Genomic DNA, 72,089 nt, shown 5'->3' with positions numbered 1-72,089 from the left:
TCAATGCTTCACCCACAAAATGTTGACAAAGTGTAGGGGAGTTCCGCATGCCTTGAGGCAGGACAACCCACTGATATCACTGGGTGGGCTGCGAATTGTTATATACTGGCAATGTAAAAGCAAACCGTTCCCTGTCTGCTGGAGCCAGTGGGATGAAGATGGTTCAATGTGGCCGAAAGTCAATTGTTCAGAAATAAGCTGTTCAGAAATAGCTGGTGCCGCTGCTGCTGATTTTTCTTTTGGTAGAGGCCACTGTTCTACCCCCACTGGGGTATCAGTGATCCTGGTTTGCCACACTGGAAACAAGTTGTATCGGTGGCTACAGGCTGGTTTTCATTTAGCGCTGCTGCCAGCAGATGAGCCTTGTGGGTGGCTGTACCAACAGACTGACAAATGCGAAGCATGGCTGCTGTGTCTGTGGCAGGATTGTGTATCATCGGTTGTAACACAACCTTACAATCCTCATTGGCATTTTCAAAGGCCAATTGTTTGATAATTATTTGTTTGGCTTCAGGATTTTCAATTTGACGACTCACTGCTGTAAGCAGCCTGTCCATAAAGGAAGAATATGATTCTCTTGCCTCTTGCCTGATTGAACCCCACCTTGATTGAATACTGGTGGGTTCTGGGATTTTTCTCATTGCTTGTTTAGCAGCAAGAGCAGTGTCCCTCAATAAGATTTGCAGCAGTGTGGCTTGCACTGAAGCTTGAGTGAAAGGACCACGCCCCATCATGGCATCTATGACGTCTGCAAGGGTAATATTTGGATTATTTCCCCTGATTTGTTGAAACAAAGCTGGAGCATAAGCACGGCAGGCAGTTTCCCATTCGTGGGCAAACAAAACACCTGCTGATGGGGGTAACACTGTACGTGCCAAAAGCTTGATGTCATCTGGAACCAAAAGCTGGGCTAATGTGGCTTCCAAAAGAGCCTGTGTAAATGGGGCTTGAAGTCCATTTGTCCTTACTGACAATTGCAGCTCTTTCAAGATTTTAAAGTCAAAAGGTTGGTGTGTCACTGAAAGTAGCTGGAGTGAGTGCCAAGCCAGGAATCATGCTTCTTTTCAAACCATGTTCTGAAGTTTGTTTCATGATCAGAACAATCCTCTCAAGTGATTGTTTTCACCCTGCTTTAAAAGCAACACTTCAAAGAACGGCTCAAAAAAATAAATACACAAAAAAAAACCTTAGCAAAACAGGATTCCCAATGAAATGGTCTGCCTCACAGCCAGAGGCTCTACTCCAAGGAAGCACTGAGGAGGACTGTGACAGTTTGGAGCTTTGCTGTGTGTTCTCTGATCTGGTGACACATGCTGTCTGTTGAAGTTGAATGGGGAGGGGCCCTTAGATGTCTGAAAGAGTTCTGGGACTTGCTGGTTAATGGGATTTTCTGCCGTCCTCAGCGGATGCTCAGCCCTTCTGTCTATTCCAGCTGTAGTGTTTCAGAAAGTTGCTTTGAGCCAAACACACTCCCCTTTGAAAGTTTCAAGATCTCAAGTCTCAAATGTTTGGTAGCCAAGAGCATGGCTTAATTAGAATTGGAAACACTATTGAAAAGGTTTACTTTTCAAATACATTTAAGTAGGAATTACTCAGCCTTGGAGAAGCCCCTTCCTTGGGTCTCTGTCACTCACCTGTGACTGTCAGAGTCACTCACCTGTCAGTCACTCATCCATTCTGAATGGGTAGAAAGAAGCACAGAGCTATGACATACAGAGAGGCGTCAGGCAACCTCACTGGAGGAGGACTGGTGATTCTGGCCATGTATCTGAGTCAGTTATCACAACGCAGAGAATTGCCAGAGTTAGAATTAATCATCCTAGCAGAGACTGCTTAGAAGTATGGAATTCAACAACAATCAATCATGCAGAGATGCAACGGAGAACATTTTCTGAAATTAGAAAAAGCTGCCCAGTGCTGGGGAATGACCCCAGTCATGTCCAGTGTGGGAGAGACATGGCAGGATTAACCACCCTGTGCTCTTTCAGCAACTAACTTTGTGGTCAAGAGCTGTAGGTGCTCATCAAATGGAAGCCCTACTTCCATCTACTGCTCTGAAGTAGGGTCATCTCTGCCTCCAGGTTTTCAACTTTTATGTACATCTTCTGAAAATGCACAAACCTTTTCTCTTGTATGAATGATGCCAGGTTTTAGCTCACTGGTTCCTTTATTTTATCCAGTTTTCTGTTTGGAATCTTAATGGCTCCCCCTTTGTATTTTTTTTTAAATAATTTTTATTAACTGGCTAATCACATCAAATTAAATCACATCATATAAATTCCAAATTACAAAGCCAAATTTTTAAATTTTGTTGGGGGAACCCATACTTCAACATCCAAAGGGGGATTCAGATCATCTTCTTTACTGCGTTAATGTCCAAATCAGTCCCAATCAGTCCAAACAAAGTTCATAATTCTATCCAGTCTTATCTTGGTGTTTCCACATCATATCTTATTCATATAATTTCTCTTTTTCCTTTACGATCTCTTCTGTTGGTCTCCTTAAGCCGATAGCAAGTATAATAATACTGTGTGGATTTCCCGTTCCTCCACTAAGTCCAGATGGTTTCCATATATCTCCTTAGTAGATAACCTCGTTCTTTCCATCGTAAATTTTGGCATTTGTCGCTCTTAAGTCCCACCGAGGAGTTGATCCACGATATGTAAACAACTCTATTTCTCTCTTTCTCCTCCCAGACCCAAGAGCTCCAACAATGCCTCCCAAAATGGCGACGGCATTTTTAACTGCGTCATTCCAGAACTCTTAGCTTTCCAGCTTCATCTTGAAACATTGCTTTGGATCGAAAGTTTATCTCCACACAGCCTTAAATCCACAGCTTAAGTCCTTAGTTTCTGACTCATTAGGGGAGGGGATTCTTGTTAAATCACATAAAAAAAGGAAGGCAGGTTTTCTCCCCCCTCCCCCATTTGTCATACCATATCTTGACGTATCTTCTCATATTTTATTCTTGTCTTGTTATCAGAGATCTCTTCTGTCAGCAGTCTTTACTCCCCTTTTTCCTTGAAGCATGTGCAATTAATCTTGTCCAAATTGTTTCTTTTAAAGATCATTTGCAACTAGCGGCGTGAATCAGGAACGGCGTCCAGGAGAGCCGGAAATCCCACAGGAGGGCTTTGTGCCTAGTGCCCCCACCCCCATAAATTCGGGGGTGGTATAGGGCACAGCAGGCAAGGGCCGTCCCCCCCACAATCCTGGGGGGGGGTTATGGAGGCTAATTACCCCCATCATAGCCTCCAAATTACCTCGTGTGGGTCGGTGAGATGTTATTGTCAGCCATCTTCCGATGCGCCACCTAGTGGCCCCCAATGGCTCCCCCTTTGTAAAAGCCTTTTCTCAGGAAAGTGGATAAGGCAAAAGAGGAGACCCATATGTTGTAGGTGCCTTGGAGGGGTCATGTTTGCCTCCACACAACCATGTGCAGAAGAGTCATGGTTGCTCCTGACAGGGGCAGCCTTTGACACCACCACCACCTCCCCAGGAGAACACAAAGCTAGCGTATTTAGTAATGAGAATATTTTGTCTCCCCAAATACCGGTAGTCTTGCCACTTGTAATGTTTTTATTGGGAGGAGGAATAAGGAATTGCACCTCCTCCCAATTGCTTAGCCCAGCCATACTGAATTCTGTCTGTTGATCACACTCAAACACAACAAGGGACTAGGGATGGAGGAGAAATGTGATTCAATTTGCATTTAAAGGCAAACCTACTTAATTTGCACTTCCCAAAACAAAATGAGTACTGAAGTGCAGCCATTGTTTGAAATCCACACTTGCTGAATTTTGCAAGGTTGTCCTCCAGTCAAGCCATGTGTCCAGAAATGCATGTATTAGGGAAATAACATACAGAAATGTATTACATTAATTTAAATTGTTTTACAAAAATACATTAGGCAAGTTATACATACAAACTATGTGCATGTTATGAGAAATTTGCACTAAAAATGCTGGTGATTTTTTCTTTTAATTGCAAACTGATGTGGGAATGTGGCAAAATATTTTTAAGGTGACATGGAAATGAGGAGAGCTAAACTTAAGACATGGGTATAGCCAAGGAGGGGCAGATCCAAAAATATTATTGAAAAGCATTGAAAGTACTCAATTATCTGAGGTTCTGCTCCCCCTCAGCAGAAGCCTGGCCCCCACAATGTCTTTTTTATGGTGTATTTTTGCCTGTGACTTAAGAAACTGAAACTGAAAGATTCTACCGTCCTTACAAGGGAAGTAACCTAGGCACTATCTCTCATTCAGTTCTGTAGCTTGGGGGTTCCTTCTACTGGAACCTTCGCCAACCTGGGGCTGGAAGCTGCAGGAGGGGAGGAGAGGGCTCTTGAGCTTGGGTCCTGCTTATGGGTTTCCCTTTGGGGCATTCACTGTGGGAGCAGGATCCTGAATTAGATGGGTCATTGGCCTGACCCAGCAGGTTTTTCTTAGTTTCCTATGTTCACATGCTGGTTTAAGAATAATCAATGTAGGTGATGTATTTTGGAGAGGTTCTGGCCCTATCGGGTTCTTTATAAGGGTGCTTTGTATGCTGCCATTCTTTCTGAAGGCACCTTGGTATCTCTGGTCCCAACCCATGCCCTCATGCCATAGACCTGGCTGTTCCTTTCTCTCCTTGCAGGCTGAAGAGAAGCAGAAGGCCTCAGCTGCATTTGCTCAGCTCCACACTGCCATGGAGATCCTGGGAATTGTGGTGGAGGAGCAGAAGGCCATCTGGCGAGTTTTGGCCGCCATCTGCCACCTGGGTGCTGCAGGGGCTTGCAAAGGTAAGACTAACGGCTGGCAAAGGTGGCATTTTGGGCTGGGTGGTTCTACAAGGAGACTGCTGTGCTGGATCCATCTGCTGCAGCCTGAGAAAGGAGATGATGGAGATGTCCCTGCTTTGCAGGCTGCATGGTGCAGCATTTCAGAAAATCAAGCCATCTGCTTGGGCTCATTTGTCTGAATTCCCTGCCCCCTTTTAGCCTATCCTTCTAGGAGCATTACAGAAAGTCAATGGATCTCAGTTCAGCCTCTCTGCTTGAGAGGCTGCTGTTTTCATATAATGCTGGTCTTGCACAAGGCCTGCTCTTGGAGATCCCTGGAGTGGGAGGAGAGCCAGAGAAAGTGCAAGACCCTCCAATATGTGTTCTGTCTGAGCCAGCAAGCAGAGTGTGCCACCCACTGCAGAGTTGGCAAAATGTTAAGCCACTTGCTATCTTACATAGAACCATAGAATTGTAGAGGGCTGCCTCATGGAAACAAGCCTGTTTTTTGCTGCTCCAGAGAGTGGTACCCAAACCAACAGATTCAAATAACAAAAGAGGAGATTCTGATTAAACTGGGAAGAACGTTCTGAAGATAAGAGCCATTTAACGGTGGAACAGACTCCTTGGAGGCTTTTAAGCAGAGGTTGGATGGCCATCTGGCATGGATACTTCAGTTGAGATTCCTGCATTGCAGGGGGTTGGACTAGATGACCCTTGGGGAGGCCCTTCCAACTTTACAATGCTATGATTTCCTCAACACCCCTCAGCCTCCCAGGCTGCTCACACGTCCTGATCTGAATATGCCTCCTAGTAGGAGTTGCCTTATTGTGGCGTTCCCTGGGCTTTGAAGAGTGGTTGCCTAGGAAAGCTGCAGAATGCAAATCCCTGGGGTGATAATTTTAGAATGAGAGAAGGGACTCTCACAGCCACCCCTTGGCTCCCTTAAAATTAAAATGTGGGCTAAATGTTCAGCACAACAGTAGTCCAAGAGGATAGCAAAATCATACAAGGATCATGAAAGTGTATTATCAGAGATGGCTACAAGCAATGCTTCTGTTCCAGAGTCATAGAATCATAGAATCATAGAATCATAGAATCATAGAGTTGTTATAGACCACAAGGGCCATCGAGTCCAACCCCCTGCCAAGCAGGAAACACCATCAGAGCACTCCTGACATATGGTTGTCAAGCCTCTGCTTAAAGACCTCCAAAGTAGGAGACTCCACCACACTCCTTGGCAGCAAATTCCACTGTCAAACAGCTCTTACTGTCAGGAAGTTCTTCCTAATGTTTAGGTGGAATCTTCTTTCTTGTAGTTTGGATCCATTGCTCCGTGTCCGCTTCTCTGGAGCAGCAGAAAACAACCTTTCTCCCTCCTCTATGTGACATCCTTTTATATATTTGAACATGGCTATCATATCACCCCTTAACCTCCTCTTCTCCAGGCTAAACATGCCCAGCTCCCTTAACCGTTCCTCATAAGGCATCGTTTCCAGGCCTTTGACCATTTTGGTTGCCCTCCTCTGGACACGTTCCAGTTTGTCAGTGTCCTTCTTGAACTGACATGTGCTGCCTATGCACTGGTGGAGGAAGAGGGGACGGGCGGAGCGCACCACCCCCGGCAGAGCAATCCCAGTGGGGTTCCATCGTGGTTGCCCCCCCCGCCCACACTGGGCGCCCCACAGGCGGCATACCGCGCCCCCAGGACGCGTGCCAGCCCTGCCCCCGCCTGCTCTCTGCCCTCAGTGCCGGAGCATGAAGCTCTGCCACTGTGCCTATGCACTTGTTTATCCATCTGGCTCCATTTTGAATTTGCACCCTCAGCCTTCATTACCATTTTATTATGGTAATGAACAGAGTTGAGTCTGATACTGCTGGCTCCTCTATCAGCTCCTACCCATCAGTCTCCCAGGTGCCATCAACACTGCCTGGCTTTGCAACTGTATTTTATTTTCTTCTGATTATGATTTGGTGTTGCTGTGTCTGAATTATAGCAAGAAGAATCTTCATCTCTGTAGCATGTCACAGCACCATTAATCAACTATAATTATTTTAAAATTTGGAAAGTTCACTGCTTAGGATGATGTCCTTCACCTGCCAAATGCTTAATACCAGAGTTTCCTGTAGATAGTATGAAATATCCAGGAATTTTAGTGAGGCTCTGGGTTCAGTTCTGGAATCAAGCCTTTGATACCCTGTCTAAGGCAACATCCCTCCCTTTTGACAGCAGTGGCTTGTTGATTTCTAAACAGAGGATCACTTCATTGCCCTGTAATGCTTCATTCCAGATTTTTGAAGATTACTTGGGAATTGCAAAGAGTGTGATTGCATCCCCATGTTCCTGCTTTTTTATTGCTGCAATTGTCACATGATAGTTTGGTGATTATGGGTGACACACTGCATGGAGATTTCCCTTGCATTTTGAATAGTTGGAGCTTGGTTTCCAATAGTAAAATTACCACTAAAGTTCATGGGTTATTACTAAGGTGGTGGTTGCTACTGCGGCTTCTGCTTCTTCTCCAGCTCATTGCACACAGCTCTTTACAACAAAAGTCTTATCAGTGGCAACCTGCCCATTCTGTCCATGGCCAATGCTTAGGCCACATTCAAGTCATACCTTTAAAGCACTATGATACCTCTTTAAACAGTCATGTTTTCCCCAAAGGATTATGGGAGCTGTAGTCTGTTAAGGGTGCTGAGCATTGTTAGGAGCCCCCTATACCCCTCCCAGAACTACAGTTCTCAGAGTTTCCTGGGAAGAGGGATTGATTGTATAGCTACTCTGGGAACTGTAGCTCTGGGAGGGTAGGGGAGGAAGTTTCAGACATACGTAGGTGAGTTCATCTCTGTTATAATCTTTTCCAGCAAGGTCACATCAGGAAAAGTTTGGTTCTCACGAAAGTAGCTTGACTAGGCCAGATACTTCCTAGTTTATATCTTCACCATATTGCGGGCAACGGAAGGGTGTTGTCTCTGCAAACTAATGAAGTTCTGTGAGGGGGCTACGAATCTCCTGACAGCTCTCAGCATCCTCAACAAACTACAGCTCCCAGGAAGCCATGACTGTCTGGAGTGGTGTCATAGTGCTTTATAAGTGTATGCCGTGGGCACAGGAGCTGAGTAGACCTTTGCTCCCCAAAAGATTCCTTGTGATTGTGCCTTCTGGCAGCCAAGCAAGTACCTGTGTTGCAGCTCTGAGCTTCCCATCAGGGTCCACTGCCATCTCCTGAGGTCCGGAGAGGGAGCATCAGGGATCAAAAGAGGGCTCAGAATGTGGTCAGGGTGGTTTTCGGTGGTGGTAAGAACAGCCAAGGCGGTTCAGGTTGCCTTGTGGGGCTTCTGAAGGTTCTTCCAGGTCCTCATTTGTTCTCTGTGGGGTTTCTTGCCTCTTTCATATAGGAGGTCTCCATGAGATCTGGGCTAGGCAGAATCTTGGCCTGTTTGGAAGAACTGAATACCAGGCTGCTTCAAGACCAGCTATTTAGTGAGGCACATCCTGCTTCATTCAATCACTTTACAGGGCATCCACATGTCTGCACAAAATCTGACATTTTTCAGGGGTTTGGGAGTGGAAAAATAAATAGCTCTCCTTTCAGCAGCTCACCCTTTGCTCCAAAAATCGATTCTGTTGCCAAAGGGAATCAAAGGACTCACAGATTTAAAAATGGATCAAAGTAAAATAGAAGTGGACTAAGAGAGAAAAAGATGAATTAGTTCCTATAACTCCAGTCCTCTGCTCTTCCTGCATTCAGTGGTATTCTTGTCAGGGACTTTTTTTATTAATGTATTTGTTTGTTTGTTTGGTTTTTTTTGTTTATTAAACTTCTATCCCAAAGTTGCCCAAGGCAGCAAACGTGATAAAATGATAAAAACCTCTTAAAAACATACCATTCCAGTAGAGATGCAGACTGGGAAATATTTAATCTTAAAAGGCTTGTTGGAAGAGGAAGGTCTTCAACTGGTACCAAAAAGAGGTGGCACCTCTCCAGTCATAGAATCACAAAATTGTAGAGTCGTCTAGTCCAAGCTCCTGCTAAATGTAATATTCAAGGGAAGGGCATTCCAAAGGCCAGGTGCCACAAAACTAAAGGTGCGACTCCTGTATTTTGCAGAACACACCTCTTAATAAGAGGGTATCTGCAGGAGGCCTTTTCCTGCAGAGCACAGTGATTGACAGTTGGGGGGGGGTCTAAAACCCTAGGTGCCTAGGGTCAAAACGATCCCTTTGAGTAGTTGTCAAAGCCAGCCTTCGACAATCTTTGGGGTTGGCTAATTTGAGTAGCCAACCCCAAAGATCAAAGTCTGACAGTCCTTCATGTTGAATGTGAACAGCTGGCTTCGCAGATGGTGTAAACAGGAACGGTTTGGATTCTTAGATCACGGACTGCAGTTTCTTGAAGATGGACTTCTGGCAAGCGATGGGCTGCACCTCACAACGGTTGGGAGAAATGTTTTTGCCAAAAATCTCAGAAACCTCATCAGGAGGGCTTTAAACTGACTAATGTGGGGGAGGGAGACAGTGCTCCTGAAGGCAGGAGCCTATCAATTGATGAAGATGATCATCCAAATGTCATAGACCAAATGGAGCAAACAGCACGCGGACCTAGTGGTGGGAGGAAAAAATCCTTAAATAAGAGACACGGGGGAATGATTAATGGACTTCAATGTCTGTACACTAATGCGCAAAGCATGGGAAATAAACAAGATGAGCTTGAGCTCTTGGTACAGCAAACTAAATATGACATAATAGGCATTACTGAAACCTGGTGGGATAAGTCCCACAATTGGAATGTAATAATGGGGGGATACAATCTATTTCAGAGAAACAGACCAGACAAGAAAGGAGGAGGAGTGGCGTTATATGTCAGGGATGTGTATACCTGTGAAGAGATCCAAGATTTAGAACCTCAATGCCAAAGTGAGAGCATTTGGGTCAAAATTAAGGGAGAGAAGAATAACAGGGACCTCATTGTGGGAGTTTACTATAGATCCCCAAGCCAAACGGAGGACATAGATGATGCCTTCCTGGAACAGATGGCCAAGCATGCAAAAGGAAGGGAGATAGTAGTAATGGGGGACTTCAATTACCCGGATATTTGTGGGATGTCAAACTCAGCCAAGAGCATAAGGTCAAACAGATTCCTCACTGGCCTTGCAGACAACTTCATTGTCCAGAAAGTGGGAGAAGCAACAAGAGGAACAGCCATTTTAGATCTGGTCCTAACCAATGTTGATGATCTGGTTAGTGGGGTAGAAGTGGAAGGATCATTAGGCGCGAGTGATCATGCTCTTCTGAAGTTTACTATACAGCGGAAAGGAGCAGCCAAGCATACTAGGACTCAATTTCTTGACTTTAAGAAAGCCGACTTCATAAAACTTAGGGAAGTGCTGGGTGAGATCCCATGGACAGTAATACTAAAAGGAAAGGGAGTTCATGATGGCTGGGAGTTTGTTAAGAGGGAGATACTAAAAGCACAACGTCAGTCAATACCAATGAGACGGAAACATGGAAGGTGCCTAAAGAAGCCAGGGTGGCTATCTAAAGAACTTTTAACTGAGTTAAGATTAAAAAAGGATGTGTACAAAAAATGGAAAAGGGGGGGAACCACCAAAGAGGAATTCAAACAAATAGCCAGCACGTGTAGACACAAAGTCAGAAAAGCTAAAGCACAGAATGAACTCAGGCTTGCTAGAGAGGTTAAAAGCAACAAAAAAGGCTTTTATGGGTATGTTCGTAGCAAAAGGAAGAACAAAGAAACAGTGGGGTCACTCAGAGGAGAAGATGGTGAAATGCAAACAGGGGACACAGAAAGCGCTGAACTCCTCAATGCTTTCTTTGCCTCAGTCTTCTCCGATAAAGAAAACAATGCCCAACCTGAAGAATTTGAAGCAAATGATTCAGCAAAGGAAACACAGCCCAGAATAACTAAGGAGATAATACAAGAATACTTGGCTAGTTTAGATGTATTCAAGTCTCCAGGGCCAGATGAACTGCATCCAAGAGTATTAAAAGAACTGGCAGATGTGATCTCAGAACCACTGGCAGTCATCTTTGAGAATTCCTGGAGAACAGGCGAAGTCCCGGCAGACTGGAGGAGGGCAAATGTTGTCCCTATTTTCAAAAAGGGGAAAAGAGAGGACCCAAATAATTACCGCCCAGTCAGTCTGACATCAATACCAGGGAAGATTCTGGAGCAGATCATTAAGCAAACAGTCTGTGCGCACCTAGAAAGGAATGCTGTGATCACCAATAGTCAGCATGGGTTTCTGAAAAACAAGTCATGTCAGACTAACCTGATCTCATTTTTTGACAGAATTACAAGCCTGGTAGATGAAGGGAACGCAGTGGATGTAGCCTACCTTGATTTCAGCAAGGCATTTGACAAGGTGCCCCATGATATTCTTGTAAAGAAACTGGTAAAATGCGGTGTGGACTATGCTACCACTCAGTGGATTTGTAACTGGCTGACTGACCGAACCCAAAGAGTGCTCATCAATGGTTCCTCTTCATCCTGGAGAAGAGTGACTAGTGGGGTGCCACAGGGTTCTGTCTTGGGCCCGGTCTTATTCAACATCTTTATTAATGACTTGGATGATGGACTCAAGGGCATCCTGATCAAATTTGCGGATGACACCAAACTGGGAGGGGTGGCTAACACCCCAGAGGACAGGATCACACTTCAAAACGACCTTGACAGATTAGAGAACTGGGCCAAAACAAACAAGATGAATTTTAACAGGGAGAAATGTAAAGTATTGCACTTGGGCAAAAAAAATGAGAGGCACAAATACAAGATGGGGGACACCTGGCTTGAGAGCAGTACATGTGAAAAGGATCTAGGAGTCTTGGTTGACCACAAACTTGACATGAGCCAACAGTGTGACGCGGCAGCTAAAAAAGCCAATGCAATTCTGGGCTGCATCAATAGGAGTATAGCATCTAGATCAAGGGAAGTAATAATGCCACTGTATTCTGCTCTGGTCAGACCTCACCTGGAGTACTGTGTCCTGTTCTGGGCACCATAATTCAAGAAGGACACTGACAAACTGGAACGTGTCCAGAGGAGGGCAACCAAAATGGTCAAAGGCCTGGAAACGATGCCTTATGAGGAACGGTTAAGGGAGCTGGGCATGTTTAGCCTGGAGAAGAGGAGGTTAAGGGGTGATATGATAGCCATGTTCAAATATATAAAAGGATGTCACATAGAGGAGGGAGAAAGGTTGTTTTCTGCTGCTCCAGAGAAGCGGACACGGAGCAATGGATCCAAACTACAAGAAAGAAGATTCCACTTAAACATTAGGAAGAACTTCCTGACAGGAAGAGCTTTTTGACAGTGGAATTTGCTGCCAAGGAGTGTGGTGGAGTCTCCTACTTTGGAGGTCTTTAAGCAGAGGCTTGACAACCATATGTCAGGAGTGCTCTGATGGTGTTTCCTGCTTGGCAGGGGGTTGGACTCGATGGCCCTTGTGGTCTCTTCCAACTCTATGATTCTATGATTCTATGATTCTATGATTCTAATGTCACTGAGCCTCCCTGCCAATTCGTGTATGTTATTTAAGTGTCCGGTGATGTTCAAGGATTGGTCAGTCACATATGTGCAACATTCGGCGCCTATCAAAGCACAGGTCCCCCCTTGACTTGACAAAAAAAAGTCTGTAGCAATCCTCGTTTGTAACCTACCTCAGAGAAGTCAGATACCAAAGAGTCTGTTATCTGAGTGGCTTCTTGCATGAACTTCAGGAGGATGTCGGTGAGTCTGAGAATGTTGACGTGGTTAGATCCAGCTCCGTAAGCAGGGAACAGTGCCCGACTCACAGTCTCTCCATTGACAGCGATGTCAGAGAGATCTGACAGGTCCTTTTGTTCCCTTTTATTCCCCTGTCTCCCGGGTGGTAGATGTGGGGTGACCCTAATCCCAGGGACAATGTATCCGACAAAGCAGGACCCAGACATGTGTGGGCTTATCCAGGTGTATGCCCGGTGTCTGCACACCCAGAACAAGCCACTGAGGAACGATTCCATTCTGCCAGATGCAAAGGTCTGCAATAGCATAAGGTCTGAGTGTTGTGGCTTCCAAGTGGGTGGGTGGCCGATTGCGTTGGCCCAGGCGAGGGTGAGGTTTGGAAAGGTCTGGGAACGCGTCGGGTTGGTGACAGTCACTTGTCCTGTGGCTAGAATCTTATATAATAATAATAATAATAATAATAATAATAATAATAATAATAATAATAATAATAATAATAATAATAATTTATTATTTATACCCCGCCCATCTGGCTGAGTTTCCCCAGCCACTCTGGGCGGCTCACAATCAGTGTTAAAAACAGTACAGCGTTACATATTAAAAACTTCCCTGAACAAGGCTGCCTTAAGATGTCTTCTGAATCTCAGGTAATTATTTATCTCTTTGACATCTGATGGGAGGGTGTTCCACAGGGTGGGCGCCACTGCCGAGAAGGCCCTCTGTCTGGTTCCCTGTAGCCTCACTTCTCGCAATGAGGGAACCGCCAGAAGACCCTCGGCGCTGGATCTCAGTGTCTTGAGGTTGACATTGCAGGTGCTAGTTCCGATAGAGGTCCCTTCTCCGGTGAAGCGGCGACAGAGGGGTCCCTTGGTGGGACCTGTGAGGTACAGATATTTGTGGGTAAGGAGGCAACATCTCTTTTTTTTATAACATTTTTATTGGTTTTTCACAGTTTTTATAAACACAAACAATACACACTACAAACAAACAAGTACACAAACAAACATGCATAATTTCATATCCCTTTTTCTTAAACCTTACTTCGCCGACTTCCTCATACCTCCCCTTTCTGCATCCCAATTCCCAAACTTATTTCAGCAAATCCTAACTTTTAGTTTTGTCAAATTTTTCCCTTATTCTTTTCTTTTACTTAATCTTTTACAGCTGTAATCGCCTTTTTTTCTAGAACCTCGACATTTTAGCATTCATTAATTTTATAATATTTCTTAAGATAAATTTTAAATTTCTTCCAATCTTCATCCGCCGTCTCTTTCCCCTGATCACGGATTCTGCCGGTCATTTCAGCCAGTCCCATATAGTCTATCACCTTCATCTGCCATTCTTCCAGAGTGGGTAGATCTTGAGTCTTCCAATGCTTTGCGATGAGTAGTACTCTTGCTGCTGTGGTCGCATACATAAAGAAAGTTCTGTCTTTCTTTGGCACCAATTGGCCGACAATGCCCAAGAGAAAGGCCTCTGGTTTCTTAGGGAAAGTACATTTAAGTACCTTTTTCAATTGATTATATATCATTTCCCAGAAAGCCTTAATCTTCGGGCACATCCACCAAAGGTGATAAAAAGTACCTTCAGTTTCTTTACATTTCCAACACTTATTATCAGGCAAATGGTAGATTTTTGCTAGCTTGACTGGGGTCATGTACCACCTATAGATCATTTTCATAATATTTTCCTTTAAGGCATTACATGCCGTAAATTTCAAACCGGTGGTCCACAACTGTTCCCAGTCAGCAAACATGATGTTATGACCAATGTCCTGTGCCCACTTAATCATAGCTGATTTAACTGTTTCATCTTGTGTATTCCATTTCAGCAACAAGTTATACATTCTTGACAAATTCTTAGCATTGGGTTCTAGCAATTCTGTTTCTAATTTTGATTTCTCCACCTGGAAGCCAATTTTCCTGTCCTGTTTATACACTTCCATTATTTGGTAATAATGGAGCCAATCTCGTACTTTGGTCTTCAATTTCTCATGGCTCTGAAGTTTCAGTTTGTCACCCTGTTGTTCCAAAATTTCCCAATATTTTGGCCATTTAGCCTCCATCTTGAGTTTTTTCACAGCTTTAGCCTCCATTGGCGACAGCCATCTTGGAGTTTTATTTTCCAACAAATCTTTATATCTAGTCCAGACATTATATAATGCTTTCCTATAAGGAGGCAACATCTCCGGAACGGTATTGTTCCAGTGTTATGGCTACTGGAACTAGTGGAAGACTTTGCTGGAGGTGGCTGGGTGCGTGGGCACAGATCCAACAGTTGAAGTAGGGACTTTCTTTAGCCACCTGGCTAAGAAGTTTGATGTAAGAGTTCTGCTCCCAGGACAAAAGGAGATCTTCTCCCGGGAAGGAGAGGTCTGTGCCAAGCTGCCGGGGCGCGATGCCAACTGGGTATAGTGGGTCAGTGGTATTCAGGAGCCGCCTGTCCTTAGCAATCCCGCCACATCTCAAAGGACCGGTGTTGTCCCACACAGGGGTGTGGGAGGGGTGTATAGGATGGTGCCAACCCTCCAGGTACTCTGCCCCTCTCCAGTCATGAGTGAGTCCAAGGCTCCATAGGCAACAGAATTGCCTTAGGCGGAGTCCTTGCAGTTAGGGTTTTCATGGCTCAGGGGTCATAAAAAGGCATTGGAAACCAAAGATCAAATTTTCGGAAGGGTGGTGTGAGTCTGTGTACACGTGTGTAGCCCCTCCGGCTTCGATTTCGGTCCAGTTCAGATTTCTAGAGATCTCTCCCTGGCCATAAAGTAGGTAAGTCCCATTGTTGCATCTCAGGCAGTAATAATAATAATAATAATAATAATAATAATAATAATAATAATAATAATAATAATAATAATAATAATATTTTTTATTTATACCCCACCCTCCCCAGCCAAGGCCAGGCTCAGGGCGGCTTACAAGCAATAATAAAAAACAAGTTGAATTATTACAACTTAAAAACAAAATTAAAAATACAACAATAAAATATTGAAACATTAAAATATTAAAATGTAGTCTCCTCGCAGGAGGAGAAGGAAAAGAAAAAAGAAAGAGAGGGAGGGAATCAAATTGGCTCCAAGCCAATGGCCAGGTGGAACAACTCTGTCTTACAGGCCCTGCGGAAAGAAATCAGATCCTGCAGGGCCCTGGTCTCATGAGGCAGAGCGTTCCACCAGCCAGAGTTGAAAAGGCCCTGGCACTGGTTGAAGCCAATCTAACTTCCTTAGGGCCCAGGACCACTAGAGTGTTACTATTTATGGACCGTGGGGCATACCGGGAGAGGCGGTCCCATAGGTACGAGGGTCCTAGGCCGTGAAGGGCTTTAAAGGTCAAAAGCAGCACCTTAAATCTGACCCTGTATTCCACCGGGAGCCAGTGCAGCTTGAAAAGCACTGGGTGAATATGTCCCCATGGTACATATCAGTACCAATACTGATGGTTGAGAGTGAGGACGGCTGACCCTATACGTTGGAGATTTTGGTCTCGTATAAAGAGTTCCCAGTACTGGTTATTGGTAAGTCTGGGTACTAATGAATGGTGCAACAGAGTCAGTGACACAGAGAGACAGAAGTCCAAGTCCCCCATTCAGTCAGGGTTGGATTTCCCCCCAGATTCGATACTGTGAAAGTCCAAGAAATGGTAGTTTGTTTGTAATCCAGTGCAGTGGCTCGACGCGAAAGCGGAGATCCTGGTCAGGGAGGAGAGGATAAAAAGGGTGGGCAATATTCCATGTTCAGCAGCGGGGTGGTAAACAGGATGAACGGAGGGCTGAGTTGGCGCTCGGAAAAGAGGAGTTGGGCTATGAAGTGGTGAGCTGTCAGTGGAGCTGTCGGTTGAGCTGTCAAACAGAGCGCTGAAGGAAAGCGACGAAGCAATGAGCTGTCAGTGGAGCTGTCAGTTGAGCTGTCAAACATGTTTGAGGTGTAGTTTGATGGCGGTTGTGTCCAGGACAACTTCGGAGGTCCAGATGGGCTCAGAGGTGGTATCTGGTCCAGTCTGTTGGGCCCAATCCTGACTCTGATCTGGTCCGGTCTGTTGGGCCCGATCCTGACCCCGATCTGGTCCGGTCTGTTGGGCCTCGTCCTCGTTGATGTAGGAGGTTGCGGCAGGAGGCGGGGCATCAAAGGTGTAGTCCTCTCCCTGGCTCTCCTGCGCTTCCTGGGGCAGTGGTGCTGCCTTGCACCTAGTGTGATGTAGTCAGGCGTTCTTTTCTCCCACCTTCACAGCAGTAGGCGAGGTTAGAAGTACTTGGTACGGGCCCTCCCAGGCAGGTTGAAGGGGCAGCTTCTGGTACACTTTAACCAGGATCCAGTCCCCCAGGTGGAAGGAGTGTGCTGGGACGTTGATTGGTAGATTCTGTCCCTCTATGGCAGCATACTTGTGGAGATGTTGTAGCTGTTTTTGGAGCTGAATGACATAATTAGTAAGTTCTGCTTCCCCCACCTCAAGTTCCAAGAGGGGAAATAAAGTGTTATAAACAGAGGGAGGGGGTCTCCCAAACAGAAGTTCAAAGGGGGACAGTTTTAACGGTCCAGTGGGGGCACTCCGAATATTATGGAGAACTAGTGGGAGTGCATTTACCCATTTTAGTCCGGTGGTACTACAAAGTTTCCCTAGCTGTACCTTTACCTCTTGATTCATGCTCTCTACTTGTCCTGATGAGGCTGGGTGGTAGGGTGTATGGAATTCCCACTTTATTCGAAGAGCTTGGGCCTCCTGTTGGACTGCCTCTGCAGTCACTGTCCAGTCGACGGGGTACTCCATACCGGGGAATGATATCTTGTAAAAGGGCCCTGGCGAGTACTGAAGCGGTTGCCTTCTTGCAAGGGAATTCCTCCACACAGGAGGAGAATTTGTCCACTATGATTAGGGCATGTTTGAACCCCTGACACTGGGGTAAGTCGATGAAATCCAGCTGTAAACTCTCATGTTATGCAATTCTTTGAGGCTGCTGTGGCTGCAGCCGCTATCCCTGGAGCATACCAGCACCTTTGGACATGGTCTATTAATCTTCCCTTTCCCCAATGTGTCTGTTGGTGGAGGACCCTCACAAATTTTGGAGTCCAGGCTTTTGGCATGGCGGTTCTGCCGTCTGGGAGGAGCCAGACGCCACCCGTTTTGTTGGCGCCCATGGATTCCCACATTGTTTTTTCCTCTTCAGTGGCCGATTGGTACATTTGTTTGAAGTCAATGTTGGCAGGGAGTTGTATACCTTGGAACTCAGTCTCGTCCTCTGGGGGATGTAGTGAGGCCATTTGGGCTGCCCTGTCGGCTTGCCTGTTACCTTTGGAGACTGAGTCCCTCCCCTTTGTATGTGCTTTGCAATGGACGATGGCTATTGCTTTGGGCATGTGGATGGCTGTTAGTAACCTTTCCACTAGGGCGGCGTGGGAGAGCTGAGAACCAGCTGCGGTCAGGAAGCCTCTTTGGAGCCATATCTGGCCAGTTGTGTGTACTAGTCCGAAGCAATATTTGCTGTCAGTGTTGTCCTTCTTCCTTCGCTAATCTCACAAGCCCTTATGAGGGCAATTAACTCTGCCGCCTGGGCACTATATTGAGGGTTTATAGGGTTGGCTTCTAAGACTTTGAAGTCAGAGACTACGGCATATCCAGTCTTCCTTTCCCCGTTTATGACTTTGGAACTGCCGTCTGTGTAGAGTATTAGATCAGGGTTTTCTAGAGGGAGGTGGTCTAAATCTTCTTGGGGTTTCTCAGCTTGTTGGACTATCTTTGTACAATCATGGTGCAGGGTGCCATCATCTGGGAGGGTGTAGGAGTGCAAATATCCAGAGATGTAGTGATCAGGTGGGATTGCTATGAGGAATTATAACAGATATAGGGTAAGCCATCTGTGTCAGCAATGAAAGCATTACGTTGACTGGGTTTATGTTGGATTCTTAAGCCTTATCAGAGGGAAAACTGGCCACTCTCCAGGCACTCGGCTTAAGATCCTTGTTGACCTCCCCGTCTGCGTCTCCCGGCAGGATACAGGCTAGGTCACTATCGGCGATCCCACTCAGCGTGAGAGGGACACACCACTCCTCCCTCCTCCCTGCCTCCCTCAGGGAGGGGGAAAGAGACAGACAGAATTCTATTTACATCGCTTTATTTCTGTCTTTGCAGCAGTACAGAGAAACGCGTCTGCACTCATCAGACTCCAACAGTAGAGAGAAAAAACTCCACCCCTGTACTTCCAGTCCAGGTCAGATGACACTCTGAGCTAACATCCGGTGCTCAGAACAGTGAATAGACTGCCCCTTCGTTCCCATGGTACAGTCCCAAACATCAACATCCTGTTTTGCTTTGCAGCCACCTGCAGCTCGCTCTCACATTGCTGCTTTTTTCCTGACATATCATATTTTGATATGATTCTTGATCAATCTACACCCCTGCATCCCTGTTCCATTCCTCTCTTCCTCACATGTCACGTACACAGCAGTTGCTTCACCAGGCAGGCATCATGGGCCATAAAGATAGTGGGCAAGTTTCTTTGAAGCAGTTTCTTATATATTAATCTTAGGATGTTAATCTTAGGGCCAGGAAACAGATCTCACATGAAGGTGATAATGATCCGCTGTCCTCCTGGTCATCCTTCTTATCATATGTACTGATTGTTTATTACCTCCGGGGTTGCCATATGCTCTTTGTAGTTCTGTTCTTTGTTTACCCCAGAAATATTTGTGCTTAATTAGTTTTAGTAGTTTAACTTGTCCCCACGTGGGTTTGTGGAAATGCTCAGAAGAAATCTGATTGGTTCTTACGAACACTCTGTAAAAAGTTCTTTTGTGAATAAAACGGCCTGGGCCAGGGGCTGCACATGGACAGGCACAGAGAGAGAGAGAGACAATTTATATGCACCCTTCCCAGAGTCTTGCTGGTTCAAGCCTCTGTGTGTATTCTTATTAATCAGAGTTCAATCCTTCCTTTACTTTGCGAACGCAACAGGAGGGGTAGTAGGGTTGCTGGGTTTAGGGAGTTGACCCGTTTAATAGTGACATTGTATGGAGTTAACAGGAGGGCTTCATAACGGTTTAGACGTGGGTTTGAGAAGTGGTGGCAGCCCCTTAGAGCTAGAAGGGTTGAGACTGCGTGGGGAACGTGTATTGTGATCTTATGTCCCAACACTGTCTCTTGAGCCTTTTGAAGGAGGAGTGCAGTGGCAGCAATGGCTCTCAAGCAACTCACTGCTCCCTTTGCAGTATTGAGTTATAGACTGTAATATGCCACTGGCCTTTCTTGATCTCGGAAGGGCTGGGTAAGAACTCCTGAGGCTACCCCCATTTGTTCATGAATGAATAGGTTGAAAGGGATGCGATAGTCCAGGAGGCCCAAGGCGGGGGCAGATCGTAATTCCCTCTTAAGGCTTTCAAAGGTGTTATAGGCTTCCTCTCCCCAAACCAGTTCATCAGGATGATCTTGGCGGGTCATAGTGGACTGGGGTTTAGTTATTTCGCTGTAGCCGGCAATCCAAGCTTGGCAGAAGCCTGCCATACCAAGGAAGCCTGGCAATTGTCTCTTTGTTTTGGGGAGGGGGATTTTGGTGACTGCCTCTATTCTGTCAGTTGCTAGGCTTTGGGTGCCTATCCCCAGGATATGTCCGAGGTATTTTACTTCCTGCTTGCAGTATTGCAGCTTCTTAGGGGACACCTTGTGTCCTTTATATGCTAGCTCGAGAAGGAGGTGTTTTGTGTCTAATTTACACGCCTCCTCGCTGGTAGAACATATTAAAATGTTGTCTACATAGAGCAGATAGGTAGACCAGACAGATGTACATCCTGTAAATCCTGGTGTAATATTGCAGAAAATATAGCGGGTGATTCCGCATAACCCTGGGGTAGTCTGGTCCAGGTTAGTTAACTAGGTCCCCAGGTGAAGGCGAAGAGGAATTGACTCTCAGGGGCTAGAGGGAGACTGAAGAATGCAGAGCATAGATCTGCAGCGCTGTACCATGTAGTTCCTGCCAGGAAGGGAATTTAGAAGGGAATTTGGGTTGCCCACCACTGTCTCAGGTCCTGAACAAATTGTTCATTCACCCACAAATAGCAAAGCGAAGTGTAATAAGGCTAAACAAAGCAAAACAGGTTGTTTTGGGTTCCATCTACATAGAAAGAAGAATCCTCTGTGGGCCTGAGGTGTTTGAGATGGCCTGAGCATTGCTTGCACCTGAAGCAGCTTGCACCTGAAGCAGTCCAGGCAGCTCCGTGGGACACGATTCAAGAGAAGCTCCGCAACCACTACGCGCCAAAGCCATCCAAGATTGCTGCCCGCCATGCGTTTTACCACCGGTAAAGACTCCTGAGAGGCAACGCGATCCCTTACAGGTGGGAGTTTCCCCAAGGCCTATCCTTTAACTATAAAGGAAAGAAAGTTAAAATTAAAACAATAGAAGACAACAAGAAGTTCCTGCACGACTACGGAGAGGACTTGCAGAAGGGAGCAGCAATTCCTTGGCCACCGTCACAGCCTGGTATAGTACCAACTCCCACACCCCCGGGTTCGGACGAAAAGAAGGACACCCCATAAAGAGAAACAACAGATTGATTCAGGATGTCTCTGCAGCTGTATAGTTGGAATATTCATGGAGCAAATTCCCCGGAAAAAAGAAGAAGGATCTTTCATATCTTGAAAAAAGAACACTTGGATATTATTTGTCTGCAGGAAACACATGTGACTAGACTCCACAGGAAAGTGTTAATCAACAAAAGACTAGGCCAAGAATTTATTTCATCAGATAGAGTTAAAAAGAGAGGCGTGGTGATCTATGCTAAGGAGAACTTGTCACCGAAATTTTTGTTTAAAGATGAACAAGGAAGAATTTTGGCAATTGAGATACAAACTCAAGGAGAAAAAGTTTTGATATTAGGAATTTATGCACCAAATGAGGGGAAATCGGAATTTTACAAGAAGCTACATGAGACATTGCTGGACTATCTGGATTATTCCAACATCATTATGATGGGAGATATGAACGGGGTGGTTTCTACCTATATGGATAAGTCACAAAACCAAAACTTAACCAAGGAAGGCAGACTACCAAAAACTTTTTTTGAACTAACCGACAATATGGATTTGATTGATATCTGGAGGACAATAAACCCCTTAGGTAAAGAAGGAACCTTCTTTTCTGAGGCCCACCTGTCATGGACAAGAATCGACCAAATTTGGACAACTAGAGGGCTGGCTCCTAAGACTAGAAGAGTGGAAATCTGCCCAAAGACTTGCTCCAACCATAACGCTTTGAAAATGGAATTGAGACTTACTCCAGCCGGTTCCTTCAGATGGAAAATGAATGACAACCTACTAAGAGATCAAGAGATTGTAAAGAAGGCCCAAAAAACTTTAAAGGACTATTTTGAAATCAATTTGAACACCTCGGTGGAAAAGAGAACAATCGGGGACGCAAGTAAAGCTGTAATGAGAGGGTTTCTGATACAACAGAATACGATCAAGAAAAAACTCTGGAATGGAAAAAAGGATAAGATATTAGAGAAGATAAGAGACGGAGAGAAAAAATTGAGATTAAAACCAAAATCAAAAGAGATTCTAAGAGAAATTAAATTCCACCACCACCAGAAATTGACAAATCAAGAAGTGGAATGGAAAATTAAACAAATGAAACAAAGATCTTTTGAATCGGCAAATAAATGTGGGAAACTGCTAGCATGGCAGTTGAAAAAGAGACAAAAATTGAACTATGTTACCAATCTAGAGGTTGAAGGGAAAAACATTCAGAAACCAGATGAAATTAGAAAGTGTTTCCAGAAATATTTTAAAAAACTGTACACGCAAGGACCCGAGGAAGTGTTTGAGATGGATCAATTTTTAAAAGCAAATGGCCTACCAAAACTATCTCAGGAGAAGAGATCAATCTTGAACTATAGAATAACACAACAGGAAATTGAGGATGCCATTCAGAATATGCAGCTGGGCAAATCTCCAGGCCCAGATGGACTTACCTCCAAGTATTATAAGATATTAAAAAATTATTTGACACAACCACTAATGGAGGTTTGTAATCAGATCATGGAGGGAGGGAGGGCACCGGAAACGTGGAAAGAAGCTTTCATTACATTGATACCTAAAGTGGAAACTGAAAAGAATCAGCTTAAGAACTACCGTCCCATCTCACTCCTAAATGTGGATTACAAAATATTTGCAGACATTTTGGCGAGTAGATTTAAAAAGGTATTAAATGAAGTAATTCACAAGGACCAGGCAGGCTTTCTCCCAGGCAGACATTTGTTTGACAACACTAGGAATATTATTGACATTTTGGAACTTTTACAAACTAACATCAACACTAAAGCAGTGTTAATTTTTATTGATGCGGAGAAGGCCTTTGACAACATTTCCTGGAAGTTTATGAAGAAAAACTTGGAAGGGATGGGAGTGGGACGGGGGTTTGAAAATGGTTTAGAAGCAATTTATTCAGAACAAAAAGCTAAGTTAATAGTGAACAATGTGGTGACAGAAGAGTTCCAAATTGAAAAAGGAACACGGCAGGGGTGCCCTCTCTCCCCCCTATTATTTATCTCAGTCCTGGAGGTGCTCTTGAATATGATTAGGGAGGACCGGCTGGTACAAGGAGTACGGGTCGGAGCGAAACAATATAAACTGAAAGCTTTTGCAGATGATTTGGTTTTAACATTACAGGAGCCAGAATCTAGTACAAAAAGAGTTTTAGAACTGATTCAGGAGTTTGGTCGGGTGGCGGGATTTAAGTTGAATAAACAAAAAACCAAAGTTTTGGGGGAAAACTTGACATCTTCAGAAACAGATGGGTTTCAGAGGGAAACAGAGTTAAATGTGGTTAAAAAAGTGAAATACCTGGGGGTTAACTTGACTTCCAAAAATTTGAATTTATTTAAAGATAACTATGAAAAATGTTGGTCAGAAGTTAAAAAAGACCTAGAAACTTGGTCAAGACTGAAACTTTCCTTGTTGGGCCGAATCGCAGCTATAAAGATGAACGTATTGCCAAAGATGTTGTTTTTGTTTCAAACCCTACAGATCTTGGACAGAGTGGAATGTTTTGGAAAGTGGCAGAAGGATATCTCAAAGTTTGTTTGGCAGGGCAAAAAGCTCCGAATAAAATTTAAAATACTAACTGATGCAAAAGAAAGAGGGGGGTTTGCCCTGCCAGACTTAAGGTTATATTATGAAGCTGCAGCCTACTGCTGGATGAAAGATTGGTTGCTTTTAGAGAACACTGATGTCCTAGATCTGGAAGGTTTTAATAACTCGTTAGGATGGCATGCGTATTTGTGGTATGACAAGGTAAAAACCCATAAAATGTTCAAAAACCATATTGTCAGAAAAGCAATATTTATGGTCTGGACAAAATATAAAGACTTACTAGAAAGTAAGACCCCGAGGTGGCTATCACCAGTGGAGGCTAAGGCCCGAAAAAAACCCAATATGGAGGCCGGTTGGCTGAAATATTGGGAAATAGTAGAAAAAATTGGAGATAATTGGAGGTTGCAGAGCTATGAAAAACTAAAGAATAAGGTGCAAGATTGGTTCCATTATGCTCAAATTCAAGAGGTTTTTAAGTTGGATAAAAAAATAGGATTCCAGGTGGAAAAATCGAAACTAGAGACAGAACTGTTAGAACCAAGGACCAAGGTATTATCGAGAATGTATAACTTGCTGCTTAAATGGAACACTCAGGATGAGACAGTTAAATCAGCCATGATAAAATGGGCTCAAGACATTGGGTACAACATTATGTTGAAGACTGGGAAAGGTTATGGACCACCGGTATGAAGTTTACGGCATGTAATGCCTTGAAAGAAAACATTATGAAAATGATATACAGGTGGTACATGACCCCAGTCAAGCTTGCTAAGATATACCATTTGTCTGATAATAAATGCTGGAAATGCAAGGAGGCTGAAGGGACATTTTTTCACCTTTGATGGACTTGTCCAAAAGTGAAGGCCTTCTGGGAAATGATCTACAATGAGTTAAAAAAGGTGTTTAAGTACACCTTTCCTAAGAAACCAGAGGCCTTCCTCCTGGGCATTGTCGGCCAAAAGGTGTTAAAGAAGGATAGAACATTTTTTATGTATGCAACCACAGCAGCAAGAATTCTTATCGCCAAATATTGGAAGACTCAAGATTTGCCCACACTGGAAGAGTGGCAAACGCAATTGATGGACTATATGGAGCTGGCTGAGATGACTGCCAGGATCCGAGATTTGGGAGAAGAAGCAATGGAGGAGGATTGGCAAAAATTTAAGGACTATCTGCAAAAACTTTATAAGTTATATGAATTATAAGATTTCGCATGATTTTGAAAGGCTAGCTCCAGCAACGAGATTGGACGGTTTATGAAACTAAATTATATTAATGAAAGGACTAATGTTTAAAATAACATTTGTTTTTAGAGGAAATTGATAATAAGGAATTTAAACACAAAAAGCAACTATCTGAAAGTACAAAAGGAACGCATGAAACAAGGTTATAATTTGCTGATATTTTTATTGTTAAGAATGCATGGTGAGGGAGATGTGGGGAAGTCCGGTAGAAGATTGAAAAAAGTTCTGAAATGACGAATTTTTCTTTTTTCTTTTCTCTTTGTTCTTGTTTCTTTGTATATCTGACTGTGTCTTTATCTGGGAAAAAATGCAATAAAAAATATTATTAAAAAAATATAATAATTTACACGCCTCCTCGCTGGTAGAACATATTAAAATGTTGTCTACATAGAGCAGATAGGTAGACCAGACAGATGTACATCCTGTAAATCCTGGTGTAATATTGCAGAAAATATAGCGGGTGATTCCGCATAACCCTGGGGTAGTCTGGTCCAGGTTAGTTAACTAGGTCCCCAGGTGAAGGCGAAGAGGAATTGACTCTCAGGGGCTAGAGGGAGACTGAAGAATGCAGAGCATAGATCTGCAGCGCTGTACCATGTAGTTCCTGCCAGGAAGGGAATTTAGAAGGGAATTTGGGTTGCCCACCACTGTCTCAGGTCCTGAACAAATTGTTCATTCACCCACAAATAGCAAAGCGAAGTGTAATAAGGCTAAACAAAGCAAAACAGGTTGTTTTGGGTTCCATCTACATAGAAAGAAGAATCCTCTGTGGGCCTGAGGTGTTTGAGATGGCCTGAGCATTGCTTGCACCTGAAGCAGCTTGCACCTGAAGCAGTCCAGGCAGCTCCGTGGGACACGATTCAAGAGAAGCTCCGCAACCACTACGCGCCAAAGCCATCCAAGATTGCTGCCCGCCATGCGTTTTACCACCGGAACCAGGCAGCAGGGGAGTCAATCAACAACTACACCACCACCCTGCGACAGGCTGCAATGCACTGCAAGTTCTGAGACTTAGACGATGCCCTGATGGATCGATTCGCCTGCGGGGTCCGGGACATCTGTCTGCAACGGTGTCTCCTCGCCAAACCAGACCTCACGCTGCAGAAAGCCATTGAGGAGGCCGTGGCCTCGGAAGCTGCTGATCCTCAAGCCAGCAGCCCACGTCTTGCTAGGAAGCCAGTTCCAGTGCATCATGAAGAGGCCAGCAGTGATGAGGCATCCTCCAGTGAAGACGATGACGTGCACCAGATAAAGCGGGAGCGCAGGAAGTTCCAACAGAAGTCCAAAGGTCAATCGGAATATGCCGGCTGCGGAGGCAACCATTCCCGTGCCAAGTGTCGATTCAGAGATGCCATCTGTCAGAAGTGTTCCAGAAGGGGCCACATTGCTAAGGTCTGCCGATTGGCTCCGTCCGGCACCCCCCCTTCACTGCCTCACAAGTCCAAGTCTTCACTCCAGTCCGCCAAGGAAAGCTGTTTCGCTCTCACCAACTGCCACTGCCCGTCTGGAACCACTATTGGCCAAACCGACTCGCCTACGCGACGCAAGCTAAACGTCACGGTGCTCATTGAAGGAGCTCCATGTGACATGGAGATTGGCACTGGGTCTGCCCTGTCCATCGTGTCTTGGAGCACCATCAAAAGACTGGTACCCAGAGTGTCTAAAAGGCAACTCGACTCTCACCGTGTACACCTGAGAGACTACCAGGGAAACAACATTCCCGTGGTAGGCGTTGGCCGGTTCCAGATCACCTTCAAGGATTTTTCAGGCCTGCTCTGACTGGTGGTGGTCGAAGGTCAGCGGCCAAGCCTCCTAGGGCTAGACTGGTTTGATGGAAGTCACCAGCATCAACTGCATCTCTAACGCAGAGACTGAGGATCTGGTCAAATACTTTGCTGAGGTTTTTGACGGCACTTGGGGCAATATACAGGTACGCCCATCTCCTTTAGCCTTGATCCACAAGTCGCCCCCATCAAGCTAAAGCCACGCCGGGTTCCCTTTGCTCTCAAGGCTAAGGTGGATGAACAATTGGACAAGCTGATCGCCCAAGGAGTTTTGGAGCCAGTTGACCACGCCAAGTGGGAAACCCCCATCATCACGCCTGTCAAGCCGGATGGGTTGGTGAGAATCTGCGCCGACTACAAGTGCACAATCAACAAGGCACTTCAGCAGCACGCTTACCCGGTTCCTATTGTTCAACACCTGCTGCGTTCCTTGGATGAGGGTAAGGTCTTTGCTAAGCTGAACCTTGCCCAAGCCCATCAACAACTGCCCGTCGATGATGCCACCGCTGAAGCCCCGACAATCGTCACCCACCGAGGGGCATTCTGTTGCCGCCGTTTGTAGTTCGGAGTAAATGTGGCTCCTGGGATCTTCCAAAGCCTTATGGAGCGTCTCCTGCAAGGGCTTCCGGGCATGGTACCATATTTTGATGATGTCTTGGTGTCCGCAGACTCACACCAGCAGCTGTTCGAGCGCCTCCACACCGTACTGACCAGGTTCCAGGAGGCCGCGCTCAAGGTAAAGAGGGAGAAGTGCCAGATCGCCGTTCGCAGGGCAGCAGTTGAAGGAAGAGCAAAAAGGGTTTTCTTGTGTGTGTGTGTTTCTTTGTGGCTGATTAGCTGTTCTCCCTGTGCAAAGGTCAGAGGGGGCAGGGTTTCTGTTGAGGCAGGTGATTAGCTGTGGGAAGAGCTTATCAGAGCTTGCAGGGCAGCAGCGCGCGCAGTTTGATCCATCGTGTAGATTTAGGGGAGCTAGTCTCAAACGTTCGTTGGGGGAGACCTAGGGTTTTTTTGTGGGAGGAGTTATTTGTCCTGTCTTCACGCTTTTTATGATGGAGGACCGCTGTAGCAACCCCCAATGACACATTCTCAAGATGGAGGGGGAGGGAACAGCTGCAGTCGCCTGCGGTTCCTGCGCAATGTTTGCCATCTTGCCAAAGGTTGCAGGCAGCTTTACCTGTAGCAATTGCATGTTGATTGCCCTCTTAAAAGACAAAGTCCAGCAACTGGAGGAACGTGTAGCTACGCTCCAAAGAATTAGAGAGCTGGAGCTCTTCTTGGAAGCAACAGAGCACACCGTCTCCACCAAGGAGGAGACAGGGGACTCCCCTGAGAAGGAGGCTAGTTCACCAACACAGGAGCCAGATATATGGAGAAACGTGACTCAAAGAAGTAGGAGGCCCAGGGTTCGCTCTGATTGTTTAGAAATACACAATCGCTTTGAGGTCCTCTCCCCTAGCATGGAAGACGAAGAGCAGACTCCATTTGAGGATCTCTCCCTCATTACAGTCGATCAGGTATATGAAGACGAGCAGCAAAGTCAGTCCTCAGGGAATGTGCAGGCGACCTTGGAACGGACAGCTCACGGAAGAACCCCGACCAAACCTAAGAGGAGGCGTGTAGTGGTGATAGGGGATTCCCTACTGAGGGGAACAGAAGCAGTGAACTGTGGGCCTGACAAGATGTCTCGGGAAGTGTGCTGACTCCCCGGGGCTAAGATCCAAGATGTAACTGAACGACTGCAAGGAATCATAAAACCCACTGACAAATACCCCTTCCTCTTGGTTCATGTGGGAACCAATGACACTGCAAGCAATAGCCTCCAGAAGATCAAAAGAGACTACGAGGCCCTCGGCAGGAAATTGAAGCAACTAAATGCACAAATTGTCATCTCATCTGTCCTCCCAGTTGAACGACGTGGCCCAGGGAGAGAGGGGAAAAATAGTGGAAGTGAACAGCTGGCTTCGCAAATGGTGTAAACAGGAACGGTTTGGATTCTTAGATCACGGACTGCAGTTTCTTGAAGATGGACTTCTGGCAAGTGATGGGCTGCACCTCACAACGGTTGGGAGAAATGTTTTTGCCAAGAATCTCAGAAACCTGAAAAATAAATAGTGGAAAAATAAATAGCTCTCCTTTCAGCAGCTCACCCTTTGCTCCAAAAATCGATTCTGTTGCCAAAGGGAATCAAAGGACTCACAGATTTAAAAATGGATCAAAGTAAAATAGAAGTGGACTAAGAGAGAAAAAGATGAATTAGTTCCTGTAACTCCAGTCCTCTGCTCTTCCTGCATTCAGTGGTATTCTTGTCAGGGACTTTTTTTATTAATGTATTTGTTTGTTTGTTTGGTGTTTTTTTTTTTTGTTTATTAAACTTCTATCCCAAAGTTGCCCAAGGCAGCAAACGTGATAAAATGATAAAAACCTCTTAAAAACATACCATTCCAGTAGAGATGCAGACTGGGAAATATTTAATCTTAAAAGGCTTGTTGGAAGAGGAAGGTCTTCAACTGGTACCAAAAAGAGGTGGCACCTCTCCAGTCATAGAATCACAAAATTGTAGAGTCGTCTAGTCCAAGCTCCTGCTAAATGTAATATTCAAGGGAAGGGCATTCCAAAGGCCAGGTGCCACAAAACTAAAGGTGCGACTCCTGTATTTTGCAGAACACACCTCTTAATAAGAGGGTATCTGCAGGAGGCCTTTTCCTGCAGAGCACAGTGATTGACAGTTGGGGGGGGGTCTAAAACCCTAGGTGCCTAGGGTCAAAACGATCCCTTTGAGTAGTTGTCGAAGCCAGCCTTCGACAATCTTTGGGGTTGGCTAATTTGAGTAGCCAACCCCAAAGATCAAAGTCTGACAGTCCTTCATGTTGAATGTGAACAGCTGGCTTCGCAGATGGTGTAAACAGTAACGGTTTGGATTCTTAGATCACGGACTGCAGTTTCTTGAAGATGGACTTCTGGCAAGCGATGGGCTGCACCTCACAACGGTTGGGAGAAATGTTTTTGCCAAAAATCTCAGAAACCTCATCAGGAGGGCTTTAAACTGACTAATGTGGGGGAGGGAGACAGTGCTCCTGAATGCAGGAGCCTATCAATTGATGAAGATGATCATCCAAATGTCATAGACCAAATGGAGCAAAAAGCACGCGGACCTAGTGGTGGGAGGAAAAAATCCTTAAATAAGAGACACGGGGGAATGATTAATGGACTTCAATGTCTGTACACTAATGCGCAAAGCATGGGAAATAAACAAGATGAGCTTGAGCTCTTGGTACAGCAAACTAAATATGACATAATAGGCATCACTGAAACCTGGTGGGATAAGTCCCACGATTGGAATGTAATAATGGGGGGATACAATCTATTTCAGAGAAACAGACCAGACAAGAAAGGAGGAGGAGTGGCGTTATATGTCAGGGATGTGTATACCTGTGAAGAGATCCAAGATTTAGAACCTCAAAGCCAAAGTGAGAGCATTTGGGTCAAAATTAAGGGAGAGAAGAATAACAGTGACCTCATTGTGGGAGTTTACTATAGATCCCCAAGCCAAACGGAGGACATAGATGATGCCTTCCTGGAACAGATGGCCAAGCATGCAAAAGGAAGGGAGATAGTAGTAATGGGGGACTTCAATTACCCACATATTTGTTGGATGTCAAACTCAGCCAAGAGCATACGGTCAAACAGATTCCTCACTGGCCTTGCAGACAACTTCATTGTCCAGAAAGTGGGAGAAGCAACAAGAGGAACAGCCATTTTAGATCTGGTCCTAACAAATATTGATGACCTGGTTAGTGGGGTAGAAGTGGAAGGATCATTAGGCGCGAGTGATCATGCTCTTCTGAAGTTTACTATACAGCGGAAAGGAGCAGCCAAGCATACTAGGACTCAATTTCTTGACTTTAAGAAAGCCGACTTCATAAAACTTAGGGAAGTGCTGGGTGAGATCCCATGGACAGTAATACTAAAAGGAAAGGGAGTTCATGATGGCTGGGAGTTTGTTAAGAGGGAGATACTAAAAGCACGTCAGGCAATACCAATGAGACGGAAACATGGAAGGTGCCTAAAGAAGCCAGGGTGGCTATCTAAAGAACTTTTAACTGAGTTAAGATTAAAAAAGGATGTGTACAAAAAATGGAAAAGGGGGGAAACCACCAAAGAGGAATTCAAACAAATAGCCAGCACGTGTAGACACAAAGTCAGAAAAGCTAAAGCACAGAATGAACTCAGGCTTGCTAGAGAGGTTAAAAGCAACAAAAAAGGCTTTTATGGGTATGTTCGTAGCAAAAGGAAGAACAAAGAAACAGTGGGGTCACTCAGAGGAGAAGTTGGTGAAATGCAAACAGGGGACACAGAAAGGGCTGAACTCCTCAATGCCTTCTTTGCCTCAGTCTTCTCTGATAAAGAAAACAATGCCCGACCTGAAGAATTTGGAGCAAATGATTCAGCAAAGGAAACACAGCCCAGAATAACTAAGGAGATAGTACAAGAATACTTGGCTAGTTGAGATGTATTCAAGTCTCCAGGGCAGATGAACTGCATTCAAGAGTATTAAAAGAACTGGCAGATGTGATCTCAGAACCACTGGCAGTCATCTTTGAGAATTCCTGGAGAACAGGCGAAGTCCCGGCAGACTGGAGGAGGGCAAATGTTGTCCCTATTTTCAAAAAGGGGGAAAGAGAGGACCCAAATAATTACCGCCCAGTCAGTCTGACATCAATACCAGGGAAGATTCTGGAGCAGATCAGCATGGATTTCTGAAAAATAAGTCGTGTCAGACTAACCTGATCTCGTTTTTTGACAGAATTACAAGCCTGGTAGATGAAGGGAACTTATTTTTCAGACTTATTTTTCAAACTTATTTTTCAGACTTATTTTTCAGAAATCCATGCTGACTATTGGTGATCACAGCATTCCTTTCTAGGTGCTCACAGACTGTTTGCTTAATGATCTGCTCCAGAATCTTCCCTGGTATTGACCAGATCTAAAATGGCTGTTGATCTACTCCAGAATCTTCCCTGGTATTGACCAGATCTAAAATGGCTGTTCCTCTTGTTGCTTCTCCCACTTTCTGGACAATGAAGTTGTCTGCAAGGCCAGTGAGGAATCTGTTTGACCGTATGCTCTTGGCTGAGTTTGACATCCAACAAATATGTGGGTAATTGAAGTCCCCCATTACTACTATCTCCCTTCCTTTTGCATGCTTGGCCATCTGTTCCAGGAAGGCATCATCTATGTCCTCCGTTTGGCTTGGGGATCTATAGTAAACTCCCACAATGAGGTCACTGTTATTCTTCTCTCCCTTAATTTTGACCCAACTGCTCTCACTTTGGCATTGAGGTTCTAAATCTTGGATCTCTTCACAGGTATACACATCCCTGACATATAACGCCACTCCTCCTCCTTTCTTGTCTGGTCTGTTTCTCTGAAATAGATTGTATCCCCCCATTATTACATTCCAATCGTGGGACTTATCCCACCAGGTTTCAGTGATGCCTATTATGTCATATGTAGTTTGTTGTACCAAGAGCTCAAGCTCATCTTGTTTATTTCCCATGCTTTGCACATTAGTGTACAGACATTGAAGTCCATTAATCATTCCACCGTGTCTCTTATTTAAGGATTTTTTCCTCCCACCACTAGGTCTGCGTGCTGTTTGCTCCATTTGGTCTATGACATTTGGATGATCATCTTCATCAATTGATAGGCTCCTGCCTTCAGGAGCACTGTCTCCCTCCCCCACATTAGTCAGTTTAAAGCCCTCCTGATGAGGTTTCTGAGATTTTTGGCAAAAACATTTCTCCCAACCGTTGTGAGGTGCAGCCCATCACTTGCCAGAAGTCCATCTTCAAGAAACTGCAGTCCGTGATCTAAGAATCCAAACCGTTCCTGTTTACACCATTTGCGAAGCCAGCTGTTCACTTCCACTATTTTTCCCTCTCTCCCTGGGCCACGTCGTTCAACTGGGAGGACAGATGAGATGACAATTTGTGCATTTAGTTGCTTCAATTTCCTGCCGAGGGCCTCGTAGTCTCTTTTGATCTTCTGGAGGCTATTGCTTGCAGTGTCATTGGTTCCCACATGAACCAAGAGGAAGGGGTATTTGTCAGTGGGTTTTATGATTCCTTGCAGTCGTTCAGTTACATCTTGGATCTTAGCCCCGGGGAGTCAGCACACTTCCCGAGACATCTTGTCAGGCCTACAGATCACTGCTTCTGTTCCCCTCAGTAGGGAATCCCCTATCACCACTACACGCCTCCTCTTAGGTTTGGTCGGGGTTCTTCCGTGAGCTGTCCGTTCCAAGGTCGCCTGCACATTCCCTGAGGACTGACTTTGCTGCTCGTCTTCATATACCTGATCGACTGTAATGAGGGAGAGATCCTCAAATGGAGTCTGCTCTTCGTCTTCCATGCTAGGGGAGAGGACCTCAAAGCGATTGTGTATTTCTAAACAATCAGAGCGAACCCTGGGCCTCCTACTTCTTTGAGTCACGTTTCTCCATATATCTGGCTCCTGTGTTGGTGAACTAGCCTCCTTCTCAGGGGAGTCCCCTGTCTCCTCCTTGGTGGAGACGGTGTGCTCTGTTGCTTCCAAGAAGAGCTCCAGCTCTCTAATTCTTTGGAGCGTAGCTACACGTTCCTCCAGTTGCTGGACTTTGTCTTTTAAGAGGGCAATCAACATGCAATTGCTACAGGTAAAGCTGCCTGCAACCTTTGGCAAGATGGCAAACATTGCGCAGGAACCGCAGGCGACTGCAGCTGTTCCCTCACCCTCCATCTTGAGAATGTGTCATTGGGGGTTGCTACAGCGGTCCTCCATCATAAAAAGCGTGAAGACAGGACAAATAACTCCTCCCACAAAAAAACCCTAGGTCTCCCCCAACAAACGTTTGAGACTAGTTTCCCTAAATCTACACGATGGATCAAACTGCGCACGCTGCTGTCCTGCAAGCTCTGATAAGCTCTTCCCACAGCTAATCACCTGCCTCAACAGAAACCCTGCCCCCTCTGACCTTTGCACAGGGAGAACAGCTAATCAGCCACAAAGAAACACACACACACAAGAAAACCCTTTTTGCTCCTTCTTCAACTGCTGCCCTGCTAGGTCTGATAAGCTCCTCCCACAGCTAATCACCTTCCTCAACAGAAACCCTGCCCCCTCTGACCTTTGCACAGGGAGAACAGCTAATCAACCACAAAGAAACACACAAGAAAACCTTTTTTTCTCCTTCTTCAACTGCTGCCCTGCTAGGTCTGATAAGCTCCTCCCACAGCTAATCCCCTGCCTCAACAGAAACCCTGCCCCCTCTGACCTTTGCAAAGGGAGAACAGCTAATCAGCCACAAAGAAACACACACACACACACACACAAGAAAACCCTTTTTGCTCCTTTTTCAACTGCTGCCCTGCTCATTGATGTTTTGTAATGTGTTCCTAATGTTGTACACCACCCTGAAATCTTTTGCTAAAAGATTATTAAAAAAATTGAATTATTAATATTAATAATAATATTTCACTCATGCACTTGCAAAGAGGTTGGATAAAGTTGGCTGGAAGTGCTGTAAAAATGATACATGGAGCAAGAGCAGCAAACAAATGAGAGAAAGGGGGTCAGCTTAGTTCCCATCTGGTTTATAGAAGAATAGAATAGTGGGAAAACATTCCTGTTACAGGATAAATAATACATTGAAAAAAGGCAGTTTAGAGCCTGGTTCTTACGCATTCTTATTGTGAAGTGAGTGAGTTCAGTGAGTCTTCTTCCCAAGAAAGTGGTTTTTGGCTTGTGGTGCTCATCTAGATTAGGAGGAGAGAGCTAAGAACCAGCATTTCTCTTAGAGGAAATTCTGTGTATGTGTTGTGGGCAAGAGGCACCCTCAACCTTGAGACTGATGTGAAGTGCCATAATTTCACCACCAGCAGACAAGACAAATAACATATTTGCTGGCAGGAGACAAACTGTAGCAGAACAGAAATGGTGCTGCATGCAACAAATAAGAGGTTAGGATAGAAAACGATACCTAAGCAGCCCAGTCTCACTCTCCCTTTCATACATTGAATCACCTGGGTATGGAGGGGGAAGGGATGCACAGAGCTCATAAACATAATCAATGTAGCCTACATTTATCAATTGAGAGCATAATGAATGTGGTTTGATGATAGGCATGTTAGAAGGTACATTAGTCATCCCAAGCTGACAAAATCCAAAACTGCGATCTAAATTGGATTTATTTATTTACTTACTTACGCAAAGCAAGTAACATGTAAACAAGTTACATAGACTGCCCTATAAATTCACTCTTTGGAAGGCTCTTCAATACACACTGGTAAAACACAATATTAAAAACAGCTCTCTCATTTTGCATTTCATTCTCAGTGTAAATAGAATAGTAGCAAGGAAAATAAATATTTATGGAGCTTTGTAAAAAAAAAAAGGTAATACTTATAAAATTATAAAACTATTTCTTATATGAGCAAAAAGAGCATCTTAGCCTTCTTCCCAATAATCTTCTGTAACAGAAAGCGAATTAAGTGGTGGGGTGAGAAACACTTCACTAGTAATGCACACTGGAAGGAGGAAGGATAGAGAAAGGATTTTGCCAAGAACCAAGGCAGACCCCCTGTCTCACAAAGGAGGGCTATCTAGTCCCCCTCCCCAATTACCTGACCCTGGCATAGCCCAAACGTGTTCAAAGTTCATCAGAATCTCTCCCTCTGAAACAAGCTATTTACACCTGCTTCCTGACACTGTGTCACAATGGAATTATTTGGAGGTGGGTCTACCCAAAGGGGCAAGTCACCTCTGTGGCCTGTGAGTCCACCCTCACTCTTTGAGTAAACAAACTGGAGGTGTGCCATGAGAATACTCAGAGTGACGAATCCCAAGACTGAACTGTGGGGCTCTGGGTTTGTCGGTGGTGACCAGCTCCGCATTGTAGTCAGGGGGTCCTGGTGTATAGTTCTTGCTGGAGGAAGCAAACCTTTGGGAGATGCTGTAGGATGGCTGGTGGCACAGGTAAACATCTGGTTCAGGTATGGTATTCATTGCCGGGCCAGGCCCTCTCACCAGGTCTTTAGCATAGCCCCACACAGAGGCACTGGATGCCATTGAGAGGCAGGGAGCTGCAGGTTTGACAGGCAGCTTTGGACCCAGTGTCTGTGGAAGGGTGTATTGGTTGGGTGCTGGGTTTGGGCTGCTCACCCAGTAGTGCGTTCGAAGGCCCATAGTGTACGCTGGTGCATTCGACTCTTCAAGTGGGTGTATCTTCTCCACGTAGTACTCATTTGGGGCAGGCGTACAAGATATAACTGCAAGCCAAGAGCAGATAGGAGGTGACACCCCTCACTTGGTGCTCCCCACTGTCGAGCATGTGGATAAACCTGTGGATACTGTTGGGAATCAAGCCTTTATCAGGAGAAACTGGCAACTCTCCAGGCACCTGGCTTGATCTCCTGATGACCTCCCTGTCTGCATTGCTAGGTCGCGATAGGCGATCCTTCTCAGCGTGAGAAGAACACACCCCTCTTTCCTGCCCCCCCCCGGCAGGGGAAAGAGATAGACAGAAACTTATTTACATGCCTTTATTTCTGTCTTTGCAGCGTTACAGAAAAACACGACTGCTCTCTTCAAACTCCAACAGCCGAGAGACAAACTCCACCTGTACTTCCTGTACAGCTCATATTACACTCTCAGCTAATTCCGGCGCCCTCTGCACTGTGAATTGACTGTCCCTCTGTTTCCCATGGAACAGTCCCAACATTCCCATTATGTTTTGCTTTCAAGCTACCAGCTCGCGGCCGCATTGCTTCTATATCGTAACATACTCCCCCATATGAATCAATGTGTGCTGCGAGCAAAGCGTGATCCAGAGAAGAAAACAAACAGTTGTTATACATATAACACTCCCCTGTTGTTTCAGTTCCACCCTTGGAACTACCCGCCACTGGTTTCCCCAGTGTACCTCTCTGGTAGTCTGACTTCCAAGGAATGAGTGCATCTGCATTACCTTGGCTAGGGAATGTAGTGTTACACTTAGCAACTCCCTGTTGTGTCTTTGTCTCTGACTTAGACACAGCTTCAACCTGTCTTGACTTGTCAACAATAGTAACACATGCAACAGCTAAGTTAGCAAACTCTTTTGAATACCTCTTGGGTGGTACACCCTTTGTAACTCTCTCAGACCTACGTATGAGGTGCTGATCCTCTTTGCTCACTGGTTCAGTCTCAGGACTCTTTGGAGAACCAGTTCCAATAGTAAACAGTGGTTCATCCTTCATTTGTGAAGGTCTAGCCATTGTGTGAGATTTCCTCTCAATGACTGTGTCAACTGAGCTCTTTGAGCTATCACTGTCACTCTGAGTACCACTGTAATCAGTAAAATCATCATCAACATCTGAATTGTCCTCAGTGGGAAATGTGTGAACAATTACTCTCTCCTGTTCAGGAGCACTCTCTAGAAATTTTCTGAGAATCACCTGACCAGATTCAGACAAAATTACTCTGTAGAGACCCTTTTCATAACCCACAAAAATGCCTCTAGCATTCTTTACTCCACCTGGAGCTTCTGTCTTCACATGAGACCCAAAAACCTTAAAATGGGCAACACAAGGTTTTCTACGGAACAGCTTCTCAAAAGGAGAACTTCCCAAATCTTTTGAAACCTTTCTCAATCAAGACTAACAATAACACAATATCGACTCCGCCCAATACTCATGTGGCAAATGTGAACTCAGCAATTGTGCCTTCATGCCATTTTACAATTCTTTGTTCACTTGCACACAGACACTTCTGTTCCATGCTTCTGCAGAAACAGCAGTCTTGTGCCTTATCCCTTTCTTATCCAGGAAATCCTGAAAATCCTGTAAAAGAAAAACTGGCTTTTCATCTGTGAAAAGACAATCAATGTTAGCATTATGAACATTCTTAACCTTGTCACAAAATTCTTTAAACCTTTCTAAGGCTTCTTGTGGTTTCTGCAATATATATACCCACGCATAATGAGAGAAATAATCCACACACACAAGATAATATCTTGCATTGCCTCTAGATGGTGCTAGAGGACCAATCACATCAGCATACACTCGCTGAAAAGCTTTGATTACTTGCGTCGTCTTCTGGACGTTTTTCTACACACCTGCGAAAGAAATCATGTTAGATTCAGATGCATTACAATTTATGCAATCATTTTGATTAAAAGTCAACAAATACAGCCCATCTTTCTCTCTGGCAGAAAGATACAGCTCTCCATCTTTGAAGATTTTGCAGCTTTCTCTATCATAGGACAAAGTCAGTCCTTTCTTTGTGATCTGCGAAACACTCAGCAGATTGAACTTTACATCAGGAACCAAATACACATTGTTTATAGTCAAGTTCAGACTTTCAAGATGCACAGTTCCAAACCCGGTCGCTTTCAGCTCCTGGCCATTGGCCTGTTTCACAGTGAAGCTTTGCTTCTTAAATGTTGAAAACAGATCTCTGTGCGATGTCATGTGCTGTGTGCATCCCGTGTCAAGAACAAAAGCGTTCTCCGTTGAAAATGCGGCTTTTGTTGACAGCAATGCTTTTGCAGGTTTCTTTCCTTTTTAAAAAAAAAAATTATTAGAGTTTCCAATTTTTACAAACAAAAAGAAAAAAGAACAAAAAAACCCCAAAACACATAAATTTCACAGCTTATTTTCTCATAACATCTTTCCCCGACCTCCTCATACCTCCCCTTCTTGTATATCCAATTCAGATTATTCATACAGCAAATCCTTATCTCAAAGCATTACAGCTTAAAAAGAAAAAGAAGAAAAAAACACCTTATTTTCTTAGATTATTATAACTTTGAATAAAAGAAAACCATTTTATCAAATTCCTTTTACCATTACAGCTGAAAACCGCTTAATTTCAATCCAACATCATTCAACATTCCTTAATTTTGCAATATTTTTGTAAATAGTCCTTAAATTTTTCCCAATCTTCCTCTGCCGACTCTTCTCCCTGGTCACGGATTCTGCCAGCCATTTCTGCCAGTCCCATACAGTCAATCAGCTTCATCTGCCATTCTCCCAAAGTGGGCAAATCTTGCGTCTTCTAATACTTTGCAATAAGTATTCTTGCTGCTGTCGTTGCATACATAAAAAAAGTTCTGTCCTTCTTTGGCACCAATTGGCCAGGAGAAAGGCCTCTGTTTTTTTCAGGAAGGTATACTTAAATACCTTTTTCAGTTCATTATATATCATCTCCCAGAAAGCCTTAATCTCTGGGCACGTCCACCAAAGGTGAAAGAATGTACCTTCCATTTCTTTACATTTCCAACATTTGTTATCGGGCAAATGATAGATAGATTTTTGCGAGCTTGACTGGGGTCATGTACCACCTGTAAATCATTTTCATAATATTTTCTCTTAAGACATTACATGCCGTAAATTTCATTCTGGTGGTCCACAACTGTTCCCAGTCAGCAAAATTAATATTATGTCCAACATCTTGTGCCCATTTAATCATGACAGATTTAACCGTTTCATCCTGAGTATTCCATTTCAACAGCAAGTTATACATTTTTGACAAAATCTTGGTTTTGGGTTCTAACAGTTCTGTTTCCAGTTTAGTATTTTCCACCTGGAAGCCAACTTTTTTATCCAAATTGTAGGCCTCCATTATCTGATAATAATGGAGCCAATCTCTCACTTTACTTTTTAATTTCTCGAAACTCTGTAATTTCAGTTTATCTCCTTCTTGTTCCGAAATTTCCCAATATTTCGGCCATTTGGCCTCCATATTGAGCTTTTTCTGGGCCTTTGCTTCCATCGGTGACAACCACCTTGGGGTTTTATTTTCAAGTAAATCTTTATATCTTATCCAGACATTAAACAATGCTCTTCTGACAATATGATTTTTAAATGCTTTATGTGCTTTAACCTTGTCATACCACAAGTATGCATGCCACCCAAAAACGTTATTAAAACCTTCTAAATCCAAAATGTCTGTGTTCTCAAGAAGCAGCCATTCTTTCAGCCAGCAAAATGCCGCTGATTCATAGTAGAGTTTAAAGTCTGGCAGGGCAAATCCACCTCTATCCTTTGCATCAGTTAATATTTTAAATTTTATTCTGGGCTTCTTGCCCTGCCAGACAAATCTAGAAATGTCTCTCTGCCACTTCTTGAAACAGTCCATTTTGTCCAAAATTTGCAATGATTGAAACAAAAATAACATTCTTGGCAATACATTCATCTTTATAACAGCAATTCGACCTAACAAGGAAAGCTTCAAGTTTGACCAAATTTCTAAATCTTTTTTAACTTCCGTCCAGCATTTTTCATAGTTATCTTTAAACAAATTTCCATTTTTAGCTGTCATATTAATCCCCAAGTATTTCACTTTCTTAACCACAGTCAAACCTGTTTCATTCTGGAACTTCTCTCTTTCCAATGATGTTAAGTTTTTCTCCAAAACCTTAGTTTTTAATTTGTTCAATTTAAATCCTGCCACCTGACCAAACTCTTGAATTAATTCTAATACTCTTTTGGTACTAGACTCTGGCTCCTGTAACGTCAAAACTAGGTTACCTGCAAATGCTCTCAATTTATATTGTTTAGCTCCGACCTGTATACCTTTAACCTGCCGGTCTCTTCCGATCATATTGAGCAGAACCTCCAGGACCGATATAAAAAGCAATGGGGAAATTGGGCACCCCTGTCGTGTTCCTTTTTCTATCTTAAATTGTTCCGTAACCACATTATTTACAATTAATTTAGCCTTTTGTTCAGAATATATTGCACCTATACCATTTTCAAAACCTTGGCCTACCCCCATACCCTGCAAGTTCTTTTTCATAAAACTCCAAGATATATTATCAAAGGCTTTCTCTGCATCCACGAATATCAAAACTGCTTTAGTGTTTATATTCACTTCTAACTTTTCCAAAATGTCAATTACGTTCCTCAGATTATCAGATAAATGTCTTCCCGGCAGAAAACCCGCTTGGTCCTTATGAATCTCTTCAATCAGTACTTTTTTCAGCCTCTTAGCCAAAATATCAGCAAAAATTTTGTAATCCACATTTAATAAGGATATGGGACGGTAGTTCTTAAGTTGAGTCTTTTCAGTCTCTGTTTTCGGTATAAGTGGTTCCTCTTCATCCTGGAGAAGAGTGACTAGTGGGGTGCCACAGGGTTCTGTCTTGGGCCCGGTCTTATTCAACATCTTTATCAACGACTTGGATGATGGACTCAAGGGCATCCTGATCAAATTTGCAGATGACACCAAACTGGGAGGGGTGGCTAACACCCCAGAGGACAGGATCACACTTCAAAACGACCTTGACAGATTAGAGAACTGGGCCAAAACAAACAAGATGAACTTTAACAGGGAGAAATGTAAAGTATTGCACTTGGGCAAAAAAAAATGAGAGGCACAAATACAAGATGGGGGACACCTGGCTTGAGAGCAGTACATGTGAAAAGGATCTAGGAGTCTTGGTTGACCACAAACTTGACATGAGCCAACAGTGTGACGCGACAGCTAAAAAAGCCAATGCAATTCTGGGCTGCATCAATAGGAGTATAGCATCTAGATCAAGGGAAGTAATAGCGCCACTGTATTCTGCTCTGGTCAGACCTCACCTGGAGTACTGTGTCCAGTTCTGGGCACCACAATTCAAGAAGGACACTGACAAACTGGAACGTGTCCAGAGGAGGGCAACCAAAATGGTCAAAGGCCTGGAAACGATGCCTTATGAGGAACGGCTAAGGGAGCTGGGCATGTTTAGCCTGGAGAAGAGGAGGTTAAGGGGTGATATGATAGCCATGTTCAAATATATAAAAGGATGTCACATAGAGGAGGGAGAAAGGTTGTTTTCTGCTGCTCCAGAGAAGCGGACACGGAGCAATGGATCCAAACTACAAGAAAGAAGATTCCACCTAAACATTAGGAAGAACTTCCTGACAGTAAGAGCTGTTCGACAGTGGAATTTGCTGCCAAGGAGTGTGGTGGAGTCTCCTACTTTGGAGGTCTTTAAGCAGAGGCTTGACAACCATATGTCAGGAGTGCTCTGATGGTGTTTCCTGCTTGGCAGGGGGTTGGACTCAATGGCCCTTGTGGTCTCTTCCAACTCTATGATTCTATGAAATTTTGGTAGCAATTTCTCCTTTGCATATATCACCAAGCCTCTCTTTTTAACTTTGTCATACGAAATAAATTCTTGTCCCAATCTCTTATTAATAAGCATTTTCCTGTGTAGCCTCATTACATGTGTTTCTTTTAAACAAATCAAGTCCAATTGTTCTTTCCTTAATACATGAAAAACAGATTTCCTCTTCCGAGGGGAATTCAGTCCATTACAATTCCAGGTCAAAAGTTGCAGAGCCATGGTAAGTTACTTAGCTTTCCCTCCAACTGCACCGAGTTGTTGTTGTCTTTCCCTGGGCCCGGGAATCCAAATGACAAGTTTGCTATGTCTAGAATTCCTTTTCCTGATGCAGTCAGCTCCTCTCCTGATTCCACTTCCTTCTGTAAGTCCTCCTCGTGATCTTTCAGAAACTTGTCTTTATCATTCACTGTCCTTATTCTTATTTTCCTTCCTTTGTATTTAAAAGATAAACCTTGGGGAAATTCCCACCTGAAGAGTATTTTATTTCTTCTAAGTAGGCCGACAAGATCTTTATAATAAGCCCTTATATCCAAAATGTGTTTAGGTATATCCTTGAAGGACTCAACAAATGAGTCTTCAATTTCCAAGGTTCTTTGGTAGTGCAGATTCAAGATTTTATCTCTTTCTTCTTTTGTTCTTAAGGTGATCAAACAATCTCTTTCTCTGTTCTTTCCTTGTCTTTTGCTGAGTCTAAATGCACTCACTATCTTGAATTCATCTTTCCCCAGGTCTTGTTGCCAAAAGTCTGTGAATTCCTTTGTAAGGAAGTCTATCAAGTTGTCTTTCTCACTTTCAGGTACTGCTCTAATTCTTAGGTTTCTCTCCTTTCTTTGTAATTCAATCATAGAGAGTGTCAGGTCGTGATCCTCTAATTTCTTATATACCGGTGGTATCTTCTCTTGAACAGCAGTTGCAATATCCTTAGCTTCCTCTGCAATCTGTCGAGTCGAGGCCGATTCCTCTAATAGTTTTTCAATGGACTGTGTATTGGAGTTCACCTTGTTCCCCAGTTCATTAATACTTGGAGTGTTCAAATCTATTTTTGCTGAGGCCCCAGCTACTTGTTTATTTGTCTCTGCAACCTGTTTGGCTAATTTTTCCAAAGATGCATCAATTTTGCCAAGTGCCTGAGCCAATAGCTCTTCAGATGACATAGCTTTTGATTTTACTTGCGAAGCAGCAGCTCCTACTGTGCCTGCCGCTCCGGATGTTGAGGCCCTTCTCTGAAAAGTAATATCAGTCTTGTATTGTCTGCCGGATCTGGTAGTTTTATCCTGTATGTCACTCACCAGCTCTATCTTCCCTTTCCCATCTGCCATAACAAGCCCAAGGTCAGTCACACGCTTGGTGAGTTTGTTTTGCAAAGTAATTTTCCAGAGCTTGGTAACTTGATGACAAAATAGTTGTTACAACGTAGTCTCCTCTAGGGGGACACCCTTCCAACTTCACTATGCAACTGTTAAAAACAAGTATAGTTCTTAAAAGTTCCAATATCCCTCAAAAGCCAGAGTTTCAATGCTTTTAGAAAAGTTTCAGTGTCTCTAAAAAGTTACTTTATAGTCAAAGGCAGATCTATAAACACTGTATCTTTCTCAAAGTGTCAATATTCTTTACCCTTAACATGCAGACAATTCTTCCCACTGGTCGACCTTCCCTGTCATAGGCAGTCCGTTCCCAGATTTCCGAGACAGCAGAAATATGTTTACACCCTCTTTTCTTGCAGGTAAAATAATGCTCGGTTCTCCCCCCTCCACTCCTGCAAACCGGAGGGGAGTCGTCTTTTTTGGTGCTGGATTTGACCTTTAAAAGTCGTCTTTCAGGGTTACAGCTTTACAGTCTCTTTACTTTAATCTATTTACAAGTCGGAAGAGGCAGCCTTCCTGTTTGTGCCTTTCCCGTTTCGGTGCCAAATTAACTAAATTTTTCTTCCAATTACTTGCTTACTCCTACTCACGGGTAGTTGCTTTAGCTTCCAATTGTCCAGAAAGAAATCAGTGCTCTCCGCGCCACACACCCCCTTTCCGTTCCGGAGCCTTTAAAAAGGGGGGCGCAAACGGAGCCCGCCGAGTCTCCAAGTTCTCAGGCTTCCCCGCCTGAGATTTCTTCGGGTCCCGCTTCGCCGCAGCGGTCAGACCCTGTCCCCGTGGAGCCGATTCCCTCCGGAGCTCAGAGGGAATCCGCCATTTGTCGCTGGTGCTGACCGGAAGTCTTTTGCAGGTTTCACCTGGGACTTGGTACGACTTTTGCCTGACGCTTCAGGCTTTGCAGAGCTCCCCTTAGCTCCTTTGTGTTGACATGGCTTCTTACAATTCCGCTGAAGATGCCTAGTCTGTCCACAATTGAAACAATGGACAACGTTCAAAGCAACAGCCTGTTCTTCACTAGCAATAGCAGTGGGGGTGTCAGAACTCCGAGCTTCTCTCCCCCTGTCTTTGACATCTATTGCAGCAAGGCGATCTTTCTCATTGAGAATCACGGCGCAGATTCTCTCCGTCGTGAGTTCTGCGGCAAGTAGAGAACCAAGCTGACTTGCAACCGTTTTATAATAATAATAATAATAATAATAATAATAATAATAATAATAATAAAAATTTTATTTATATCCCGCCCTCCCCAGCCGAAGCCGGGCTCAGGGCGGCTAACAACAATCAAATAATCAAACAGTAAAATAGTTACACAATCTAAAAATATTTCATTATAAAAATTAATTAAATCAAATTGAAGGCAACCAATTAAGCAAAATTATGTGCAGGTTGCCAGAGGAGGGAGTCAGGCTGCGCCCTGACCAAAGGCCTGGTGGAACAACTCTGTCTTGCAGGCCCTGCGGAAAGATGTCAGGTCCCGCAGGGCCCTAGTCTCTTGTGACAGAGCATTCCACCAGATTGGGGCCACAGCCGAGAAGGCCCTGGCTCTAGTTGAGGCCAGCCTAACCTCTCTGAGGCCTGGGACCTTGAGGATGTTATTATTGGCAGACTGTAGGTTTCTCTGTGGGGCATACCAGGAGAGGCGGTCCCGTAGGTACGAGGGTCCTAGGCCGTATAGGGCTTTAAAGGTTAAAACCAGCACTCTATAAACACTGTATCTTTCTCCTGTACTCCACCGGGAGCCAGTGCAGCTGGTATAGTACCGGGTGAATGTGATCTCGCAGCGAAGACCCCATAAGGAGTCTCGCCACGGCATTCTGCACCCGCTGGAGTTTCTGGGTCAGTCTCAAGGGCAGCCCCACGTAGAGCGAGTTACAATAATCCAGTCTGGAGGTGACCGTCGCATGGATCACAGTGGCTAGGTCAGGGCGAGAGAGATAAGGGGCCAACTGCTTAGCTTGGCGGAGATGAAAAAATGCCGCCTTTGTTATAGCTGTAATCTGCGCCTCCATGGAGAGGGAGGTATCGAAGATTACACCCAAACTCTTAACGGACGGTGCTGGCACTAATTGCACCCCCGCAAGAGATGGGAGTTGCCCCCTCAATCCCATATCGTCCCGCCCCAGCCAGAGGATCTCTGTCTTCGAAGGATTTAACTTCAACCGGCTCCCACGTAACCATCCAGCCACAGCTTCCAGACATCTGGTTAGTGTGTCTGGGGCCGAGTCAGGATGGCCATCCATCAACAGATAGAGTTGGGTGTCATCAGCATACTGATGGCAACCCAGCCCAAAACTCCGGACAAGCTGGGCGAGGGGGCGCATAAAGATGTTAAAAAGCATCAGGGAGAGAATCGCACCCTGAGGCACTCCACACACCAAGGAGTGGCGCGATGACAATTCCCCCCCAAGCGCCACCCTCTGTCCCCGACCAGAGAGAAACGAGCGCAGCCATTGAAGGACTGTGCCCTGGATCCCCACGTCGGCAAGGCGGTGGTCCAGGAGTTCGTGATCGACCATGTCAAAGGCTGCTGACAGATCTAGAAGAATCAGCAGCCCCGACCCGCCTCGATCCAGCTGCCTGCGGAGATCATCTGTTAGGGCGACCAGAGCCGTCTTGGTCCCATGACCAGCGCGGAAGCCGGACTGGAATGGATCCAAAGCAGATGTTTCATCCAGAAACCTACCAAGCTGTTCAGCAACCGCTCTCTCAATCACCTTACCCAGGAATGGAAGATTCGAGACCGGGCGGTAATTGGATAGATTTGAGGGATCTAATGATGTTTTCTTTAAGAGCGGACGCACCACCGCCTCCTTCAGTTCCCCTGGGAATATCCCGGTGCCAAGGGACAAATTGATGATATCCCCCAGGGGGGCCCGCACCTCGTCTGGACACGCTCTAATCAGCCATGACGGGCACGGGTCAAGAGGACAGGTGGTGGGCTTTCCAGCTTGGAGGAATCTGTCCACATCGGCTGGAGATATCCGGTCAAAGTGGTCCAATACTGGACCCGAGGACAGTCGAGGGGCCTCCAGTTCCTTTATTGTATCCAAATTGGCAGGGAGGTCATGGCGGAGCAACAGGACCTTCTCCGCAAAAAAGCTCGCAAATGCCTCACAGCTGTGTGTCAGATTGTTATTTAAATTTGGCTGTCCTTCAAGGGATGTTAAAGACCGAATTATACTAAATAATTGCGCCGGGCGAGAGCTAGCGGATGCAATGCAAGCCGAGAAGTAAGACTTCTTAGCGGCCTTCACTGCCATCTCATAGGTTTTCATAAAAACCCTATAAGATGTTCTTGAGGCTCCGTCACGGGCACCCCGCCATACTCGCTCTAGCCGTCTGAGGTCCCGCTTCATTTTCCGAAGCTCCTCGGTAAACCAGGGAGCCCGGTTTCTACGGGGTCGTAGAGGGCGCTTAGGTGCAATCTCATCGATGGCTGCCAGGAGCTGGGTATTCCAGCCCTCAACAAGCTCAGTCAATGAGTCGCCAGGGGGAGAAAGGTCCCGCAAGGCTTGACGGAATCTATCAGGGTCCATCAGCCTCTGCGGGCGAGCCCAAATCGGCTCGCCACCTAAGCAGGGTGGGGGTGGAACATCAATCCTGGCTTTCAGAGCATAGTGATCAGACCATGGCACCTTCATCGAAGGAGACATGATCACATCTATACCGGCGCCAAAGATCAAATCCAGCGTGTGGCCTGCTTGATGTGTGGGGCCCGAAACAAACTGGGAGAGCCCTAGTGTCGCCATGGAAGACACCAGGTCCAGAGCCTGTGAGGAGGGAGTGGCATCAGCGTGGAAGTTGAAGTCTCCCAATACCAATAGGTTAGGGAACTCCAAGGCCCAGCCGGCCACCGCCTCCAACAGGCCTGACAGGGTGGCTGCTGGTACGCTAGGTGGCCGGTACACCAGCCAGACAGCCAAGCTCTCCTCGGAGCCCCACACTAGGCCAACACATTCAATGCCGGGGATCAATGGCGATGGTAGAGCCCTGAAAGAACAATCTTCCCGGATTAATACTGCCACCCCTCCCCCCCGGCCCACAGTCCGTGACTGGTGGAGGACGGAGAAACCCGGGGGCGGCATCTCTCGTAAGGTAACAGTTACCCCTTCGCGCACCCAGGTCTCCATCACACAAGCCAGGTCAACCCCCTGCGAGGTAAAGAAATCTCGCAGGGTAGCGCTTTTGTTGCCTATAGACCTGGCATTGCACAACACCAGTGAAGGAGGTGAGTAATCCTTGCTCACCCTACCCTCGTCCCTCGGGATGGGGCGCAGATTGGAAGGGGTACGAGCATATCCGTATCTCAATCCCCTTCGCCTATAACATCTGCCCCCACCTCCATACCTCCCTCGCCCCTCCACGGTAGCAATCCCAAGCCCCATACTAACCTCCATTTACAAATTAGAAAACAAAACAACCAAAACAATTATGCCCAAACAAAACCAATCCCCACCCCACTCGATATCCAACCCCAAAAACAAAACAAGACGGAACAAACAAAAATACATAGATAAAAACCACCATTCACGGTGGTACAACAAAGTAAACAATAAAAACACCTTAAAATATATATAAACATCTTCAACATTTGCTGCAGCAGCACCAGTGTCCTTAAAGCTATTACGGGGGTGAGCCTGGGCCCCGCCCCCTAGGCCGGATGGAGTGAGCCTGAGGAGGGAGAGGCCTTCTCCGACACTCCGATGCAGCAGCAGCGATGTCCCAGACCCCAATGAGGCCTCTTAAGGCTGTGGCGAAGGTGAGCCTGGGCCCCGCCCCCTAGGCCGGATGGAGTGAGCCTGAGGAGGGAGAGGCCTTCTCCGACACTCCGATGCAGCAGCAGCGATGTCCCAGACCCCAATGAGGCCTCTTAAGGCTGTGGCGAAGGTGAGCCTGGGCCCCGCCCCCTAGGCCGGATGGAGTGAGCCTGAGGAGGGAGAGGCCTTCTCCGACACTCCGATGCAGCAGCAGCGATGTCCCAGACCCCAATGAGGCCTCTTAAAGCTGTGGCGAAGGTGAGCCTGGGCCCCGCCCCCTAGGCCGGATGGAGTGAGCCTGAGGAGGGAGAGGCCTTCTCCGACACTCACGATGCAGCAGCAGCGATGTCCCAGGCCTCAATGAGGCCTCTTAAGGCTGTGGCGAAGGTGAGCCTGGGCCCCGCCCCCTAGGCCGGATGGAGTGAGCCTGAGGAGGGAGAGGCATTCTCCGACACTCCGATGCAGCAGCAGCGATGTCCCAGACCCCAATGAGGCCTCTTAAGGCTGTGGCGAAGGTGAGCCTGGGCCCCGCCCCCTAGGCCGGATGGAGTGAGCCTGAGGAGGGAGAGGCCTTCTCCGACACTCCGATGCAGCAGCAGCGATGTCCCAGACCCCAATGAGGCCTCTTAAGGCTGTGGCGAAGGTGAGCCTGGGCCCCGCCCCCTAGGCCGGATGGAGTGAGCCTGAGGAGGGAGAGGCCTTCTCCGACACTCCGATGCAGCAGCAGCGATGTCCCAGACCCCAATGAGGCCTCTTAAAGCTGTGGCGAAGGTGAGCCTGGGCCCCGCCCCCTAGGCCGGATGGAGTGAGCCTGAGGAGGGAGAGGCCTTCTCCGACACTCACGATGCAGCAGCATAAGTCCGATTAAGGCTGTTAATAATCATGAAGCAGAATATCTCTTCCTGTAGAGAGAAATTGCATTCTGCCATCTGCTGGCGTAAGAATTTCATCTCTGTCAGATGCGCTTGTACATCTCCATCTGGCACTAGCCTTAGATTGGTCAGCTTTTCAAAATGCAGCAACGCTGAAGAACCAGCATCTCTTTGATGTATTCTACGCAGCTGTCAGAGCCGCTTCCAGGTCCCAGCTCACAGAGGACCACGCTAGCCGGCAGTATTGTACAAACTTCTTTATTGAGCTACAGTTTCCATTTTCAAGCCGCAGCGCGCAGCTCTACGTCTTAGAAGCTAGACCGGCGAAGCTCCGTCTGAGTCTCCGCCTCCTGTACACCAACTTAATACTCTAGCCTTACTCCACCTCTTCCGTCTTTCCTTTCTCCTCTGGGTCCCTCTACCCCCCGTGGTCTCTTCCTTCCTGGACTCTTCTGACGCTGACCCCCCCGACTCTTCTCCCTCCTTGCGGCGGGCTTTAGGACCTGGCTCCCTATCCGGGCTGCTTACTGTGCCGCCTTCCTGTGCATTTGAACTTGGCGCGCGCGCGCAGCCTTCAACCTTCCTCTTGACCGTTTCCTCGCTCCCCGATGGAGGTGTGGCCAATCCTAACTCCTGCCCTCCCGCTTGCGGCGAGCCGCCAGATCCCGATACCTGGGACCCCTCCCCCCTACTGCGCTCTGGTGGGGAAGCTGGTCCCGATTTCCAACTTCTGCTCCCTGAGTCCCCTCTGGTCCCTTCTACCTGGGGTGTCCCCCTAGGCGCCCCCCTTGCTCTGACCACTGGCGCCCCTTTCTGTGAATCTTCCGACTCACTGGAAAGACTCGGAGATCTCGGGCCGCTGTCATCGCTCATATTACCTCCGGATTCCTCCCCCTCGCTCTCTGTTTCCTCCCTTTCCTGTGCCTCTGCTCCTGAACCCCTGACAGCAGCGTTTGCCAAATCTCACGCGCGCATTGCAAATTCTGAATATGCACGAGTTGATCATCTGAGATACACAGAATTATGGCCGTCCTGGCTCTCACATTCTGTGAATTCCAACCTGGCGTTGGTGCAGCAGGGATGGGGTTTTCAGTCACCCCAAAAATCCTCTGATTCTGAAGCAGGGCTTTCATCTTTACAGACCATGAGGAATAATTGTCATTAGTCAGTGGAGGTGGGTAAGGTAAGCCTCCTCCCTTCTTGGCATCCATTTTGAATCCAAGCCTCAGCTCTCACTCTCGAGCCTGTAAAATTCCAAGAGTCTATTGGCTGTTTACTGCCTCACTTGGCAGTTAAACACAGGCTGTTTTGAAAGTCCTTTCAAGAGCAGTGAGATATTAGACAAAACAAACGCTGTTTACCAGCCTCTCACAGTCCCAGCCCCTCTTCCGTTGTTGGCCGGTAACTTTCCACTTTACTGACGTTTCGTTGCTTAGCAACTGGACATTCCAGGCTTATCAAGACTCAGGTATGCGAAATATGTGGCTCTCTTTCAGTGCTGGTTTCATCCAAAAGCAGACACTCAGTGAACCGAAGAATGTCTCAATTCGCGTTCACTCTCACAGCCATAAAATTAGCATACCTTAGGGGTTCCGTTGCTCAGCAAAAACACCTCCTCCGGTGCTTCCATCCGCACGCTACCATATCTTCCTTATCTCCTTGCAGAGGATGAAGTACGCTCCATCAACCTCTCTTGTTGCTTTCATGGATCAAAACCATCCTCTGCTACCAGATGTTGGGAATCAAGCCTTTATTAGGAGAAACTGGCAACTCTCTAGGCACCCGGCTTGATCTCCTGATGACCTCCCTGTCTGCATTCCCCAGCAGGATACAGGCTAGGTCGTGATAGGCGATCCTTCTCAGCGTGAGAAGAACACCCCCCCTCTTTCCTGCCCCCCCCCAGGCAGGGGAAAGAGATAGACAGAAACGTATTTACATGCCTTTATTTCTGTCTTTGCAGCGTTACAGAAAAACACGACTGCTCTCTTCAAACTCCAACAGCCGAGAGACAAACTCCACCTGTACTTCCTGTACAGCTCATATTACGCTCTCAGCTAATTCCGGTGCTCTCTGCACTGTTAATTGACTGTCCCTCTGTTTCCCACGGAACAGTCCCAACATTCCCATTATGTTTTGCTTTCAAGCAAGGATATGGCAGCAGGGGGATCTGACACTCTTCTAGATCAAATGCTACAACAATTTGCAATTTTGAATAAGAAGGTTGATGACCAAACAGCAAAAATCGACTTAGCCACATCCTCAATTACTAAACTATCTGAACAAGTGGCTAAGCATTCACAAGAAATTGGGAATTTAAAAGACGCAACATCTGACCGGAAATTGGCCGAGGCTGCAAACGAAAAAGCAAGTCAAGCAATTCAGAAAGTGGATGAATTGAAAGGAGAGGTAAGGCCACTACATAAACACATCACCGACCAGCAGGCCTACCTGTCTATGGTGGAACTGAGAAACAGGGAAAATAATTTAAGATTACGCTCTATCCCAGAGATTGAGAAAGAGGATTTGACCGGCTTTTTGACAGCAGAATTCTCTAAATTCTGGGGTATAGAGGAAGATACAGACTTTAAAATAACAACTGCATTCAGATTGGGAAGAGTTGTCAAGAAAGACAGGCCTAGAGATTGCTTGATCATCTTAAGGACCAAGCAGGAGAGAGACAAACTACTTGACCTACATTTTAATAAAGCACTTGAGATCCAGGACAGAAGAGCACAAATCTACAAGGATATTCCTAAACAACTACTAGATCTCAGATCTAACTATACTGATCTAGCTGGACTTCTGAGAAGCAACGGAATACCTTACAGGTGGGAGTTTCCACAAGGCCTATCATTCAACTACACAGGAAAGAAGATTAAAATCAGGACGAAAGAGGACAGCCAGAAGTTTCTACACGACCACGGAGAAGACCTGCAGAAAGGAGTAGCTGCTCCTTGGCCACCACCTGACTCTGGAAAAGAGCCAGCACCCTCGGATTTGGACAAGAAAGAAGACGCCCCATAAAGAGCAACAACAGATTGTTACAGGATGTCTCTGCAGCTGTATAGTTGGAACATTAATGGTGCAAATTCCCCGGAAAAACGCAAAAGGATTTTTCATATTTTGAAGAAGGAACATTTGGATATAATCTGTCTGCAAGAAACTCATGTGACTAGGCTTCACAGGAAAGTGTTAATAAACAAAAGATTAGGCCAAGAATTTATCTCATCAGACAGAGTTAAAAAGAGAGGAGTGGTGATCTATGCAAAAGAGAATTTATCACCAAAATTTCTGTTTAAAGATGAACAAGGAAGAATCCTGGCAATTGAAATACAAATCCAAGGAGAAAAAGTTTTGATCTTAGGAATCTACGCACCAAATGAGGGGAAATCAGAATTCTACAAGAAGCTTCATGAGACATTACTGGACTATCTGGACTATTCTAACATCATCATGATGGGAGACATGAATGGGGTGGTCTCTACCTATATGGACAAGTCACAGAACCAGAATCTGACTAAAGATGGAAGACTACCAAAAACTTTTTTCGAACTAACTGACAATATGGATTTGATTGACCTATGGAGGACGAGAAACCCCCTAGGTAAAGAAGGAACTTTCTTCTCTGAGGCTCACCTGTCATGGACAAGAATTGACCAAATTTGGACAACTAGAGGGCTGGCACCTAAGACCACAAGAGTAGAAATCTGCCCAAAGACCTGCTCCGACCACAACGCTCTGAAAATGGAAATGAGATTTACCACTGCCGACTCCTTCAGATGGAAAATGAATGACAACCTGCTAAGAGACCAAGAGATTGTAAAGAAGGCCCAAAAAGCTTTAAAGGACTACTTTGAAATTAACCTCAACACCTCGGTGGAAAAAAGAATAATCTGGGACGCAAGTAAAGCTGTTATGAGAGGGTTTCTGATACAACAAAACACGATCAAGAAAAAATTCTGGAATGGGAAAAAGGACAAGATATTAGAGAAGATAAGAGATGGAGAGAAAAAATTAAGATTGAATCCAAAATCAAAAGAGACTCTAAGAGAAATTAAATTCCATCAGTCACAATATACGAAATTGATTAACCAAGAAGTGGAATGGAAAATCAAACAAATGAAACAAAGATCTTTCGAATCTGCGAATAAATGTGGGAAACTGCTAGCTTGGCAGTTGAAAAAGAGACAAAAACTAAATTATGTCACCAATTTAGAAGTTGAAGGAAAAAGTATTCAGAAACCGGGAGAAATTAGAAAGTGCTTCCAGAAATATTTTAAAAAACTGTACACCCAAGGGCCCGAGGAACTGACTGAGATAGAACAATTCTTGAAAGACAATGGCCTACCAGAACTATCTCAAGAGAAGAGATCAATCTTGAATTGTAAAATAACACAACAGGAAATTGAGGTTGCCATCCAGAATATGCAGCTAGGCAAATCTCCAGGCCCTGATGGACTTACCTCCAAGTACTACAGGATGTTAAAGGACTACTTGATACAACCATTACTGGAGGTTTGTAACCAGATTATGGGGGGAGGGAGGGCACCAGAAACGTGGAAAGAAGCATTCATCACATTGATACCCAAAGTGGAAACTGAAAAGACTCAACTTAAGAACTACCGTCCCATCTCACTCCTAAACGTGGATTACAAAATATTTGCAGATATTCTGGCAAACAGATTTTAAAAAGTATTAAATGAAGTAATTCATAAGGACCAAGCAGGTTTTCTCCCAGGTAGACATTTGTTTGATAACACTAGGAATATTATCGATATTCTGGAACTTTTACAAACAAATATTAACACTAAAGCAGTGTTAATTTTTATTGATGCGGAGAAGGCCTTTGACAATATTTCTTGGAAATTTATGAAGAAAAACTTGGAAGGGATGGGAGTGGGAAGGGGGTTTGAGAACGGAATAGAAGCAATCTATTCTGAACAAAAAGCTAAGTTGATAGTGAACAATGTGGTGACAGAAGAACTTCAGATTGAAAAAGGAACACGTCAGGGGTGCCCCCTTTCCCCTTTATTGTTTATTTCAGTCCTGGAGGTCTTGCTGAATATGATAAGGAAGGATCGGCAGGTACAAGGAATACGGGTCGGAGTGAAACAATATAAACTGAAAGCATTTGCAGATGACTTGGTTTTAACATTACAGGAGCCAGAATCTAGTACAAAAAGAGTTTTGGAATTGATCCAGAAATTTGGTCGGGTGGCGGGCTTTAAGTTGAACAAACAAAAAACTAAGGTGTTAGGGAAAAACTTGACAACCATTGAAACAGAGGGGTTTCAGAAGGAAACAGAACTAAATATTGTTAAAAAAGTGAAATACCTGGGGGTCAATCTCTCTTCCAAGAACTTGAATTTATTCAAAGATAATTATGAGAAATGTTGGTCAGAAGTTAAAAAAGATCTAGAAATTTGGTCAAGATTGAAATTATCCTTGTTAGGCCGAATTGCAGCTATAAAAATGAACGTTTTGCCAAAAATGTTGTTTTTGTTTCAAGCCTTGCAGATTGTGGACAGAGTGGAATGTTTTGGAAAGTGGCAGAGGGATATTTCTAAATTTGTTTGGCAGGGCAAAAAGCCCCGAATAAAGTTTAAAATATTAACTGATGCAAAGGAGAGAGGGGGGGTTTGCCCTGCCAGACTTAAGGTTATATTATGAAGCTGCGGCCTTCTGCTGGTTGAAAGATTGGATTTTGTTAGAAAACACTGATGTCCTAGATCTGGAAGGCTTTAATAATTCGCTAGGTTGGCATGCGTATTTGTGGTATGACAAGGCAAAAACATATGGAATGTTTAAAAACCATATTGTCAGAAAAGCAATATTTATGGTCTGGAAAAAATACAAAGACTTGTTAGAAAGCAAAACTCCGAGGTGGGTATCACCAATAGAGGCCAAGGCTCGGAAAAAACCTAATATGGAGGCCGGTTGGCCGAAATATTGGGAAATAATAGAAAACATTGGAGACAACTGGAGGTTGCAGAGCTTTGAAAAATTAAAGGGTAAAGTGCAAGACTGGCTTCATTATGCCCAAATTAATGAGGTTTTTAAGCTAGATAAAAAAACAGGATTCCAGGTGGAAAAATCGAAACTTGAGACAGAATTGTTAGAACCAAAGACCAAGCTATTATCGAGAATGTATAACTTGCTACTTAAATGGAACACTCAGGATGAGACAGTTAAATCAGCCATGATAAAATGGGCTCAGGACATTGGTTACAACATCATGTCTGAGGACTGGGAAAGGTTATGGACCACCGGTATGAAGTTTACGGCATGTAATGCCTTGAAAGAAAACATTATGAAAATGGTATACAGGTGGTACATGACCCCAGTCAAGCTTGCTAAGATTTACCATCTGTCCGATAATAAATGTTGGAAATGTAAGGAGGCTGAAGGGACGTTCTTTCATCTCTGGTGGACTTGCCCAAGAGTGAAGGCCTTCTGGGAAATGATTTACAACGAGTTAAAAAAGGTGTTTAAATACACCTTTCCTAAGAAACCAGAGGCATTCCTCCTGGGCATTGTCGGCCAGAAGGTGTTAAAGAAGGATAGAACTTTTTTCATGTATGCCACTACAGCAGCAAGGATCCTTATCGCCAAATATTGGAAGACTCAAGATTTGCCCACACTGGAGGACTGGCAGACGCAATTGATGAACTACATGGAACTAGCTGAGATGACTGCCAGGATCCGAGATTTGGGAGAAGAAGCGATGGAAGAGGACTGGAAAAAATTTAAGGACTATTTGCAAAAGTATTATAAGTTATATGAACTGTGAGGTGCCGTATGATTTGGAAGGTCAGCCCCAGCAATGAGAGTGGATTATATAAGAAATTGGATAATATTCATGAAAGAATCAAAGTTTAAATGGGTAAAAACGACAATATGCTATATTTTTAGAGTAAATGGAAAATAAGGGATTTAAACTTAAAATTGCAATTGAAAGTACAAAGAAACACAAGAAACAAGGGTATAACTTGCTGATAATTTTTATTGTTAAGAATGCACCGGGCGGGAGATGCGGGGAAGTCCGTTGGAAATTTGAAATAAGTTGTTGAAATGGTTTGAATTTTCTGTTCTTTTTTCTTTCTATTTTCTATGTTCTTTCTTTTTTCTGTTGTAAAAAAAGTAATAAAAATTATTATATAAAAAAAGGAACAGTCCCAACATTCCCATTATGTTTTGCTTTCAAGCTACCAGCTCGCGGCCGCATTGCTTCTATATTGTAACAGATACATCATATCCTACAGGAGCACAGGAGGAGGCAGGAATGATGGATGTAAAATCTGACAGGTGAGAAACATTGAGGCTTAAAGAGAAGGAGCAATCTGCCATGCAGGGTTTGTTTGTTTTTTAAGTTGCTGTTTTACTTGCTAATGTTAGGAGTAAAAAAACCCCACTTATTGATCTATTAGTAGATCCCAAGCTTCCATTGATGTTTCTCAAACGAAAGGGAAAAGCATTCCCCATGTATTTGCTACAATACTCTGCTCCTCCTTGTAGATGACAAGCCTTGCATATTCTCTCTCTCTTTCTCTCTCTAAATTTGAGAATTCTATTTGTTCTTAAGCTGAATCATTTGTAAACTGTTGTGATTTTGAGGATGTTGGAGGAAGAGGCACTATCCTCCTTGCTTTGACTGAAAATCCCCCCCACTTTTAAAAATCATGGCATTGTCCTCCAATCTCCTCTTCTAGCAGCCTTTCCAACTAAGTTCATCACCTGTGGAGTTAAGAGTGCACTGCTATTAATCTCTTCCATGACATCTTCCCTTGCAATTCACTGTCATTTACTGTTAATTCCATAGGTACCCTCCAGACTACTTCCTAGATTATGACTCTAAAGCAACATGACCCTCTTGTTTTCCCTTATGCTGTTTTTGGTGGCTCTCCTTTCTGTCCGTTCATCAGCCACATGCTCAACATCTTATGGTCCCTTGGCATCAGGAAGATGAGCCTTCCAGCGTGATTGACCAGAATGCTGCAACATGATTGCTGGCAGGAGTGAGACCTTGTCAGCATATAACACCTGTGCTCAAAGATCTGCACTGGCTGCTGATTTGCTACCAGGCCAGGTTCAAGGTGTTACTATTGATATATATAGCACATGGAAGAACCCTTTGCCTAGAGGATTGCCCTCTGTAAAGTAGGACACTTAGACACCCTAATGGTAAAAAGTGTTTTTCAACCCAGTTGACTTGGTGGAACACCAATCAGGAAAACTATATTTCCCCCAGTTCCTTGAATGCCCCTTTATCCAGAGCAGCCCCACTCGGTCAAGGCCAATAGCTGGAAAGCAATAGGGATCACACACACACATGGAATGAATGGAGGGATGGATGGGCGTCACAGACACTTTTAAACTACACTTTGATATCACCCCAGACAATCTCCCACATCAAACAGCCCACTTAGGTAAGGTCTCTGTACATAGCTGGTTTTCCTGTCTGGTTCTTGACACCCCCTACTCAGAAATATTTTTTTTATCAAAGAGTGAATAAACTTTTACAGCCTATGGACAACACTCCCATGCAGTCAACCTTCCAGGGCCTGCAAACCAGTGGGGCTGGGACAAACAGTGAGTGTGGCTGATAAAAAAAGAGGGTGAGGCCACCTGTCTCTTTTTCATATGCTTCTCTCTGTAGTGCCAGATCTAGGGCAGTGCAGGCTGTTCCCCTGCTCAGGGTGCTGAGCCAAGGGGGCATAAAATAATAATAATAGTAATAATAATATTGGTAGTAGCAATAATAATAGTAATAATAATAATAATAATAATAATAATAATAATAATAATAATAATAATAATAATTAATACTTATATTCATGTGGGTACCTACTGAGAAACCCCATTAAAAAGCAACTGTACCAAAAGGAATTACTGTGGAAATAAAATATATTGGGGGAAGTGCCAAATTTTGTCCTCACTTAGAAAACCGTATTACCAAAGTCTACCCCTGCTCTCTGTCATTCATACACAAATCCACATGCATGCAGGTAAAAGGTAAATGTAAGGTAAAGGACCTTACATACATAGTCAAAGGCGTCTATGCGGTGTGGCGCTCATCTCACTTCAGGCTGAAGGAGCAGACAGCTTTCTGGGTCATGTGGCCAGCATTCTGGTGCACCGGGACACTGTGATAGAAGCCAGAGTGCATGGAAACGCCGTTTACCTCCCCCCTGGAGCAGTACCTATTTATCCACTTGCACAGGTATGCTTTCAAGCTGCGAGATTGGCAGAAGCTGGAACAGAGCAACAGGAGCTCACCCTGTCTCAGGGATTCGAACCACCAACCTTCTGCTCAGCAAGCCCAAGAGACTCAGTGGTTTAAGACCACAGCTCCACACATAATGCTCCCACACATCCATTTTCATGCATAACACACCTGCTCATTCACTCACACTCATTCTTTTTCATTCCCTCTCTTTCATGTTCAGGGATTGACCAACAAGCCTTCTTTGCACAAGGTGAGAAAGAAACATTTTCATCACAAAATTGCACAGATGCCACTCCAGCCCCATCTTGACCATCATAGTATCTCTCATCTTTCAACTTACATGCCCGCTTTCTCTCTTGCACCATGCGGAATGAAACTGGTCTCCATATCCCTAGACGGGAAATGCTTGGGTCCACATAGTAGCAGGGCCCAGGACTCTCCGTGATCGAGATCACTTGCAAAGGAAAGAAGAATTGTCTGCATGAGGCATGGTGTGGATTCTGAGCTATTTAGCTTGGTTGCAATGACTGACTTCCTATCCGATATCAATTAAAGGCACCCACTAGCTAGATAGCAGTGAATATGTTAAGCTCCGCCCCCCTGCACCTCCATTCCTGTTATCCTTCAACATGGCTTAAGTGTAGATCATCCTCTTCCCACTAAGGTCCACAGCTGTACAACTGAGAACCCTGATTTTTGTGCAACCATAATAATCAGCAGTATAAGACCCTCCAGCCCTTGCTGGACTACAACTCCTATCATTCTTGACCATGCTGACTGGGGCTGATGGGAGTTGTAGTCAAGAAACAACTACATTAGCCCCCTACATGCAGTGCCATTGATCCAGTTGGAATGGAAACTTTGGAAAGCCACCCAGCTCTTGATCATGGATCACCCAGGTCCCATCAACTGTGGCCCCGATAATTAGAGAGTCCCAAAAACACAGGTTGTCAATCTCTGTTCAAATGTTTTGCCAGCAAATTTAACAGTTGTTTAGCCAGCTTCACCCTGTGGGTCAGTTAATGCTGTTGGGAAAACCCAAATAACACAGAACCTAACTTGTCAGCATCTTACATCTTTCACTGGATTTCACACGCATTGTGTAGGCTGGCTCAGCATACTTGGTGAAGTCATGGTCCTTAATGCCAGTGAGAGGCTACCTACCATACTTCCCAGGTCCTGGCCCTGCAAGAGAACCACAAGGGGGGGAGGAATAAAATAATGGGAAGACAACCCGGAACCATTAGCATTTGCAGATTATGAGCTGCCACACTGGGTAAAAGGGCAAAATGGAATAATATATTGTGTTGAATAATATATTGAATAATATATTGGGTTTTGGAGCTACAGCTCTCTAGGTGTTGTTGTTGTTGTTGTTTAGTAGTTTAGTCGTGTCCGACTCTTCGTGACCCCATGGACCAGAGCATGCTGGGCACTCCTGTCTTCCACTGCCTCCCGCAGTTTGATCAGACTCATATTTGTAGCTTCGAGAACACTGTCCAACCATCTCATCCTCCGTCGTCCCCTTCTCCTTGTGCCCTCCATCTTTCCCAACATCAGGGTCTTTTCCAGGGAGTCTTCTCATGAGGTGGCCAAAGTATTGGAGCCTCAGCTTCACAATCTGTCCTTCCAGTGAGCACTCAGGGCTAATTTCCTTAAGAATGGATGTGTTTGATCTCCAGGTGTTGCTGCACTGCAACTCCCATCATCTCTGACCATTGAACCAGACTGGCTGGGGCTGATGGAAGTCCCACAACATACTTTTCTTCTCCCTCTGGTAAAATCTCGCTAGCCTTGGGCCAGGATATTTGCATTGCAATAGGAAGTGAGCATTACAAGGCACCTGAATTCTTCTGTGGCTCGGACTATAATTCAAGCCAGAGAAGATTTCCCATTTTACTCAACCACCTATGCTCTGCCTGTACTTTCCCAACCCCCTTCCTTCATCCCCTTTAAACAAGCGTTACCCTGGTAGGACAACAGCAGTGGTGACATACCAGCCACAGGAAAAGGAAAACAAAAGAAAAAAAATATTATTAGCCTGACTCCCTCCTTTGGCAATCTTCACAGAACTCTAGCCCAATGGTTGCCATCAATTTGATTTGAATAAATTTTATAATGAAATGATTTTAGAATGTTGTATTATTTTATTGTTGTTAGCTGCCCTGAACCCAGCTTCGGCTGGGGAGGGCGGGATATAAATAAAATTTATTATTTATTATTATTTATTAACAAGGAAATATGCACTGTCTCGCATGCTAGCAGTACTCTTGGAAGAAAGTTCTGATGGTGACTGAGAAATGTAGATCAGTTTCCTTCTTTGGTTTCCACAAGAACAAAAAAGGAACCCTGATGGATCAAGCCAGCCAGCCACCGAGTCCAGCATCCTGTTCTCACAGGGGCTAACCAGATGCCAGAGGGTCTTTCAACAATGCTGTTGAACACATCCAGACTGGCAAAGATATGGGTACCTCTGTATTCCTGATCTCCTTCTCTCTCTTGCCCCATCTATTCCCACAGCTCACCTTTATACTTGGCACTGATGGACGCATACTGCTTCTTGATGGCCGGCACTCTGGCTGGATGCTTAGAGATACCAGAAAGACAACTAACAGGCTGAGCTGCACCTTTGGCTCTGGAAGTCGGCATTGGAGTGTGCCCACTGCAGTGGGGAGTCGTATGTGTCACCAGTGCTCTGGGGAATGAAAGTAAATGAATGAATGCAAGTCCAACCTGCAATAAAATGTTGCACCATGGAGTGTTGCAGCTCAGGGTTCCAGCTACTCCGTTCTACCCCACCCCAAACAGTATTCAATTTCCACTAAGTATGCTAAGTTCACATTGGGCTATTTGGGGAGGGGGGAGTGTTCTCCTCTGAGGGATCCTATCCTATCCTATCCTATCCTATCCTATCCTATCCTATCCTATCCTATCCTATCTTCAAACCTTGCCGTTTTCTCCAGGCTTGCTGAGCCCTCCGTCTTGCACAGATGGTGCTGTTTTGGCCACATAAGGACCATAAGTGCTAAAAGAATGGAGATTGCTGCTTGTTTATGTGATTTAACGGCATGTACCTAGGCCAGGGTAGCCAACATCCCAAGAGCTTGTTGGACTCCAACTCCCATCAGCCCCAGTCACCATGGGATGATGGGAGTTTTAGTCCAACAACAGACAGAGAAGAGCCCCTTTGCAGCCCCTGCACTGTAAGGGCTAAGGGAATGAGGGTGAATCCAGAGGTCTGTGTGCCTTTGTTTATTTAAACCAGGAATGGGAGGCTCAGCCCAGGAGCCACATGCCACCAACCAGACCTCTCTCTCTCTGACCATTAGCACTCTCTCCAGGTCACAAGCCTCCCTGCCCCTGCTTTGTGCCCTCTTCAAGTGCTTTTGCCTGGCTGGAATGTGAGATCAAAGCCTCTTGCTTTCCTGGATGAAGATGGGGGCAGGGGTAGGTATAGAAACTTGGAGGGTATGTGGAGCTGGATTATAGCCTAATGCACAAAGAGTCCCTCCTGTTGCTCCACCCAGTTTTTGTATCTAACCCCATTCAACACTGGTACATGGCCCTCAGATGGTTATCAAATATGGCCCTTGCACTAAAAAAAAAAGCTTATCGACCCCTGATTTTACTGCCCCCCCCCCCAGCCTGCCTTTCAACAACAAGGTCCCCAAGGCAGCTCAGAACAATTTAAAATGAACAACATGGAATGAAATTGCAACCATAAAATATAATTGCAAGCAGCTCAAGCAACAGTACCACGATCCCAAACAGCAGAAGGAAAACAATAGAAATGATTAATAGCAAAATAGCCATGTAGAAAACACACCAAAAGAAACATGCAAGGGGAACCAGCAGGCAGGAGTTGGGGAAATAGTTTCATGTGTGTTGATAGCATTAAGCAAAGCCCCATTAAACAGCGCTTAGAAGAAGAAGAAGAAGAGTTTGGATTTGATATCCCGCCTTTCACTCCCTTTAAGGAGTCTCAAAGCGGCTAACAATCTCCTTTCCCTTCCTCCCCCACAACAAACACTCTGTGAGGTGAGTGGGGCTGAGAGACTTCAAAGAAGTGTGACTAGCCCAAGGTCACCCAGCAGCTGCATGTGGAGGAGCGGAGACGTGAACCCGGTTCCCCAGATTACGAGACTACCGCTCTTAACCACTACACCACACTTAGTTTAATTATGGAACTCCCTCCCACAGGAGGCAGTGCTGACCACCAAAATGGATGGCTTTTAAAGAGGACTGGATAAATTCACAGAGGAGGATAAAGCTATCAATGACAACTAGTCAGGACAACAGTGGAATTTGCTGCCAAGGAGTGTGGTGGAGTCTCCTTCTTTGGAGGTCTTTAAGCAGAGGCTTGACAACCATATGTCAGGAGTGCTCTGATGGTGTTTCCTGCTTGGCAGGGGGTTGGACTCGATGGCCCTTGTGGTCTCTTCCAACTCTATGATTCTATGATTCTATGATTCTATGACTATGTCCTGCTTCTGAATACCAGCTGCTGGAAACATGGGAGGAGAGTGCTTGGATCCTGCTTGCAGGTTTCCCACAGGCATCTGGTTGGTCACTGTGAGAACAGAATGCTGAACTAGATGCCCTTTGGCCAGATCCAACAGATTCTTATGTTCTTACGTTCTTATTTGTTCGCAGCAAAGCACACTCACCATTGATGTGTGGAATTTGCTGCCACAAGACTTGTTGAACCTAGGATAACTCAGTTGGTGCAGCATGGGACTCTTAATCTCAGGGTCATGGGTTCGAGCACCATGTTGGGTAAAAGATTCTTGCATGGCAGGGGGTTGGACTAGATGACACTCATGGGCCTTCCCAACTCTACGGTTCTGTGATTCAATGATGGACGAAAGGCTAGATAGGGATCTCCATCCTTTTCAGTAACATGCATTTGGGGACCCATTTCTTCATCATTGACCATATATTTGCATGGTGGAAGTATTGGTGGAAGTCCTGACCCACCAGCTGAAGACCTAGATGGCATTGAAGGGGGAGTATTTATTTAGCTAGTTGTTTTCTTACATTTATATCCTGCTTATATTTGGCATGAGTAAGCTGTCGCCTGCCCTTTTCCAGGTACCAAAATACTGATTCCAGACATTCCAAGCATAAGTCTGACCCTTCCCCCCGGAAAACCACAACTGTGTCCACCCTAATCCCAGAGCCCTTCAGGACAGAGGAGCAGAATGAAGGGAGCACCACCTCCAGAGCATGAGACCAGGCCTGATCCCTCACCCTGAGCACTTTGGAGGGGGTGGGGAATAAAACTTAAATACAGGGCACAAAAACAATGCCTTTTGTCATCTCCTTGTAGTGGCATGGTCTGTGGGGCAGCATTTGGAGAATACAAACAATTTCTTCTGTGTCTTTCTAATTCTCTGGAGTTTCTAAGAGAGGTGGCAACTGGCCTTTGCATTGCTATGCTCCCTAACCCTAATCATGCTAATACACAGCAAACAAAGGTCTTAGGATTTCAGTTACCAATCAAAGTAGCAATTGGTTGTGTCAGTCACCCATACCGCTGATGCTGCTTCTCTGGATGGAATGGAAATCTGGATGTAGATTTCAATAAGGAGTGGGGATGTTACTCAGCTTTCCAATTCCTCCTCTACCCCCTCCTTTTTGGAACATAAACAATGCCTCATGTCGCAATTCGCTCCCAGGTTGCCCAGGCGATGCTGATGCAAGTGTGGAACCAGACTTGTTTATTTCCATATTACCATGGTTCTGGCAGAATACTCTCCCTCTCCCTCCCTCTCTCTCTCTCTCTCTCTCTCTCTCTCTCTCTCTCTCTCTCTCTCTCTCTCTCTCTCTTGTGTGCTGCTAATACAAGTCCTCCTTCCTTGCAAGTTACCAGCCCGGGGGGGGGGGGAGAGCCACAAGCCCAAAATACCACATTTTGTTTCATAAGACCCATGGGCATAGCTAAGGGGGGCGGGGACAGAGGGCAGCTGCTCCCTATCAAATAAAACAATAGAAATACTTAACTGACCAATCATGTCATTTCTGCCCCGCTAACAAAAGTCCTCGCTATGCCCATGCTAAGACCATGTTCCCCATTCCTTTGCCTTCATATGATATAGTATTCATTGATTTTTTTGGTTCCATTTTTTCGTTTTATTTGCAGCATTTGTATTCTAACCTTCCCCCATTCCCAGGAGCTCAGAGAGGGGTGTTTGCACAGGCTGCCTGGGCAACAATGACCACATCCCAGTTAAAATGAAACAAAAAGTCCAGAAAGCATAAAAAAATGAACCTCAAAGCAAAAGAGAATGTTTCTCAATATGAACAGAGGGATGGAGAGGAAATTCAGTTCCCTTAACATGAAACTGACCCAATTCACCCTTCCTTAAACAAGAGGCACACTGAAACGCAGCTTTCTTTTGAAATTTGCACTTCTTGGAATTTTGCCACATGGTTCTCCAACAAAAAACAATGTGGACATACTGTCAGGGAACTGACATCGGAGCAGAGGGGAGAGGCGAGGCTCCCGGACTCTGCAGGAGAGGGGACAAGTAAGGGAAGAGAGAGAACGTCATCTGGGGAAGGAAGTCCAGGTGACACCAGGAAGAAGGGAGAGGCAGAGAGCAGCTCGGACGTGAGGCTCCGAGACTCTTCCAGTGAAGTCAGTGAGGAGGGTGGAGGACCACCACTCGGCACGCCCACTCTGCGCAGAAGGCTTCCGCGCAGAGAGGCGAGGCGAAGGTTGTCCGTTAAGGAATTCTTTTTTAAAAAAAAATAAAATATTTATTGCAATTTTTTAAACAACGAACAAACCACCAAACATATAAAATACCATCACCATACAGACAGAAAAAGTCAAAGCAAAGTTAAGAAATAAACAAAGAATAAAAGAAGAATACATATAAAACACAGTTGTTCATAAGTCATATTTTCATAATCTTTGGACTTCCCCGCATCTCCCTTCCCTGCATTCTCAGTCACATAGTTATAGACAGCAATTTATTACCTTATTTCAATTCTTATTTTGTAAATCTCGGATATTATGTCCCAACTTTTAAATAACTTTATCATAAATTAAACTGCTTGATTTAAACATAATATTGCTTCAAATTTCATCATTTCCTTAAACCTCACTTATTCTCATATATTTTACAACAAAGTTTCTGCTGCCGTGTTACTTTCAATCGTGCATTCTCCTAACATTCATACAGTTTGTAGTGTTTTTGTAAATAGTCTTTAAATTTTTTCCAATCCTCTTCCACCGTCTCTTCTCCCAGGTCCCGGATTCTGCCAGTCATTTCAGCCAGTTCCATGTAGTCTATCAGTTGCGTCTGCCATTCTTCCAGTGTGGGTAAATCTTGGGTCTTCCAGTGCTCTGCAATGAGTATTCTTGCTGCTGTTGTTGCATACATAAAAAAGGTTCTATCTTTCTTTAACACCCCTTGGCCGACAATGCCCAAAAGGAAGGCCTCTGGTTTCTTAAGGAAGGTATACTTAAATACCTTTTTAACTCATTATAGATCATTTCCCAGAAAGCCTTTACTTCCGGTCGGCGCCAGCGTTAATGGCGGTCCTCTTTCCGAGCTCCGGAGGAGGACTGCTCCACGAGTTCGGGTCTGACCCGCTATGGCAAGTGGGGGACCCCTAAAATCACAGGCGCGGATGCCTGTGAACAAGGAGACTCGGTGGGCACCAGAAGCGCCCCCCTTTACTGCCTTTTTAAAGGCTCCGGAACGGCATCGGGAAAGCGAGGTGCTGAGAGTCGCTACCCAGCCCGCAGAGTGAAGCCACGTCGCCATTGACGGAGAGCGCCGATTCCTTCCTGCAAATTGAATTCGGATTGAAAACCCCGTGAGTAGGATTGAATGACTATCGGGAACTTTTAAATTTAAATTGGAAATTTGGCCGGAGACGGGGGAGGTTAAAATCAAGGAAGTCTGCCTTCCCCCGACTGCATGACAGATGAAGCAACGAAAAACAAAGAGCTGCATCTGAAGGGAAATAACAATAGGACTATTTAAGCCTGGCATTTGGATATAAATCTCCTCTCTAGCAGGCAGGGGCAGAGGGGAGGGAAAGTAACCTCATTAACCTGCATGATTTTTGAAAGAGAAAAACTTTCCGCTGCCTCAATCCCCTGAGACGGACTGTCAAAATAAGATACCAGGACAGTGAAAAGATTTTAGAAACTTGTTACAAGGCTACATAGTTGAGGACTTAACTGATACAAAGTTTTGGGGGTTTGCTGCTACAATATACCAGACTGGACTGTGTTGACAGAGAAACTACATAGAAAAAGTGTTGCAGCATTTATATTGAAGTTTCCTGGTTTCTTTGTTCTATATTCTTTGTTTCCTTCACTTGGACATTATGTTTTGCCCCCTCTAGAGGGCTGAGAAGTAACAGTTGCAGAATAACAGATTAAGACAGTGGGATTTTCCATTTGGAAATTGTTCCTGTGAGAACGTCCTTGGGACATGAGTGGCCCAGCAGAGGAGATAACTACGAGAGCTAAAGCAAAACAGCAGCAACAGCAACAGAAGAAAAGAGGCTCAATATCAAGTTTAACACCGACAGGTGCAGCTGGGCAGGAAAAAGTGACGGCTGTCTCCATGGAGTCAATGACACAGGCGTTACTCAAGATAAATCAATCCCTGGAAGCTTTGACACAGCAGAGTACAGAAAATTCACAAAAACTAACAGAATTAACAGCAAGGCTGGATTTGAATACGAAAAGTGTGATATCCAACACAGAATCTATAAATAAACTGATTGAAGAAAACTCAGCAACACGTAAAATCGCAGAGGATGCCAGAAAGATTGCTGAGGAGACACAGGAAAAATTAGAACCGTTTTCTAAAAAAGTGTATGAACATGATGCGGCCTTGTCTTTGATGGAATTACAGAGAAAGGAGAGAAATTTGAAATTAAGACTAATTCCTGAAAGTGAAGGAGACAGCCTTGTGGAGTTCCTTACACAAGAGTTTTCTGACTTTTGGCAGGAAGAATTGGAGGAAGAAGAATTTAAGATAATAAAAGCATTTAGACTGGGCAGGAGACAAAACAGAAAGACTCTGGGGGATTGCCTGATTACTTTCAGATCCAAGGAAGAAAGAGACAAAATACTGAAACTACATTACCAAAAGGCCTTGGAAATTGGAAATTCTCATATACAGATTTTTAAGGACATCCCTAAATATATTTTGGAGGTGAGAACCTTCTATAAAGATCTGGTCTGGTCAGACTTCCGGTTCCGGCCGCGGACGGTGAGGAAGCGCGGAGAGCCACGCCAAAGCTTTCCGAGTAACTCGGAGATTTGGGGGAGCCGCAAAGGCACTGCACCCCTCAAAAAGCTAAAGCCCAGGGGGGATACCCCTGGGGGAAGGTTTCCCGGCAGCGCAGGAGCGACGTTTCACCTCTGTGGCTTCCCCTCCCTTGGTGGAGAGGGAGCGCAGAATGGGGTCGTGTGCGTAACAAGGGAGAGCCCCGCCTCCGAGCTACGATGCCTCAAGCTTCCACCGAGAAAGGTGACGAACCTCTAAAAGCCTAAAAAAGGAATCCCCACCGTGAATGGATTTGGGATAACGCCAAAGATAACGACTATAGATGGGTGAGTCCGGGTTGCAACAGATTTTAGGTATGGACTCCACCCGACACAGAGCGAAAATGGCGCAGGTTTTGGAATCGCGGGCAGTTAAGAAAAGGGAGTAACAAGGAACGACCGAACTGTGTGCGTGCGGAACGAGGAGGGATAGTTTCGGTCAAACTAAAAGGATTCTTATATACAAATGGACTTAAAACTGCTTGTTTGAGCTGGATATCTATTTGTTGGGAATTTGGCACGGACCTACGCTTGCTTTTATGTTGGGTTATCACCAAGGACTTTTATTTAAGTTTCCCGTGACTCTCAAGTGTAGCCTATTAAGCCCATACAGCAGCAAACGCTGTTGGGAAAGATCCTGAGAGGACAGGAGGAACATAGATGGAACAGAGAGAAGACGCTATTAAGATTGTTTTCTGCGGATACGCTTTAGGGAATTTGTAATGACTTTTTATTAAGGACTTACAAGACTTCTTGGCGGTGACTATATAGCAGAGCACTTTATGAAAGACGTTAAAGACAGATAAGTATTTGTAGCAAATTAGCCTACCTGCTCTAGGTTTTAGTGGTCTAAGTTACTTACTGTCTATTGCTTATTGTTTATTTTTACTGTATATTGTCTACTGTTTGCTACTTGGTGCTCACCCTTCCCCCCCCCTCCGCCCTCTCCCCCCCCCACTTACTCACCGCTTGGTTTTGTCTCTTTATAGATACAGTCAAGCCCCCCCACCTGCTTTTTACATTCAATCTGTAAATTCTATACAGCTACGCACCCAACCGCCCCCCCTCTCCCTCCCCCCTCCCTCAGCTAACAATCAAGTAACCAACTATCCCCTGAACAATCTGATAAGTGGACTGGTATTCAATACGACTTTTTCTGACAATACGTTAAAGGGAAAGAGATTGGAAAAAGCCCCTCAATATAGCTGGAAACATTAATTAGGACAACGAACTCAAACTACAGACCAGAACTGTTCCCCCCACTCGGAAAGCTTCAGAATCTCACCCTGGTCTTGACCTCAGCGCTACCTAATTTAAGACTGATTATAATTTAACTATAAGGGGTGATACCCCCAACACCCTGGGCAGAGAGAACGGAAAGTGGACTGGTACAGAGTGATTGCTTTGGACCACACATCTGGTACAATTACTTGGAAAGGACTAACGGAGCGGTAATAAGGAGATTGTGAGCCCTTAAAGGGAGAGAACTAGCTCCAAAAAGTATAAGCATAATTGGTAACCAGGAGCAAAATGCAAGGGAAGAACGGGAAAAGGGGAGGGGGGACCCCAGGCGAAAGGAAAGTGTCTAGACAGGAAGAAATTAAAGACTTAGATTTTCTGTGGTTAAAAATTAAGAGGAGCTTAAACAGAATGAAAACAACATAGAGAATAAATTAGAGGAAATGCAAGAGAGGATAGATAGGAGAATAGAGGGAGCAATAGGGGAGCTCTCGAATAAAGTTCAAGAGTTAGCGGTCAAAGCAAAGACTTTTGAGGAAACCAATAAAAAAATACAGAAAGATGTGAGAGAACAGAAAAGGGAGACAGAAAAAGTAAAGGAGGAGATACGAGAAGTAAATAAGACACAGGAGCAGATCTGGGACAATATTGCAATGACGGAAATGCGACAGAGGCAAATGCATTTAAAATTCAGAGGTATAGAGGAAGAGATGAAAGAGAATATTAAGGAGAAAATAATTAAGGAATTGGCTAAGTGGCTAGAAATGAAAGAAGAGGAGGTCGCATATACGATAGAAAACGCCTTTAGAATTAAAATGAGAACATACCAGAACAAGACTAAGAAGCCCCTTGGAGACTGCTTAGTAGTGTTTAACTCAATGGGAATGAGGAATCTGATACTCAAAACGAGCTATCATAAAAAATTAATAATAGGCGGCAGACCAATAATTGTCCTTAAAGAGATACCAGTCAGACTGTTACGCAAGAGGGAGGGATATAGACACATAACAGGAGTCTTGAGAAGGAATAATATTCAATTTAGATGGGAATTCCCCGAAGGAATTGCCTTTTTCTTCAAAGACAAGAGATTTAAGCTGACTAGCCCATTAGAGGTGGAAAAATTTCTGAGGAGATATGAGAGGGAGCTTGGTAAAAAGGAGGATAGAACAGCAGAGAGGCAGGAAGTTGGAGACGGTGGAGGCGGGGGTGGGGGGAAGCCGAGGTTGCGAGGGGGGAGGGAGGGGGAGATGGGAAGATGGAGGGGGAGGAAGGCGTGGTGGAAGAGGAGGAAACAGAGGAGGAGGAAGAAACAAGTAACTGAAAGTCAGATATAAACTTGATATTTTATTTTAATAATGTCATTAACCTTTCTAACTTGGAATGTTAACGGGCTAAATGAGAAACTAAAAAGGAATAAAATAGAGAAAGTCTTGAGGAATAAAAAATGTGACGTGGTGTGTTGCCAAGAGACCCATGTAGCTAAAAAACACAAACATATATTGGTGAATAAAAGGCTGGGACTGGAGTTTATTAACTCAGAGGTGAATAAAAAAAGAGGGTTGGTGACTTATGTTAAAGAAAAATTGGAACCCAAAATAATCTGCAAGGATGAGGAGGGGAGGATCTTAGGGATCCAAATTACCCACCAAGGGGAAAAATTTAACGTAATATCAGTTTATGCTCCCAATACAAATAAAACTGAGTTTTTTAAAAAATTGGAACAAATACTACTAGAATTAGAAAATGATAAATTAATCTTACTGGGAGATTTCAATGGAGTCCCTGAACCCGGGATAGATAGAAGCGAAAAAAGAAGGAAAGGGAAGCAGGGGAAGCTCCCAAAAACCTTCCATGATCTCCAAGAAAATTTAGATCTGATTGACATCTGGAGGTTCAAAAACCCAACAGGAAAACAGTTCACGCATTTCTCAGGGGTACACCAGAGCTGGGGTAGAATAGACCAGATCTGGGTCTCTAGAGAGCTCTCGATAAGATCGGTGAAATGCGAAATAGAACCTAGAACCCTCTCGGACCACAACCCAATTTTTTTGGAAATAAAGTGCAAACCTATAGGACTATATAGATGGAGAATGAACGATTACTTGCTGGAGCAAGATGAGATCATTGGTAAGGCAAAGAATATCTTGAAAGAGTATTTTGACCTAAATTTGAATAAAGGAACTAAAATTGAAGTGGTCTGGGAGGCAAGTAAGGCACTACTCAGAGGCTTCCTGATTCAACAGAATAAATATAGAAAAAACCTGAGGGAAGTAAAGAAGGAAGAAATAGTCAAACAATTAAAAGAAGCAGAGGGGAAATTAATAATAAATCCTGGGGATGAGAGAACCAAACACGTTTGCAAACTATTACAAACCCAATACGCAACACTGTTAAATCAAGAGATAGAATGGGGAATAAAAACGATGAAACAAAAGTACTTTGAGTCGGCACATAAGACAGGTAAGCTGCTAGCGTGGCAACTGAGAAAAAGGAAAAAACAAAGGGTGATTAACAAAATTAAATGGGAAGACCAAACAATAGAAGATCCCAGTGAGATAAATCAAAAGTTCCTCCAGTACTATGAAACCTTGTACAGAAAAAAGGAGAATGAAGACATAAATGAGATAGAAAGATATTTGGAAAGGAATGGAGGGGAACAGCTGTTAGAGGAGGAAAAGGCACTTCTAAATGAACCAATAACGGTGGAAGAGGTCAGAGAAGCTATCAAAAAAATGAAACCCGGGAAGGCCCCAGGCCCAGATGGCCTCTCTCAAAAGTACTATAAAACCTTAGAGGAACATTTGGCCCCGATACTTAGTAATGTAATTAATAACATCTTGCAAGGAGGGGAAATGCCTGATTCATGGAGAGAGGCCTATATCACAGTAATACCTAAAGCAGATTCAGATATACTTGATGTAAAAAACTACAGACCAATTTCACTGCTTAATAATGATTACAAGATCTTTGCAGGAATAATGGCGAATAGACTAAAGAGATATTTGAATAGAGCGATCCCTAAAGATCAAGCCGGATTCCTGCCTGGCAGGCAAATAAAGGATAATGTAAGACATGTAGTTAATATAATTGAATATCTGGATCTCAGGATTGATATCCCTGCTGCTTTAATTTTTATAGATGCCGAAAAGGCCTTTGATAATGTATCTTGGCACTTTCTCATAAAATGTATGGAGAAGGTAGGAATAAGTGGGCCATTCCTAGAAGGCATAAGGGCAATCTACTCAGACCAAAGAGCAAGACTAATTATTAATAGCAACTTGACGAATTCGTTTAAGATTACAAAAGGTACAAGGCAGGGGTGCCCTTTGTCACCTCTATTATTTGTTATGGTCCTGGAAGTTATATTGAAGAAAATAAGAGAAACACCGGAAATAAGAGGGATCAAAATTGGTAAAAAAGAATATAAAGTAAAGGCTTACGCCGACGATTTAGTAATTTCAATAGAAGACCCCACAAAAGGGATAAACACAGTTATCGAATTAATGGAGGAATTTGGAAGGTCATCTGGGTTTAAACTAAACAAAGCTAAAACAAAGATGCTGATAAAAAATGTAGATGAA

At 44.7% G+C, this 72,089-nt stretch overlaps 1 pseudogene across 1 annotated transcript; it reads right to left on the bottom strand.

The window, feature by feature from the left end:
• Nucleotides 1-35,171: 35,171 nt before the first annotated feature.
• Nucleotides 35,172-63,614, bottom strand: LOC308578299 (protein CIMAP1C-like; annotated as a pseudogene). The gene is made up of 5 exons: nucleotides 63,503-63,614; nucleotides 60,494-60,663; nucleotides 59,043-59,153; nucleotides 58,309-58,422; nucleotides 35,172-35,921 (listed from the first exon to the last, which is right to left on the bottom strand). The product of its transcript is annotated as a protein CIMAP1C-like (transcript).
• Nucleotides 63,615-72,089: the final 8,475 nt, after the last annotated feature.

Source organism: Podarcis bocagei (assembly GCF_964188305.1).
Source record: "Podarcis bocagei genome assembly, chromosome: W".
Classification (NCBI taxonomy): domain Eukaryota; kingdom Metazoa; phylum Chordata; class Lepidosauria; order Squamata; family Lacertidae; genus Podarcis; species Podarcis bocagei.
The sequence above is the reverse complement of the archived record's forward strand: the minus strand, read 5'-3'. Positions and strand labels throughout refer to the sequence as shown.